This window comes from Alosa sapidissima, chromosome 20, assembly GCF_018492685.1.
Source record: "Alosa sapidissima isolate fAloSap1 chromosome 20, fAloSap1.pri, whole genome shotgun sequence".
Lineage (NCBI taxonomy): Eukaryota > Metazoa > Chordata > Actinopteri > Clupeiformes > Clupeidae > Alosa > Alosa sapidissima.
In genome coordinates this window covers 1,187,266-1,248,213 of record NC_055976.1, presented here as the reverse complement: position 1 = coordinate 1,248,213, position 60,948 = coordinate 1,187,266, and the positions used below count along the sequence as shown (strand labels likewise).

Here is a 60,948-nt window from a genome sequence, read left to right as displayed (position 1 = left end):
GGCTTCACAGCCAACGCAAGGGGCTACCACGGCCGTCGTGAAATTCCTACCCTGCCAGTGACAGAATAACGTATTAAGCATAATATTAAACTCACCGTTCTGTATCCGTCGTCTTCTTCTGTCCCCACAATAACTTTTCATTTGAGACTTTTTCGTCTGACTCTGTTTTTTCTGACAGCGTTTTTTCTGAGACGTGATTTTCTGAGACCTGACTCCACTTTTTCTGACAGCGTTTTTTCTGAGACCTGACTCCACTTTTTCTGAGGCAGTTTGGTTTGAAGCAGTTTTATCTGAGGATGACAGAGGTTTTTCTTACGCTGAGGCAGTTTTGTCTGAAGATGACAGAAGTTTTTCTGAAGCTGAGGCAGTTTTGTCTGAAAATGATAGATGTTTTTCTGAGTCTGACACCTGAGTCTGGTTTTTCTGACGCTGAGGCAGTTTTGTCTGAAGATGACAGAAGTTTTTCTGACGCTGAGGCTGTTTTGTCTGAAGATGACCGATGTTTTTCTGAGTCTGACACCTGAGTCTGAGGATGTCCTAAAATGAACACCGTACCTAAGCCATGGTTGAGCACTTTGTTGGCCGCAGCGATAAGTTTGATAAGCTTGTCAGCTTGTAGGAGAGCTGCGATTTTAAGTGCCCAGAAAAGCTTTTACACAGGCTTGGTGAGTAGTGTGGCTCTGCCTCCACTCCCTGTGGAGAAGACAAGGAAGTTCAAATGTGTGACAGATTATGTGTATGGTTGTACCTTCAGATGATTCATCTGTTTTTGAGACCATGAATTAAATACCCGCACTAGCGTCTTGAATGAGACTGACTTGAGATTGAATCTTTTAATCTAAGTAAAAGGAAAAGTCGCATATAATGCATCAGGGTGTGTGTAACTGTAGGAAACTTGGTAACCTGCAGAAGACTGATGATGATTGGGAATGTGTCGATGTGTGCAGATCTACCTGTACACACTATGAAGGACTATATACAACAACAATCTGAGAGTAGATATGTTAAAAAGTACTTAAATAAATAAACAACCAAATACCTATTTCAAACTGTTTCTTAACAATTAGTATCAACCTTGTTCTGTATCTTATTTGGTTGATTAATTATTTATCATTAATGGTAATAATTTTCACAATACAGTATGAGTTTCAAGCAGTTTCTTCATATTTGATTCCCCATGCATGAAAACCACATTTCATTTATGTTTCTATCTTGGTTAGTCAAAAAATGCTTCAATAGATTTCAGCCTGGTGATGGCAGCCATATTGGATTTCTCAATGTTGAGGCATTATGGGACATTTATGAGTTGGGCATAAAGCAGATTTTACTTCAGCACCCTTCAATACCCCATTAAATCATGTATGTCATGAATTAACACAAAATGCCTTCAGCACTTTAAATAAGCACATTTTTAGAAATTCTGTCAATTCAGCCCTACACCTTTTACCACAATAGTTTGTGACTTCAAACACTACAGCTCAATTGGTGCTATAAAAGTAATTAAAACTCAACTGAATTGAAATTTCTTAAAATGTTAGAATGCAGTGACCTCATGTAAAGTTTCCAGAGTTACACTGATATGCTCAAAAATATGCTCATTGCTCTTAGTGAGACTACCAGTGGTCTGGCTAGTTGATCCACTGTGATTACTAGAAGAGAGAGCGGAGTTGGTGCTATGGGTCTGCAGCTTGCAAGCTGGTAGCTGGTCCATGGTCACCTGAGAAGGGGCAGAAGGAAACTTCAATTGAAAGTGGGTTTTTTGAGTTAGTGTCAGAAACAGGGTATTTGCCAGAGTGAGCAGCAAGAATGCGTCTGGGCACAGTGTGCTGCAACTCCATGACTGTAGAAGAGGAACTTTGTTCAGTGGGAACATCAGATGGAGGTGCCGTGTGTATTTGTTGAATTCGGGAGTCATAACGTTGGTTTAAAGTTCTTAGTGCTTTGACAGTCATTGCAGGGTGGGATTGTGGAGGTTTGTTTGCTTGATCAGTCTCTTTCCTGTCAGAACTGTGACCAACTCCTGTGACAGATTTATAGTGGATACTGTGGTGCTGACGGAGAACAGCAGACCGTGTGAAACTTTTACCACACATCTCACAGGAATAGGGCTTTTCACCCGAGTGTGAACGAATGTGTCGCCGTAGATCACCTGTACTTCCAAAGCTCCTACCTATGGAAACACAGAAAGTAAGTAAGTAAAGTTTATTTTTAGAGCATATTTAACCACAGCTCGCACTGACCATAGTGCTGTACATAGTGAATCAGCTAAAAACAATTTTAAAAAATAAGATAAAATAAAATAAAATAGATAAGTAAATACACATACAGATCAATGATTTAAGCTAAGATGACATCAACAGACAACACTTAATTACAGACATAATAGGGTAAGACAATTAAAACACAGGGAAGGCCAATGTAAAAAGGTGCGTTTTGAGCCTGAATTTGAATAATGTGATTGAAGGGGGATTTCTGATGTCAAGTGGCAGTTGGTTCCACAGCTGAGGGCCAGCAACAGAAAAGGCTCCGTCACCTTTTTGCTTAAGCCGGGACCGAGGAGACCTTGGCTGGAGGATCTGAGGGACCTGGGGGCTACATGGGGATGAATGATATCAACTATGTAGACACAATTCTTAATTTTACACCGGTTTCATTGGCAATAGTTTGTACATTATGACATACTTGGTAATATGACCTCACATGGTAATATGATTTGACATGAGTATGACCAAACTTTGGGCAAATGATCTCACAGACACACCTTTTCTCCACATATAGAATAGATACTGTTTCAGGCCTCATCCACACGAGAATGAAATGTTTTGAAAACTGCATTTTTCCTTTACATATTCAAAAAGTTTTGCGTCCATATATCATTGTTTCCAAAAAATAACCTCATCTAGACAGAAACACTTTAATGCATATGCCCGGCCAGTAGGTGGTGGCATCTTTGCAGTGAAAAGGTTTCACTCAAATTCAAAAAAAGAAACGCCACCACCTGGAGCATACACATACTCCATTCACTGGAGCATCTACTCCTCGCCACTTTGCTGCAATGACTGTCTGATGTCACATTTATCGCTTTTTATTTCATTTATTTTACTTTATCATTCTCAATTCTCATGTAAAGAATTTCTCATTCAAAAGACATAAGGGAAATTCTAAGATTCCTTACCGCAGGTTTGGCAGCTGTGAGGTCTGTCTCCGCTGTGACGAATTTTATGCTTTTGCAACTTTCTGTGCATGTTGAAAGACTTGCCACACTGGTCACAAGTAAATTCTTTATCCGTTGAGTGTGTCTTTTCATGTTCTTTCAAGTTACAAAAGTTACTGAAACCTGTAGAGTAAAAAAAAAATGACAGAAGAATGAGATACAAACCTACATGATACATGCACTCTGGTTTTTAGTTGAGCTAAAACCTGCTTGTATCTATGTTTACATATATATGTGCAACAAGTACAATTATTTTGTAAAGATGCCTTCAACCTTGATAACATGTCTGTACAGTGTTTCCCATACATCAGGGATTCCCAAACTGTGGTACGCAAGCTGCCACTAGGGGGTACGCGAGATGAAAAGGGCAATGTCGGAAAGGTGTTAAAAATGATGAATTAATTAATAAATATAATAATCTAATTAATTAATAAATAATACATAATTTTGATTCGGGTTATAATGATATGGAAACGTGAAATTAAAGGAAAACATTTGTAAAATCTATAGTAGGCTATGTTTTCAAGGCTACGCAAACATGGAAAACTGGCTAAAAACAGGGACACTGTCCAAAAGGCCTAATTAAAGCGATCGAAGAGGAGAAGCGAGAGAAACAGAGCAGGAGACAGGTAACGATGGGATGGAGGGCAGAATGATGACGGTGGAGGTGGAGAGCAGGGGGATAAAAGAAAGGACGAGACAGAAAAGACTGTGTGAAGAAAACGAAAGTATGATGAGGCATATAGGCCTAGGCTTCACGTGGATTGGGAGACAGATTGCCCAAATCCACAGTGCGTGGTTCGCAGTGAGGTGCTATCTAACCAGTCTAATGTTGTTCTCCACACTGTTTTTTTTAGCGTGCAAGCTCATAGACCAGTTGCACATTTTGATTTTGTTATCATGTAGGGCGGCTAATTAAACATGATGCCTGGAATGCGTCAATAGAATGTGTTACGTTTTATGTGTCGGATGGCGGGGGTACGCGAGCCGAGTCAGGAAGTAAAAGGTGGTCCGCGGGGAAAAAAGTTTGGGAACCGCTGCCATACATTGACCGACACACAATTATTTTTTTCTATGTGCTATATACATTCGCTGTCCAAGTCGGCTACCACCACAAATACACTGTGTTCCAAATTATTGGATTTAAGTTTCATAAACATTTATATTTTTGTTTTTCAATTAAACTCATGGATGGTATTGGTCTCAGGGCTCTTTGGATCATTGAAATCAATCTCGGACATCTGTGATAATTACTTTGCAAGGTGAGCCCAATCAAAGGAAAACTACTTAAGAAGGATGTTCCACATTATTAAGCATGCCACAGGTTTCAAGTTGTGCACTACCTTGGACAAGGTCTGAAACATTGGATAGTTCCCGAAAACTTCTGCGTGATCATCGTACTGTGAAGAAATTTGTCGCTGATTCAGAGCACAGGTGGGTTTGTGCAGACAAAGGCATAATAAGGAAGGTTTCTGCCAGACAAATTCATAGGATAAAGAGAGCAGCTGCTAAAATGCCATTGCAAAGCAGCAAACAGGTAATTGAAGCTGCTGGTGCCTCTGGAGTCCCGCGAACCTCAAGGTGTAGGATCCTCAAGAAGTCTGCAAGTGTGCATAAACCTACTATTCCACCACCCCTAAACAATGCTCACAAGCAGAAACGGTTGCAGTGGGCTCAGGAATACATGAAGACTAATTTTCAAACAGTTTTGTTTACAGATGAGTGCTGTGCAACCCTAGATGGTCCAGATGGATGGAGTAATGGATGGTTGGTGAGAATGGCCACCATGTCCCAACAAGGCTGAGACTAGGGGTGAACGATTATGGAAAATAATCTAATTGCGATTTTTCCCACCAATATTGCGATGCGATTATTTTTAAACACTTTATCTTCTGTCTTATTCAACAAAGACAAGCAATATATCATTCTATAGTATGACCAACACAAAATTACATACATTAAACATAAACTGTTCTTTCCTGGAGCTCAGACCTATGTTATGATGGCATTAGGTGATTGAATACGATTGATGAATGAAATATTTTTTATTTAACTATTTGAATCACATTAGTAGGCCTATATATGTTGAACTTCCAGCCTTGTAAACATTTAATGATTCGTATACGTTTCTATTTTGTTTATATTTCATGTAGATATGATCTTCTTTCGTTAGTTAACAGGCCTATGCAGTGGCACTGACACGGCTTGTCCTTGTCCTGTGCTCTCTCATAAACGCGCACACACACGCACACGCACACACACAGAGAGACCCACTCCTCTCATCTGTACTTGGAATGTACAGATGTGAATCGGAACAAATCGGTACAAATGTGAATCGGGCCGGCGCCAGATAGATCCTGGTCTCTGAAATGAGGAAGAAGGTTTGAAGTTACATTTAAGTTTTTAAGTAAGATTTTAAGGCCATGATTTTTTTCATTGTTGTTCTATACTTATTGAGGAACACAGAAGAGATTTAGGGCTGTAATAAACTGCTGGAGAGTATCTTTAAGCAGGAAAACATATATTATTGATATATGCATTCACTACACCGCAGCAGTACATACTAAGCCTTCTCAGCCACATATTAACATGTGTAGTAATAGCATTATGCACAAAATATGATCAGTGATCACTGAGATAAACATCACTGAGATGTTGCACTCATTTCTTAATGTGCTAAATAACATATTAATTTTGATAGCACCGATTATTCATGAATTTCATACATTATTTGATCATATATTCAAAATACTTTATTACATCTCATTATACTTGTATAGAGTAAAACTCTTGGATTTTTGGCTCCTCAACATTACAGCAATAAATAATAATAGCCTAATCAAATGCCCTGTGACCATCAAAATACCGATGCGCTGTTTGTCGCCCTGCTTGCTGTTAAAGGGAATGACAGATGCCACTCTCATTGGTTAAAGGATGTTACGCCCAAAACACACCCATGACTGATTAAGAAACATAAGAACAGCCTTTTTGCCCCAGGCACCCGACGTTTGATAACAAAACCACCTCCAATGTGGACTGGATAAACCCCTAAATTTATGTAAGCTATTCACCAGTGACCGTGCATTTTAGATCGACCAAATAAATTCAATAAAAAAATATGAAAACCCTAATAATATCCAAGTTGCTAATAACTAGTAACTAATCGGATCCTTCATTACAATCTAGCTATGTAAAAATAAACTTGGACATCCCGCATGAGAGCATCGTGTTGCAATGCTTGATCAACGTTCCAAACAAAGTAGCAAAACAACCAGGCAAGTTGGTCAAACAAACAATTTAGCTTGCTAGGACATTTGGAGAAATGCCACTCTCAACTGGATGTTACAGCAGAGATGAAATGTGCTCTCTCTCTCACAACGTGCTGTGAATGATTGGGGTCGGCAACATTTTGTGACATTAAAATAGGGTCACCTGTCAAAAAAGGTTGGGGACCTCGGGAGTGAGTGACTGAGTGAGTGAGAGATAAAGAGATCATAGACAGACGGGCTTTCATTGTTCACTATTCATAAGCCTGGTTTCCTGGCAAGCTGTTGCTGAGTGTGCAGGTCTGAGCCTTTAGGCTACAATAGGGTCACCTGCCAAAAAAGGTTAGGAACTTTATTGTATAGTTTTTGTGTATTTTATTGTATATTATTATTGCATAAAGGTTAGAAGCTTATTGTATATTTTTGTATATTTCATTGTATTTTGAACAGTGTTTTTGTATATTTGAGAGCAGTCAAATTCCTTGTTTGTATACGCAAACCTGGCCAATAAAGCTGATTCTGATTCTGATACCGTTTGCCAGATGGAAGCAGTTGATGGAATCTGTGGTTATGAGGGCTAGGGTCCTTATTGATTTTCTTGGCTTTACTGATGCATTTCCTATTGTACAGTCCATTCAAGTCTTGTACAGTCACATCCACAGATGCCTTGAGCTGTATGCACAACCCTTTGCAGTGCTTTACATTTGATGGCATTGCAGCTTCTGTACCATGCAGTGATGCCTCCAGTCAAAACACTCTCTGTAGTGCCCCTGTTGAAGGTCCTTAAGATCTTAGATCTCATGTCAAACTTTCTTAGCCATCTGAGGGAGACGTTGTTGGGCCTTTTTAACTACATGGTCAGTGACCAGGTAAGGTCTTCTGTGATGTTGATGCCAAGGAAATTGGAAGTGTCTGACTCTTTCTACAGTAGAACCATTGATGGTGGTGGGGTCCAGCTAATCTTTTTGTTATCCTGAAGTTCACAATCAGCTCTTTGATCTTAGCAACATTGAGAGAGGTTATTCTCCTGGCCTTACTGTGGCAAGTTGTTGTTCTCACTCCTATAGGCCGTCTCATCATCGTTGGTATTCAATCTGATCACAGTGGTGTCGTCAGCTATTTTCATGACCAGGATGGAGTTATGCATAGCCATGCAGTTGAGGATACACAGGGAGTATAGGAGGAGGCTCAGGACACATCTCTGAGGGCACCGATGTTGAGGGTCAAGGAAACTAAAGTGTTGGAGCCCATTCTCTCTACCTGTAGTCAAGCTGACAGGAGGTGCAGGATCCATGCACAGACTAGGGTTGAGACCAGGGTAGCTCTACTTATCAGACCTTTCTTGACAGTGTTAGCTGGTCTTCTTGTTTACATTTTGCTTCTTTGAGGGTGTGCAAAGTCAAGGCAACTGTTGTGATTCAAGCAACTAAGCGCTTTGGTGAAACTGGCAACTAAGCGATTTGGTGGTTCTGTTTGGGATAGACCTGGGCTGTTTTAGTTGAGACAACACCCTTTAGGATAAATCCTGTGACTGCCTCAGTGTAGTCATCTATGTAACAAATGGACATATCTCCCAGTCAATGCAATCAAAACAGTCTTGCAATGCACTGTCCAATTGGTTAGACCAGTGATGCCAGGGTTACGGCCCGCGGGCCGGACCCGGCCCGACTGTATGTCACATCCGGCCCGCGGGTGGTAAGGGGAGAATATATTTTTTATTTTATTTTGATTTAATTTTCGGTGGAATCCGTCAGTTGGTCTGTTGCTGCTGCTCGCCTCAGCTGCAGCAGCGTGCTGACGGTAGACTAGTCGCTATCGAAATGTTATCAAACTCGTTACAAACTATTATGATAGTGTTCGTGCTTTTCAAAGTAAACTGGGTTACAGTGGGTCCCAGTTAAAAATTGACACTTCATTCACGATCAAGGTGATTCACGCAGCTGGGTGAAATGTAAGTACAACTGCAGCCGCTTGGGGGCAGCATAGTCTGCTGTGGCGTTCCACGGTCGAACCGGACAGCGCATTCGACAGCAAGGGCTGTGATTGGCCGAGTTTTCAGCGTTTCTCTGTGTTTTTAGCAGCCCCTGCAACATGCTAGTCCACTGTAGCCTAAGCTTTGTACATAATGTTTAACATAGTTTTGGATTCAGTGGCAAGATTTCTTGATTGTACAGTGCCTGTCTCTCAGTAATGTTTTAAAATGAGAGCTTCGTCAGCTGGCAGTAGGCTACTTTGTCGGTAGTCATGAGAAGTTCGCTTGCTAACAGAACATAAATATGCTGCCCAGAAACCTTGTGAATAGTTCTGATTTTTTTTTACTACACTAACGAGGTTGAAATATAGCCTTTGCCTACAGCATCTCCTTAACAGTAATGTTAACAAAATGACAGCATTCATATGACAAAGGAAACGAATTTGGTCACTCAAGACTGTGCCACAGCAACCAGTGTAGGCTACATTCCTACCTAATAGGCTACTTGAAGCAGATAGCGTTGTCTGACGGTCGAGTGGGTTAATGCACGTATATCCAGAACAGGTCTGCAACTTTCAGGCAGTTCTGAGTTCGAATCTAGGCAGGAGCAGAGCCATATAAAGGCCTAGGCCTATTGTTATCATTTTTTGCAAGGTGTTGCTCCTGGCAATACTTGTTTATAAGACGTTTGGTAATTAATTGATAGCTGTTTTTGGGACACGTTAAACGTTCTTTATAATGAGCGTATACGGGGAGTAAAACGACTGTTACGCGCTGTTACAACTGTAGGCTACAATGATTGCAATACAAAAATATGCGCGTGTTAGTTTAGTTAGTTTTGTGATTTTTTGCACTTTTGCCTCATGTGTTTTCAGGTTTGAGGGCTTTTTTGGCAAGATTGACCTTGGTAGACTCTGCATATGTTATTTCTCCGTATGGAAAATAAAGTAAATTTTCGACACACGTCTGTTATTAGTTCAATAAGAAGTGTTGCTTGTTAAAACATGTGACTAGTGAAACTCAAATGATTTTAGAAATATTTAGCCAAAGCAGCTCAGATGTCTTCTTAATTTTCTTTATTCTTTAGTAAAAGGTGCAGAACATTATTAAACTTTAAAGACAGAATACGCACGCAGGCACAACTAGGCTACTTGTTCTTTTACTCGGCTATCTATATATGGTTATCAGCACACAATGTTGGGCTAATTCACTAGTTATGGATATCACAAGTTTAAACAACGAAAACAGAAATGATGGAGGCAGCAAAGCTAGAGGAGTTATTCCAGATGGGCAAGAACAAGGTAGGCAATTGGTGTGCTTGTCAGAACGTTAGATTACAGCTGTTTAAAGCCAGACGTCACGGTACGCTAAAACAAAACTAAAGGTAACTTTAGTTATAGGGCTGTATCAATTTGTCCAAATTAATAGGTCATCGTAGACGTTGTTGTTGTATTATTGCATGTGGATATTGTTATGCTATGTAGGCTACTTTTTTTGCAATGCACGGACCTAAAACCGGGAAACGGACAAATATTGTACACGCGTGAATTTGTTTTTGCGGGGGTGGGGGTGGGTGGGTGTACGTACCATAGCTCTCTCTCTCTCTCTCACACACACACACACACACACACACACACAGTACCTTTCTTAGCCACAGTTAATTTTAGTGGTGATATGTGTTATGGACATTTTTATGCACATTACTGACTGCAGTTTATTCTCATCAATGTCAGTCCATGAATGCATATTGATCAGTTGTTAACTAATACTGTAGGCCTAAAAGTTGCATTTGAAAATGTTACTGTTGTAGGCTGTTTGTTTTTTATTTCAGCCACACTGTTTTAAAGTGGTTAGGACCATTACACACTAATTTTGAATAAGCCATACTGCAATACCGATTTCATGGTTGCGCATGCACATGTTCGCCGATTATGTGGCCCTCAGTAACCTATAAATTCAATGATGCGGCGCTCTATGAAAATGAGTTTGACACCCCTGCTCTAAAATATCTGTCCTGGCCTGGTTGCACCGGATTGTGGCCAAACGACAGAAGCGCGGAGAACCCTCCTTTGTCTACCAAAAAGTGTTACTTTGTGCCCCGCGCTCCCCCACTGCTTGTGAAAGAAGGGGGTGGGGGAGGGGGGCTTAACGTGAAAAAGCTTAATGTCCCAAAACGGCAAAGTCATAATGGTAGGCTACAGGAAGTGGGGGGAGGGTATGGGATGACCAGAGCCGTCTTCGCTGTGCTATTCAGAAAGCATCTTATTGTCTTTCCAGGCGCACACAGCTTGTTATAGCCTATTGAGTGCCTTAGCAGATAGGCTCTGCTCTTGGGTTTGGCCTCACAGCGAACTCAACCCTCTTGTTGCTTGCAGTTTGTTAAATAAAGCGATGCAGATTACATTATTTATTTCTGATTAATTGCGTCTTTTTTGCAACATCTGCTTGTTAGGCTGGGCTACTGTCAATGTCCTGTACAGGTATATGTTCAACAATTGCTGGTGTAGGCCTACAGGCTATAATCAATTAGGGACCGTTCGTTATTTATTTAAGGGGCTACCGGAGGAGTTTTGGGAGCGTTAGTCAAAAAAGACGTGACCCTCCCTCGCCAGCAAGACATTTTTCTATGACACTCCAAAGTGATTGAGAAAAAACGCATGACCCTCCCCAGTCCCAACAATTTAGGCTATTGATGCCTTCTGTCTACTGGGTCAATTTGGGAGCTTGCATGCTACGACTCCTTCCTTGAAATGCCTTGAAAAGGCTGTCGTTTGCACAATTTCACAAATAATCACTGGGACCGAAACAAACCTGTCAACTTTTCCCGGGTTTATCGCGTATTTTAACTTTTTCCTCGCTGTCTTAGGAGGAGCTGCAGGGCCGTCGCAAGGGGGTGCGAGGCCCTGTACGAACTTGACAGATGCATGAACTTACGTGCATGAAATCATGCGATAGCTTACTTTACACATAGCCAAGGCTACCGTCGGTGCATTTTAATAGTAGCCTAGTCTAATAAGCTACACCAGCTTGTCTTTAAGAGGGGAAATTGTATAGCCTATAACATTAGCTGAGTATTTGGCCATATGGTGTTTATCATAGGCTACATCATGAAACCAAATAGTGTAACAAAGGCGAACACTTTAACGGGGGAAATTAATTGGGCATGAATCATTGTGCTGAACGGTATTTGTCAATGCAGAAACACACGACATTCAAACTGTTGATAAGATGTGCACTATGGAAATTGGTCTGTAGGCTACTTGTACAGGTAAATGTTCAACAATTGCTGTACAGGCTATAATCAATTAGCTAAATCATTTGTCAAGCTGTTTAAATTCGTGCTACATTCAAACGCAAAAGGTGCTTTGATATATTTTTCCTTTGAACGTCGGCAAGCAGGCATGCTGCGGTTGCAATGAATGAGGATAATTGGTTTTATCTGCGGATTTATTTTTTGCATTATTTTGAATATGACTCGCTCCAGTCTCAACAGCACTTTCCACACGCATCTAAGTTCTAACACATATCCCCTCTCGCTTTCTCTCTCTCCATCCCTGCACACGGTGCTTTCTTAAAGGAGCTGCACCATCTTACAACAATTGCATCTACATTGTCATATTATAATGTTTTGTCAAGTGTAAGCTTAAACTACCGTGATCAATTTAAGTTCCCGTGCCCCCGCTGAAAGTCTCATGCGCTTATCGTTACACTATCAAATCTATAAGTAACCGTGACAAATAGGGTATGAGATATATAAACTCACACTATTGTATTATCATACATGTTTGGTAATGGCTCAGCTTTCTCTGATTGTTCTACTGACTTGGAAAATGCATCATGGAAGCAGTAAGTCAAGTCGTATCAAAAATAGTAGTGGCAGAACTCCAAAGTGACACCTTGTGGTTGTTTGTGTCAACTGCAGTTTGTGCCATTTCTGCTGAGAAAATGGGGTGCGTGATTCCTGAAGGAACCCGTCCAAACTTAACGGGGACCCACTGTATGGAAGACGCAGCTCTCCAAGCGCAATGCAGCCCACTTCCCCTATCTAAAATCTCAGCCTGTTAATCGAGTATGGACAAGTAGGTTCACGGTAGACAATCGATTCATGGTTTTTGCTGAACTGGAAAAGAACACTGCGCTTTTTTGCAGTAGTTTTGTAGTTAGGACATTTGGGGAAAATACTGTACCACTCTCAACTGGATGTTAAAGATGCGCTCTCTCTCACAACCTGTTGTGAATGATTGGGGTCGCCTGTCAAAAAAGGTTGGGAACCCCTGGCCTTTGTGTTAAATACTAGAGTGAGTGAGTAAGTGAGTGACAGAGAGTGAGACAAAAAACACTCAAATTTCAATTGAACCACTAACCTCGTCCACAAACATCACACAGATGAGGCTTTTCCCCTGTGTGGATGACAATGTGACGCTGGACATCCCCTGAGGCAGCAAAGCTATCAAGAAAGAAAGGTCACGTTGATCATTACATTTTGCTATTGTTTGTGTAGTTACATTCAGGCCAACATACAGCTACAATTAAAATTGTGGATGTTGGGGTTGGGGGGGGGGTGTTTGAGTCTGACCCAGATTTTAGTTGAGATTGACCTCAATGGTAGACATACATTCAACAGTATGAAAATACTGCCAAAACTCGAGAAAGAGAAGTAGGCTTACATTGATGACAGTGACGTTGAAATATCATTGGTTTATATGTAAAGGTTAGGTAGCCTAAGGTGAATTTGAAAGGGATAATATATTGTCCGCCAGTCATTATTGGAAAATAAGTCTTGACAGGGCGAACAGGATCCCGACACGAGGCGGAGGGGTCTTGCTTCGTCCTGAAGGGACTTATTTGACCCAAATTATTGCAGAATTATTGCAAATTATTTGATCTGAAAATCGGTGTGTTCATCATACTGAGCACATCTTCATTTCCATTTAATTTACAATTTAAATATTATATATACATTTAGAAAAATCATAGTTAGCTTTTTCAAACAAAAAAAATAATTCGTCTTTCAACTACTGAGCAAATTCAAATGTGTATATTGATAAAAGTGTTTTCAGTACCTTTTTCCACAGAGTTCACATATGTAAGGTTTTTCTCCTGAATGCCGACGTAAATGTGTCTGCAAATTACCTGACTGTACAAAAACATAAAACATAATATTTAGTCAAATTGCAAATAATCAATATTTTATTTAAATTAATACTTTATTATACCTAGTTATATTAATCATATAGGTATAATAATATACCTAAACAAACTTTAATTGCTAGCTGGATAATTCTATGCCAAGAATGATCGGACACCTTTGATCACTCAATGCGTCCCCTGAACGCTTGGATGATATGACGGGCTTCTTTCCCTGCAGTAATTGCATGTCCTGTACCTCGATCACCAAGACCAGCATATTCACATATCCAGCTGGTGGCCCAACCAGCTACACCAGCAAAGACCAGCAAGAGCTGGAAGAAAACCAGCAAAGACCAGCTAAAACCAACTACCAGCATAAGCTCATTTGTAGCTGTTTCAGCAGGGTAAGTTTTCACATAACCCCGGTTCTCTGATAGCATGAGTCAAGTATCTCACTAGACCACCCTCCTTGCCGGTGGTGAGAAGAGGTTGATTGGCTAGACTGAAACAATGATGTTCTGCCGTGGATTATAAGACAGAAGAAAGCAGGGGGTCAAGAGCGTGCAGATTAGCTTCGGCATGTTAGCATACACCATTTTCAAATATGGCGCTGCATGGATCATTTGGAACCAGCTCCATGCACGAAAATCCGTGTTAGGCACAAGCTCCCATGCACGTACATGTTGTTGGGCGGGTACCTATCCGGCGGCTACAGCCAAACGTTATTCAGTGCGTAATTGAGCTTATGAGAAGACATGTATATTATGGTTATGCATGATGACGAATAAAGAGAATTGTATTGATCTTGTTTCGTTGTTGTTTGTCCTGAACAAAAATAGCCTAAATATGATTAAAGACAATAAATTACACAACAGCGGCATAAAGCCCTTAATTGTCTCGTTATAGCCTACACCATCTCCATCCGTCTCCAACACTCTCAACCCATCATAGCAGCCCCCTTTTGAGCTAGCCAGAGGCTGAAGCAGTAGGCCTATGCTACTACATTTAAACACAATTGTTGCCGCGAGGCATTCCAGCCTACAAATTTAATAACATGCCTACACCATGCATAATTGCCTACACCATGCATAATTTAAAAATAACTCAACTTAGGCTACACAATAAGGTTTCATTCCATTACAGCACAGCACACATTCAATGAATGAGTGAAAGTGGCTGCCTTGTCTCGCAATAAACAGCTGGAAATTCCGACACTTTTTTAACTACATGAAACCTCACAGTGAGCCATCAAATACCCCCTATATTTAAGTGCCTATCAGTCTCAACATTTAGATATATAATAAAACAGTCCTAAAGTAAATTAAATCCCAAACCAAACCGAAAATCGTCTGCTTTTGATAGCCTGGTATGCCGCTCCAAACGAAACACACGTCTCACAATAAAACGCACAATGTAAGAAATAAAGCTCTGCCTAGCATACAATCCTGCCCCAAACATACCAGCCTAAGCCTAAGTAAATAGCAGACTCTGGACATAATTTGAGGATTTACGGAAAGTGTGCAATCATACATGGACGCCTGGCGATGCTGGCTGTCTGTGCCTCTGACTCCGCTGCTCATTTGGATGGTAACTCGACAGGTGAGCGCGACAATTGGATGTTGTGGATGCGTAAGTAAACTGTTTTTTGCAGAGTCCGCAGACTACATTCTCTTTAAGGGTTACTTTACCATCTGCGGTGTACAACCCAAAGTATATCCAGACACCACATTTTAGGGTCGTTGGGGACGTAATTGTCCGCTCAGGTTGGCCGTTCTGTGCGTTATCTTCCATTTTCAAAACAGGGTGGGTATTGAGGGCTGGCTAGAATACGTTTAGAGCACCCGCTATGAGAGGCAAACAATAAAATAAAAAACAAACTAATCATAGACTGTACTAAAGTCAAACTAATCATAGACTGCACTAAAAATCGAATAGTTTATTTATTAGTTCGACTACGGCTATTTCACATCATGTTCGAATGCATTTGCAGCAGGAGGACGGTAGGCAGACTGCTCTTCGTTAGAGCCGCTGTTATCCAATGAAATTAAGTTGCGCTTCAGGGCGACTCCTCTCGGACTCCATGCGCGTTCCCGAACAACTTTTTCTTCTTCTTGTTAGGTTGCAAGCAATGTATGTGCATTATCGCCACCATCTTACTGGAGGACGACTCTCTTTTTACAGAATATCCAATAAAAATCGACATTGGTCCATGCGTCATTTCCAGCTTTGGAACTTGGCGCATGGTCAGAGCCAACTGGCGCTGGATCCGAACCCCAGTGTTCAATATGGCGTTGACTATGAATTGGCCGGATTTACTAGCCTAGCCTCCACCATTCATTTGTATGGAGGGCGGGACTTCCCCCTCGCTTCCCCCTCGCTCGGTCTGAAGCTCTTTTCCTTTTCTTTGTGTCTTCCGTCAAGGGTTTTCGCTGCTTCTTCGCCGGCTCTGCCATTATACACACGTTTGCAACAACCTCTAGCGTTTCGTTAGCCTGCCTCTGTGCTGATCCTGCTTCAGTCGGCGGGTAGGATACACCGAACTTGCAAGTGGGATATTCTTCCTACAGGCAGTAGGGGCGGGCGAGAGAGCCTTCGTTCGCCCCGTAATGAGTCATTTAACCATATACCGACTTACGAAGATGATTAATTAACACGAAAACATTGCCTGGTGTCCCTTTAACCGCATATCAAACTTGGTTAAAAAAACACCTTTTGGCTATTCACTCAAGTAGTAGGTGATATATTGCCAAATAAGCATGCTAGTGATGCAGGTGGTCTCATACCGGTCAGTTTGATACCAAACATAACGCTGTTGGAGCATAATTAAGTGTATACAGAATGACAACATCGATTTTAAAGTGTCACGAAAATGCCCATTCGGACGAGGGCGCTAAATATGTCAAAACTATATTACCGCACCATTTCCCAGAGTGCCACTATGCTTTTTATGAACCACCAGGGTCCCCTTGATACATCTAGCATAGTGACTTGCTTTCATACCAAAATTCCCAGGGGACTCATGATGCTGCTGGACTACATGGGAGAATTTGCCCCCATCACTGCAACAATCTACACAGTGTAGCAGCATCCAGTTACAGCGTTTTATTGTTTGTAAATTCGATCTGGCATTCTGGAAATGCCCGCAATGCTCTGCACTCCGAAAAAAGACAGGCGTACTCAGGAATTAAAGCAAACAAAAATGAAAAAATCATCTCACTGACAATATATTCTACAGGCCAGAATGAATGGGCTGCAACCAAGTCTGTTTGTGTCAGGGTGCTGTGGGGTTAAAGAATATGAATTAAATATGAATGCTATTCTACTTTTTATTTTTATTTTACTTTTTATTACAGTAAGATACTTTTTATTTATTTATTTAATTTATTTGTGACATATTTTAACCTGGTGTTTGTATTAATGTCAATTTCCTACAACATGCACCAGGATGCACCGAATCCTACCCAATCACAATTTACCCCTACCCAATTTGCCTGTTGTTAATCCTTCATCATCTGGTTTAACTAATCCAGGGTTATAATTAAGATATGCAATGAGTCTCTGGTTAAGCCGGTAGGGCTGCAGTTATCGATCCTTTTTGTAATCGATTAATCTAGCACTTTATTGATCGATTAATCAGATAATTTATTTTTTTGCATTTTTAAACAACCAAAACAAATAATGCATAACGAAAATGATGTGGCTGTAAAATTATCAAGCAATTGGCACAGAGTTATTTATTCTAACTCCAACATTTGGCTCCACATTTAAGCCAATTATATGCAATTTACCCATTTAGTGTTTATAAGTGCCAGTGCCAACAATGAAATAATGTTCAAAATGCTCTCTGTAAAATTGCAGCCTCTTGTGCATGACTGAGGTGGGTGAACAAAGCTGTCCATCCTATGTTGTGAAGTGCTGGGAGGGAGAAGAAGAGGGAAAGCAATTTCATTTATTAATATGTACAACTGTTGTTGCCCTGATGAAGATTATTTGTCATTTTGTACTGTACTCTGCCTTTGTATTATGTACTAAAAATAAGGAGTCGTGCAAAGGCAAAAGGAAGTAACTGACATATAATCAATATTTGCTTACCACCATATAGAAGATCATTAACTGAACACCTTCAATAAAGTCTAAATCATGGCATTTGTTTTAGATGACACACATTACTTAGACATTTAGTTGTTGCTATCCAGTGCTGGGAGTGCATTCAGTTGGAGACAATGTGTAGACTAAAGAACTTCAATTTTGTGTGCAGCAAAACCAACAGGGTGCCTGCAGATAGGTGACACAAGAGTGTACAGTATGAATAAATACAACAACTATCTCTGATAATTAAAAACAATAATTTATTTGAAAGAGAACGCAAAGATATCAAATTAATGGATGGTTTAAAATTCATGTATGGAGATAAAAACAAGTGAATTGAGGTTTCTTACGACGGTGGGCATAACATAAGCAATGTAATTTACATTGTTTTGGATGCAATAAACTTGACTTGAATTATGCTGTCACTCCTCCACAAGAAGTGAGAGCCAGAAAGCCCTTCTATTGGGGGGCATAAGAGGACAAAAGTTTTTTTACAGTATTCTTTCTTTGTCTCCTCAATGCCCCAGTTACTGCCTTTCGCCTTCGCACGACTCCTTATTTTTAGTACATAATACAAAATCTGACAAATAAGGGTTAAAGGTCAACTTTGATTTTTTATATACACATTTCTTCATCAGGGCAACAAGTCACCAGAATTCCATTGCTCTACCTATAATACATTTGTGTAGACAAAACAAAAAACTTTGAAGTCATTTTTCTCAGTTTGACACTCTGGTCAGTTACTGCCTTTTGGCTTTGTACAGCAGTATGGTTTTGGGGGTTACTGTGAACACAACCCTCTATTTTTTCGAAAAAACAGTCAAATTGAGTATAGATATTTATCCACATGATAAAGGAAGTCTTTAATATCCCAAAAATGACAATAACTCATTTTTGACCAAAAATGCAGTTACTGCCTTTTGCCTTTGTAGGGCAGAATGTATAGGCTACGTAGATAGATAGATAGATTGATAGATACTTTATTGATTGTTTCAGCGACACTTGGTGAAACAGCATGGAGTGGATGTTTTCGGTTCAGATGCTTGTTCTCTTCCTTTTTGAGTATGTAATGATCCCAAAACTTTACTTGAAATGATCCCAAAACTTTCCTGTGCCATTTAGTGACATCTTGACGCGCTAGTGGTGGGCTTCCTGAACAACAGTCCGTGTGGAACAATCTGATCCCTGGGCGTATAGTGCGCGTCATAGGAATTTAACGAGGCTTCGAGGCAGAGTTTTTGCCTCGAGTAATTTTTGTTTTGCTCCCCCTAAAGCTTTGGGGTGCATACTTCACAACCGTCTCTTTGGTCTTTTCGCTGGCTCTGCCATGATGAACATCTAAAAAATGAAGCCATCTTATAGCTAGCCGGCATGGCTAACCGGTCCAACACCAGCATGAATAACAAATTAACCAAACGTGACAGTACAACGAATTCTTGCGATACTGGGTTGGAGGAGCTGGTAGGGGTTGGTAAGGTTGGTAAGGTTGGTAAGTGGTCTTAACAGTCTTCTGTAATAAACTAATAATAAGCTTTAAAGCTCTGTAATAAACGAATAATACGCTTTCACAGTTCTTCATGTCAGGTTAGCAACGTGAACGTTAATGTCAGCAACTGAAATTTCAGATTTGTCCGCAGATTTGTCCGATTTGATGCTCATTGAGTTCAATGCAAATCAAAGCGGCTAATAGGCTAACTGAAAAACACATCATGCCAATCTCTAGGTATGGTGAAGGGTATGTGATGATGTAGGGCTATTTTAATTCCAAAGGCCAAGGGAACTTTATCAGGATGCATAGTATCCTGGATCCATGAAATAAGTGGCCTTTAAAAAAAAAAAATCTGCCTGCCTCTATGGCAGCGTTTCTCAAACTGTGGGTATCGGCCCGATATATCTTTGCGTTTTTTACGTGTATCGGCATCGGCCGATAAGCCGCTGCATTCGCTGATAGTTTTTTCCCCGCATTATTTACATACAGGCGTCCACAGGCAGCTCTGTGTTGCTGGAGATGCTGCAATTCACGTGCAGACTGCCCCTCCCCCACGAGTAGAGTGCGGAAATCCTGCTCTTCAAGACAACAGTAAACTTTAAAAGCATCTTTTAACTGTTTGACTTAGCTGAAATATTGCCATACACTTTGAAGGTGGAAGCAAGTTTGTGGGTCCAAATGGAAAACACGAATGATAGATAGGTAGGCTACTTTTTTGTAGGGCTTTGACTTTTGCCCAAAAATCATATTCGAAGTTCGTTTGTTTATTAATATTAAAATTCGAATATATTCGAATATGTATTAATAATATTTCAACCATTAAATGTCTTCAGTAAGGTCGATATTGGTATCAAACTTAAGTTCTATATATTGAAGAGGTTCATTAGGCTTACTGTTTTACTAATTCTTACTGTGTCTCTGTACAAGCCAATAAGGTAAAATTGTGTACCTGACAAGTTTCGGCTACCTTGCCTCTGTAGCCTTCATCAGAGGTGTCACGTGATGTTGGTGTGACGTCGTCTGAGCTGTGTTATATGGAGTTTTCCATCCCACCTGATGTGGTGGGATGGCCATGTCCCCTGGGGTGCTCCAGGGGGGGGGGGGGGGGGGGGGAGGGGGGGGGGGGGGGGGGGGGGGGCGCCCTCTGCTGTCTGGTGGTTTTTCATACAGCCGGGGGCGGCCCTGCAGGACTGTGTCCCAGGTGTGGGATAGCTGGTAGGCTCCTTCATCCCGGTTCACAGTCTTTGGGGCCCGCTCTTCAATATACTACGTAGAAGTCATGGACAGATTAGTGTCAAAGAATTCCGTTGTTTGGAACAACTGGAACACAAACTGGCCCGCTTCCGCAACCACCTGAGATTCACACTACGTTGCCGAGATGAAGGAGTTGTTCCAACAAGCTTGGGAATCAAAAACCCAATTCCGACGAAGAACGCGGAACGAATTGTGAGTAAAGCACGGAAAGCCTTGGTGAAGGAAAGGATACGTTGCACGGTCAACAAGATAAACAACATCGAAGAGCAGTTAGCCGAAAAAAGGAGTGGATTTAAACAACGTTTCCCCCTGGACACGGAAATCGAACGGATAATGAATGAACATCTACAACGTGAGCATGAGAAAGAATTCAAAATAACAAAATACCGTCACAACAGAAAACTTGAGAAGCTAACCTCAGCAAAAAAGGAGGAAGAACACACGGAAAAAAGAAAGGAATGGGTATGTAATCTTTCACAACGAAAACTAACAGCAACGGAAAGCAGTGTGTTGTCTTGGGGTCTTAACTTTGCCACAACACCAATAAACATCCCATACGAAGAATTCATCGTAGCAACAGAGTTAGCATGTCAGAAGATAACAAACCAAGGCAACAAAGCTGGTTTACGCAATGAAATAGCGGGGATACTGAAGTCTGCCAAAATTACACACAGGAACACAAGCAGGGAAGAATGGAAGGCTATACAGTCAATAGCCAAAGACAAAACCATCAAAGTGCTACCCGCAGACAAAGGCAGAACAACAGTCATCATGGACACAGAACAATACGAAAAACAAATGATAGACATGCTGGGCGATAAAGACACTTATGAAATCTTAAAGAGGGACCCTACAGAGGAGAAAAAGAAGAAACTGAAGACTCTGCTAAACCCATTAGTGGACGAGAGAAAAATAGACAAGGACAATTACAAGTACTTAGTACCTACAGCCAGTATCACTCCCAGAATATATGGCACCCCCAAAATTCACAAAAAAGACGTTCCACTCCGTCCCATTGTTGACAGCATAGGCTCAGTAACATACAACCTTTCGAAAGCCCTAGTTGAGATTATAAAACCTCTCCTGGGCCGAACAAAGCAACACTGTAAAAATTCAAAGCAACTGGCACAGGAACTAAGCACAGTGAAAGTAGAGGCAGACGAGATACTCATATCCCACGATGTAGTCTCTCTGTTCACAAAAACTCCAGTGGACGTCACAATAAATATAGTGCAGAACCGTCTACAAGCAGACTCAACACTCCGCCAACGAACAAACTTAAAAGTTGAAGACATAGTCCAGTTGCTAACGTTTGTAGCAAAGTCCACATACTTCCTTTTGAGAGGGATCATATACAGACAAAAGGAGGGTTTTGCCATGGGGGACCCCCTTTCAGCCATCATGAGTGGATTCTTCATGGAGGACCTGGAAGCCAAAGCCATCGCCACCGCTCCCAAAGAATGTAGGTTGACCCTCTGGAGACGCTATGTGGACGACATCTTGGAGAAGATCAAGACCGGCCTCACACGAAGACTCACAGACCATCTAAACACCATAGACGAAACTGGAAACATAAAATTCACTCATGAGGAGGAAGAACATAGATCCATCGCCTTCCTGGACATGAAAATACATCACATTGAGGATGGTAGCATCAAGATAAACATATACAGAAAACCCACACACACAGACCAGTATCTACTATGGGCATCAGAGCACCCCACAGCACACAAGCTATCAGTGGTCCGCACCCTATATGACCGTACCAAGGTCATCACTGACAACCATGACAGAGAGGAGGAGGAGAACCACATAAAACAGGCACTCAAAGCTTGCAACTACCCAAACTGGGCCATAAACAAAGGCAAGAGAGAGGTCCAGAGAAATAACAAGGAGGAGAAAAAGAAAAAAGGTTCTAGGCCTGAGAACCTAGGCATGGTCACCCTCCCATACGTCAGGGGGGTCACAGAACGCGTACAGCGAGCGATGAGGAAACACCACATCATCACACCAGTGAAGCCACACATCAAGCTTCGCCAAATCCTAGTACATCCTAAGGATCAGATTCCCCCTGAGAAAAAGTGTGATGTGATATACGAGATCCCTTGCCTAACATGCAATAAAATGTATATAGGAGAGACAGGCCGGCAATTCAGCACACGAAAAAAGGAACACCAGAAAGAATGTGAAAAGGAAACATCTGGAACGCTCACCCGTGCAACAAGAATGAAAGCAACACAAGAAAATCTGAAATCTGCCATTTCAGACCACTGTAAGAGGGAAAACCATCTTATGAACTGGGACGCAGCCAAGGTCATCAGAACGGAAAGCAACAAATTCCATCGATGGATCAAAGAGGCGGTTGAAATCAGGAAGCGGGCCCCAAAGACTGTGAACCGGGATGAAGGAGCCTACTAGCTATCCCACACCTGGGACACAGTCCTGCAGGGCCGCCCCCGGCTGTATGAAAAACCACCAGACAGCAGAGGGCGCCCACCCCTCCCCCTGGAGCACCCTAGGGGACACGGCCATCCCACCACATCAGGTGGGATGGAAAACTCCATATAACACAGCTCAGACGACGTCACACCAACATCACGTGACACCTCTGATGAAGGCTACAGAGGCAAGGTAGCCGAAACTTGTCAGGTACACAATTTTACCTTATTGGCTTGTACAGAGAAACAGTAAGAATTAAGTTCTATATGTTCTGTCCACCAGAGGGCAGTGTATCAGTCAATGTCAATAGACTACGTGCATGAAAGGCTGAGTATTTATGCGTGTGTTAAAATTGTTATTATTGAGCAAGGGCTGGGCGATAAAACGATAGCGATATGTATCGCAATAGACATGTAATCGATATCAATAACAAATACGTTCGATAGAACATTCATAATTAAAAGCAACACACACCTCCTGCCTTACGTTGTCCATAAATAAATAGGCTAAATATATCTTGCATTGTAGTATGTCAAACTCTACCAGAGTAGGCGATAGAAGTAGGCCTACCTCAACACAGACTCTCCTTGCCCTGTGTACTCTCTCTCTGTCCCTCTCAACAGGCGCATCCCTCCTCAGCATGCACATGTAATCCAAACATTAAATCATGCAAGACGACTGGCTAAATTGCTATTAAATCCGGTTAGCATCATTAGAACGCTGCACGAATTTGTTCAAAACTGTTGCATTCAAATTGACTGCTAAGTTCTAATCATCTCAATCCCGATGCAAATGGAAAAGTATTTTCCAAGACTCAAACGGGCCTGTCCCAAGGAGAAAAAGTATTCATTTGAAACTTAAACACACGTAAGGAAACTGAACAGTCTAACCAGACTATGATAAACTAGCAAATTAAGCTAACGTTACTTTGTTTACAAGGCTTCAAACCAGTGCTGCTTTTCATTCAGATTTATCTGTACATTTATTTATTTGAGTGTTTTTCATGATTGTTTTGCCATTTCTTTTCCCTGTTTGCTTTGATTGATAACTTAGGTGATTAAAAACAGAGGAAAGTTTAAAATAAAAGTGTCTATTATGTCTATGTGTGAGCTCACTAAGCGCGAACCAGCCAGGATGCTAACGTCACCTACAGGAGCCCAGATGATCAATAATAGCCTTGCTAATGAGCTCGTGATTTTACTTCACCAGGCGTGAAAAAAACCTCGGAATCTGAATTGAAAACAACGTTTACAACCAAATACATTTATAGAAATTATCTCCATAGGCTACAGGTTCGAATATTAGAAGATCCCTAAAATTCGTTCGAATATCTTTAATTTTTAAAATAATCGAATTATATTCGAATAACGAAGTTCGGAGTCAAAGCCCTACTTTTTTGAATGCTTAATGATCGTTTGTAGCCTAAAACTGCTTGCCATTGTATTTAGGGAGCTGCAAATAGCTAAGTTGTAGGCTATCCATATTCATGCGGTAGCTGTTACAAACACTGGTCATATGATTAAGTAGCCTAATGCCAACGTTGTTTCGTGGAATTTGTAGGAGTTTTATTCAGCGACCACCTGGCTGAGTGTTGGAGCATGTGGTGTGTGTGTGTGTCTCCCTCCCTGATTGACTGTTCTGTAAAACATGCTTGCCATTGTATTTAGGGAGCTGAAAATAGCTAAGTTGTAGGCTATCCGTATGCATGCGTTAGCGGTAGCTGTTACGAACACTGGTCAATCATATGATTAAGTAATGCTGACGTTGTTCCGAGATATTTGTGGGAGTTTTATTCAGCGACCACCTGGCTGAGTTTTGGACGCGTGTGGTGTGTGCGTCTCCCTCCCCCTCTCCCTTCGAGCGGGGCGGAGGTGCCATCACAGTGATATCAGAGCTTTAATAATGAGAGACGTGTAGTTAAATATTAATTCGTGTTAACGTTTATCATGTACCAGACATACCGTGTATGCCTTACTTGTTTAGAGCCGTTTGCTAACGTTATCATTATCAATCCAGTTCAATGGTGGTTCATCAGCTACCAAACAGAAGTTTGTGTGTGCGTCTGGTCTCATCACAGCGATATGAGAGTGCTGCGCTACCTGAAGGAGAGATTTTAAAACTTTGAGAGATATGTTTTTATACCTTTTGACGTTGATGCCGTTTAGAACAGAAACATCTGACACCACGTTATTTCCACGTTATTTTCCTCTGCTGATTTATGTTCTGTGGTTGACAAATCTGGCAGCTTCTTTTAGAAAAATATAGACATAGAAAAATTGAAACCATGCAGTCTAAAATGACAAATCAAGCACTTTATTTCAATAGCTACTTTTCAGGCTTATTGTTTTCTTAAATTATTTAAATGTGTTGACAAAGGACATTTTGTGATGACTTGAATTATGTCTTATAATATGTCAGCAAGCAAAGCATCATCAAGGCTGTGTTGTAAGATGTTGATGAAAGCATTTTGCACAGTTAACCATATCCAGTGCACCCATCCATAAGTTCAATAAATGTTCCTTTTTTAAATTGAGACTTATAACATTTGTTATCATCATTTGTGTAATTATGTGTCATTTGTATGATGTAAATTAAGGGAGCAAAATAAAAGCAGTATCGGCTCCAAATATCGGCAGCCTGTATCGGTCATCGGCTAAGGCTGATGGAAAAAAATCGGCACTAAAAAATCCATATCGGTCGATCCCTAGCAGTTAGTTCCGACCTACATGAGATTTTGAACGTTGTTGTGAGAGTGGTGAATTTCATCAAAACCCAGCCCTTAAAAGCGTGTCTATTCTCCGCACTTTGCAAAGAGATGGTAGCTGACCAAAAGGCTGTATTGTTTCACAGCGAGGCAAGGTGGCTTTTTCCCAGAGATAAAGTGCTTTCGCGCGTGTTTGAGCTCCGAGTCGCCTCTTCTTGGAGGAAGAGCGCATGTTTGAATCTGCAAGCACGTTCACTAATGAACATTTCTTGACGAAGCTGGCCTATCTTAGCGATATATTTGATATATCTTAGCGATACATTTGAGTTAAATGTCCAGTTACAAGGCAAAGACAAGCACCTACCTCACCTAGCAAATAAGATTACTGCATTCACCAAAAAAACTTGAATATGGGACAGGCGCCTCGATCGCGACAGTATTATGCCTTTGAGATTTCTGAGCGAAATCGCTGAAACGTCTGATTGGGAGCCACTCTTGTGATCCCATGTATTAAACAGTAGGCCTACATCACATCCCTGCAAAGTTTATTTCAAAAATATTACCCAACCAGCAGTGCTTAATATGACTGGATTATGGAACCATTTAATGCAGCATGTTGGTATTTCATTGAATATATTGTACAATGCTGTAAAATGGCCTGCTTCCTAATATGTTGCTGGAAAACAGAAATATGTGTGTTATGTATTTTTTTATTATTATATCTGCAGCACCAGCTGATTTTAACTCTGTTGAAGAGGATATATTTATAATTTGACAATTTTAAGCTTGACCTACCACTTTGAGCAATGAGGGACAGGTGGGGCTCGAGAATGCCCCCTTGATCAAAGTGGGGAATGAAAGAAAAAGTTTGAGAATCACCCCCTGTAATTTAAGGAAGAACATTTATTTATTTACGATACATTCTTCATTCACTAAGAAAATTGTTGTCCTTAAAGGTTGGATTTTTACTCATTTAAGGCATGAAGATCAATTTCTAACAGACGATTTTATATTCCTCTTTTTAGTCAACTTTAGCATGGGTTCAAATACTTATTCTCCCCACTGTTAGGCATTACCTTCCAGCAATAGACGTCATGCTCCGTGTAAGATATCTGTCTTCTGTGACATTAACAGTCTACTATGGGTTCGCTAACTACGTTGCTGGTGCTTAGTTTTTGTGGAAACATGTTCTATAGTTGCTTTTAGAATCTGTGAGAAAGTACTACTTTGTTCCAAATTGTAACTTTGTCTATTTGATTAATTGTTGAGCGTTGAGACAATTTGTTGCTCAGCCTACCATTACAGTGGTGTGACTGACCGGACTTTACAGATATTATGTTCTCTGGAGGGACTTCAACTCATTTTTAGCATTTTGTATTGACATAGTTGGTTTCTGTTTGAGAAGAGCTTTCATTTGATCGCATACATGATGGGTTTATACAGTAATGTGCATTTAGTTATTTTTTTATGGTCAAAAAGATTTGCAGATTATGTCATAAAAAAAAGCTAAAGAAATCTCTCTGAAAAGCAAAATGTATCTGAAATGTCTTTAAAATTAATGATACAAGAACTTCATACCTGTGAAAAATGTTTTCCACATATGTTACATTGGAATGGTTTCTCACCTGTTCAATGAAAAAAAAAGAACTTCATTATTAAAGGGCTTACACATAACCACACCACATTTTACAGTGTTGTACACTGAATGACACATTAGCTGGTATGAAATATCATACATACAGTAAACAGTTTACTTCACATGACTAATGAAGCATTATCCCAGTTAATAACTGAAGGAGAATACATGAAGTACTACTTATTCATAGATTACTGTGATCTTTGATACCTTTTGGTCTTATAATGACTTCCTTTCACAGAACAACCTTCTGGATCCAAATCAGTCTGGGTTCAAAAGCAGCCACTCTATCGAAACGGCTCTGCTGTCTGTAACAGAAGCCTTAAAAGAAGCCAGGGCGACCGCTCGGTCATCAGTACTCATTCTTCTTGACCTATCGGCTGCCTTTGACACGGTTAATCACCGCATCCTTCTCTCTATACTCTACATGGGAATCTCCGGTTCTGCTCTCTCCTGGTTTGAATCCTACCTCACAGGACACTCGTTTAACGTATCATGGCTTGGTCAGCTATCTGCACCTCACCATCTCACCACAGGGGGCCCCAGGGCTCAGTGCTGGGCCCCCTTCTCTTTGCTATCTACACCACCTCCTTGGGACAGATTATCCGTTCGCATGGCTTCTCATACCACTGCTATGCAGACGACACACAGCTCTATCTGTCCTTTCCACCTGATGACCCCTTGGTTTCAGCACGGATCTCGGATTGCCTCTCAGACATAGCTACATGGATGAAGGCACACCACCTCCAGCTGAACCTCTCAAAGACTGAACTGCTGGTCCTCCCAGCTAAACCTACCATACACCACGACATCAACATCAAATTTGACTCCCTGTCTGTTTCACCTACCAGGACTGCAAGAAATCTAGGAGTTGTTCTCGGGAGAGTCGCCCGGTCATGCCGTTTCGCACTCTACAACATACGGAAAATCAGGACTTAATTGACTCAAGATGCTACCCAACTTCTGCTTCAGGCAATAGTCATCTCACGACTCGACTACTGCAACGCCCTCCTGACAGGTCTCCCAGCCTGCGCAGTGAAACCACTTCAGATGATCCAGAACGCGGCGGCGCGCCTGGTCTACAACCAACCCAAAAGGGCACATGTTACGGTTCTGCTCCCACCTACTTGAATGCCCTCATACAGACATACGCTACCTCCAGACCGCTGCGCTCCTCAGACGAACGACGTCTAGCTCTACCACCAGTACACTCAGGCCAATCCAAACTTTTCTCATCTGTTCCTCGTTGGTGGAACACACTGCCAGTTCCTACAAGGGCAGGGACATCCCTCTCCATTTTCAAAAAACTCCTAAAGACCCAGCTCTTTAGAGAACATCTCCTCTCATAGCAACACTTACAACAAGTCTTGCTGATCCTAGCACTCACCAGCCGTCTTAAACTGACACGTAACTGTTAAAAACAGCACTCACTCATGCACTTATTCTTACTGTACTCTAATGTTTTTTAAATTGTCCTAAAATTGTTGAGAATTGCTCTAAAACTTAAACTGTTTACCATGTTGTTAGTCGCTTTGGCTAAAAAAGCATCAGCCAAATGTAATGTAATGTAATGTAATGTAATTTGAAAGTAAGAAATTATTCTTTCTTGATCCACATGCCCCCCCGTGTGGAGGGATACCTATGTTCCCATGTTCCCAATTTCATTTCAGGAGGACTTGGGTAGTCTTAAACGCATGTTTGCAACAACATTTTTCCATTAACTTCCATTGCATTTTTACACAGCGAAATACAAAGTACAAAGTTATATTACCAGATATATGGCCAGACCAGGCAAAGTGGTATTACCAGAAGGATGGCCAATCTGGATATCTGGGCAACACAGAGCATGTAACAGTACGCTCACATTCACTTGAATGGCTAAGGTCATGCATTGTCTAACTGAATTGTGGATCTGTTGGCGTCTCTTTGCTCATGTTGCTTGCAGCAAAAGTTGAGAAAATCAACTTTTCAAGCACCAGTGCAAGAATCAAGCAAACGTGCGTTCTCATGGAGGGTTCACCTTATCAATGGCTGACCAAAACCAATTACTGTTTACACCATCAGTAATATTGAATATTGTGTGATCATTCACACCAGTGGTGATCCTAGACTTTGTTCTGAGACATTGCAGCTGGCTTGGCTACATTTTAGTTCACAATGTTCACTTTGGGGAGAGTTTAAATAGGATATTTGGTAGCCTACTAGAGTTATTTCTCTGACTATTCTGTACGTTCATCTGCCTTGCTGTTTTATTTTGAATCTCCCCTAGTGGGGAAGACTATCAAATAGCTTTTAAAATTCAAGTAAACATTCTCATAATATAGCCAGGCTACATAGTTATAACATTAGCGAGCTATCTGGCTACAACGTAGCCTAAATACACAACTGAAACAAAGCAAGGTCACAACCTCTGTAACTACACATTACAGTTTTATGTACAGTAGGATATGTACAAAAACAAATAGAAACTGACTGTATTGCTCACAAATATATAGGAATTTGAGCTGCAACTTGCCATGCCCCTCGACTTCACCTGCCAACACTAACATCCACACATCCCTGAACTTGAAACCTGTCTTCCTATCCAATTGCGACATTATGCTGTCAATCAAAAAAAGAGTCTAGCCTCTATGACGGTTCCTCCAATCATCATACAGAAGCTCCGCATCCAGGCCATCCCACAGCAAGAGGAGGAGTACAGGAGCCTGGTGGAGGACTTTGTGCAATGGTGCAAACAACCACCTTCAACTCAACACTTCGAAGACCAAGGAGATGGTGGTGGATTTCCACAGGTCAAAGCCCGCTCTGCTACCAGTCTCCATTGATGGGGTCAATGTGGAGGTGGTAAACACCTACAAGTATCTGGGCTTACACCTGGACAATAAACTGGACTGGTCAGCCAATACTGAAGCACTCTACAAGAAAGGGCTGAGCAGGCTGTACTTCCTGAGGAGGCTGCGGTCCTTCAATGTCTGCAGTAAGCTCCTCAGGATGTTTTACCAGTCTGGTTTTGCCAGCATCCTTTTCTATGCTGTGGTATGCTAGGGAGGAAGCACAAAGAAGGATGCTGGGCGACTAGATAGGCTTAGCCCAAGATTATGCTTCTGCTCAAAGGGGTTCTTGTGTAGTAGGACTTTTATTGTTAGTAGGCATTAGTGCATTTCCCATTAAATTTTAGCTACGAAACCATTTTCCTCATTGCATGACGTTTGAGGGCTGTTGTTGTAAGACTCTTATGGTGAAATCGCACCAATCACCAAAAAGGTCCGCTTCTAAGCTACCAGGATATCCAGGTGTCGTCTTCCAAGGCTTGCTGTATGCTCAAGTTATTGTCAATCAAAGCTGGGGTGCCTGATTGACAGCTTGTTAGCCCAATTCCATGCGGTTTCTTATATCTCGAGAACCATTGGTCGCAGAGACACATGGGTGGGTTAAATCTAACCGGGAGAGTCACGTGATCACGCATCACTAGTCTGTAGCAGGAAGTATGCGCCTTCCAGACCACGGAAAACACAAGGAAATAAGTTTGAAATGTATTTGTTTCTAACTCTTTGTGTTTGTATAAGCTGGATTATACATCTACTATCAACATATCATGAATAAAACAACATGGATATTTCACTACTATGGATTTTTACAGACATTTCAAGACCATTTATGACGTATAGGGATATTGGCATCCTTATCTGATCTACATTGAAAGTAAGAGAGTCACAGCTTCACAGGGGGTAGAGGGGGGCATTTTATAGTAGTTTGATAAGATGTATAGTGTTATTAATCAAATACAGTAATGCACAAAACACGTTTTGTCATAGAAAGCTTGACATTAATTGATTCCTGAGACTCTTAGCTTTAAAACGAGGTATATTATGACTATAGTGCTTCATGTTATGGTGCATAAAATTGATTGTACAGTACGGGGAGGAGGAGGGGAGCACTGTAAGTGAGGAAGGTGCTGATATAGCTCGATTTAATGCCTTAAGAACACAATTAAGAAATTCTTAGGAAGATATTGGTGAATGAGGCCCAATGGGCTTATGTCATATGTTTCATATATTTGAGATTCATATAAACGTTATATATGTTGCTAATAATTGTATGATCTGCATAATTACTGATGACTAAAAATACTTAGTAATTTGAATACTTCATATTGATTTTTAAACTATTACAATTGTCTTTAATGTCTTTGAGTGCCCGTCAGACCGTGAAAGTAATTAGCCGTCAGTCTCACGGTTTTAGGCTAGTAAAAAATAGTTGTGCATAGTGCATAAGGATATGTGAATGCAATTCATTATGTTTTCTATGTCATTAGATAAAATGTATGTTCAAAAATCTTTTTGGGATCATAGAAGAGATGTCTTGCAATGTTCATTTCTGTGATTTTGTTGAGCATGACATGAATGACTGACATGACGAGAGCTAACAGGATAGTTAGCTAGAAGGAGTTCTCTCCAGAGGTAAAAGTTACTTTCATAGCCTATGTAGGTTAGCAACACAAACTATGCTAGACGTGCACACCAAATAACCTTTACTTTTAAGCCCTTGTCTTAACACATCACTTGATGAATTAAACTGTTTATTTTGATACATATCTCCCTTTCTCTCAATGTGTGTGTTTGTATGCAATTTTCTACATACCAGTATGCGAGCGCTTGTGCAGCTCCAGGTTGCTTGGGTGTTTAAATGCCTTCCTGCATATTTCACAGGAATAATTCCTATTTCTTGATTGTCTTGGAGGGGCCCTGCTTGATTCGGAGCAAATCTCCACCGAGTTTACTGTTGGGATGGAAACTTTCTGACTACTGCCTGACGTTGAGTCTTCCAGGTTTTCTAGTGCAACCCGCTCATCCAAGCTTTGCTCGGTCTCCTGCAGACTCTTATTCACACAGTGTTCAGTGAACTGACTCTTCGAAATGTGCATTTTTACGTCCATTCTCTCAGAGCAGAGGTAGTTGTACTTTTTCAGGTATACAGCTTTCTTGGAGCGCACAGGCCTAGACAAAGGGCTCTTGAAAGCAGGAAGATACGTGCAGTCAGATGCTACTGAAATGGAACCTCGAGGTGTAGAAAGATCCTGATCCATTGGTATAGCACTTCTTTGGCAGGCAGGGCTATAGTCAATGGTGTTATTTGTGCATTCAGCTGAAAAAGTTCCTTCCACCGAAACCTGATCCTGACTTTGCTTACTAAGAGAGTAGCATGTCTGTACAGCACTTTGTTTAAAATATTGCTTGCTAGAGAAATTGCGCAGCTTGTAGCCATGTAATGGCTGTTTTATTGACGCTGTAGTCATGTTTGTGACCATATCAATTGAAATGTTTTCCTGAATGTGTGAATCTTGTTTGGACTGATCTTCCTCAACGGTAATGTTCAGAGGTTTCTGGGTTTCTGTGGGCATAAGATCAGTCTCAGGAGGTAGGTTACCACTCATCATGCAGTCCTGCTCATGTGACAGGTCACCTGGCATGGAGAATGTGGAGGAATCAATAGATGAGGCACAAGACTTTGGGAAACTGTTGCACATGCTCAGTATGTTGGGCACCTGTAGATACTGTGCAATATCCAACAAGGCTTGAACATTTTCATGATTCAACTCCAGGTGAGAGGTATACATATAATCCAGTACTTGGCCAATTCCTCCAACATCCTGAATGACTAGATGGAAAACATCATTTCTCTGACCTGTTGTATTATGGAAAAGAGACCTTAAAGAATAAAAATATTCAAGTTTAATAAAGATACAAAGATACAAGTTAAATAAGTAAAAAAGTATAGTGAAATATTCCAGGATACACGTTTTTGTTAGCCTGGCTAACACCAAACCAAATGTGTCATTAGATCAGACAGGTTCCCTGGCCAGGCTTTTGTATGAAATTTGAAAGAATAAAGACAACTGGATTTGTCTCGAAATCTGAAAAGTACAGACACATGTACATAAAAGAAAAGATCTGATTCTTACCTGAAATATGAGCTGAATGCAGCCAGGACATTCTTATGGGCTTTAAAGCACACACCCTTGACAACGAGCATGCAGTCACAGAGCATACCCTGGATTCGCTGTTCCTGCAGCTGCTGGAGTAGGTAGGTGCTGTGGCTTGAGAGGCCTTCCATGGTTCTGGCTGTGTAGATTGGTTTGAATATATATATATTATATTATGAACATTCTTTGCCATAGAGAAACACACAATAGCGTTGGATTATAACCATGCTTTGCCACAAAAACAGACAAAAACATGAGGTAAGTCGAGCTATATGAAGTTATTATTTTGCTGTCACTTCGTCTGTTTTATAACCCAGAAGGATGTACTTGATATCAAATGATAGCTCTGTGTCTCCTCTTTCATCTGACATGCGTGGCATATATCTATCCGATCACAGGTCCGCGAGTAATTCAAACGAGAGTAACGGGTGTGCAGTTGGTTTTTGTACATGACGTTATTATTTTTCAGTCACTTCGTCTGTTTTCATAAGCCAGAAGGATCGACATACTTGGTACCAATGGATAGCCCTGTGTCTCCTCGGATTGCGAGTAATTCAAACGAGAGTAATGGGTGCGCAGATGAACGCAGAGACTGTAAATATGATACAATTTGATTTAATATCATGATTTTTTTTTAATCTTCATATTTTAACGTACAGACAAGTGTCTCGTTGGAATGTCCCACTTCTGATCTGTCACACAATAAAGGCTTCTCGCTGCTATGAACAGTTGCGGAGCAATGTAACAGAGAAGAAAGGGTGTGTTTTTTGATGCACTTTGCGTAATCGGCTTCTAAGGGTTAAAATCTCACGTACCCCCTGGAGTGCCTTCACGTACCCCCAGGGGTACGCGTACCCCCATTTGAGAACCACTGGCCTAGACTCTGCCGGAAAAAAAAAACAATATATGTGTGTGTGGCACTTAAGGCTCTGGCATGGTCCTGCGTCACATTTGCGCGTGTCCAAGACGTGCGTCATTTTTGCTGTGGACGTGAAGCATACTCCAATTTCTGCTGTCCTGAATGCGCGTTAAATTGTTAAGGTTAGCGCCTGCGCACTACGGATTAACTGTGATACTCTGCCCCACCAACTGGCGGCGGTACATCGAGCCTGAAAGTAGGACACAACCACCAAAGAAGCCTGAAATGCCTGAAGAAAAGAAGAAGGAAGAGCTGATGAAGGAAAAAGCACCACGAGTACGTTCGCCTGTCTGCTGGGAAGTTTGATAAGCTGGCCCATCGCATCGCTCCATTTATCATCCACCAGAACACACACAGCACACCTGTTGGTATAGCTGAGAGACTAGCTTAGCCTACTTGCTTATTAGGCTACTTAGCCTGTAGCTAAGTGACTCGGTGCTGCGAGGGCAGCAATATTGGTGCGATACAAAGTAAAGACATTTTTCTGAACACATGCAGCAGTGTCATGGTAAGAAAGAGTTGTGCGTACAGATGTCCTCAATTAAATTTGTATTGAGTCTTCACACCTGCCTCATACCAAAAAGTATGAACCAAAAACCTGTAAATATGACGTGTCAATAAAAGTTTTGAAGTAACTATTTGTGTTCATAATGTACAATGTCTCACTGTGATAATGGGTGTATTTAGAGTGAGAGGTAGCCTAGGTTATTCCTTCAATTATTATTATGATAACGCATTATCCGGTGTTGACAGGCGAGTTTCGAGATTTGAGTTCAGCATTGTTCAGGAGTAGGCTAGGTGATAATGATTGCACCTGGGAGAGGTAGGCTACATTCCCTTTATTATTATAATCACTATTGATAACGCATTATATACGGAACAGGCGAGAATTCGCATCTCGATCAGCAAGTGTTACTGGGTTTCGCCTGAGCGTTGTAGATAGATACCTTTAATTGGCTCTGGGTTTCGCGATTTGATTTCAGCATACGCTCATTTTTAAAAGATGCATTTAATCCGAAGTCATGTCAGCTCTCTATGCAGGGAGTAAGGCTGTCACTTTTTATTCAAACATGACGTGACGTGAAATATCCGTAGTCGAACTATAATTAAACTATTCGGTTTTTAGTGCTGTGTAGCGCATTTCTACAGTCTATGATTAGTTTTATTTTATTGTTTGCCATCTCATTCAGTGCTATATGATCCAGGGCTCATGACCAAATCAAGCCAATATAATAGCCAGTAGCCACAGAGCCCATGCAGCCACCCTGTTTCGACAATCAAAGGTAACGCACAGAACGGCCAGCAGACAGATAATTACGTCCCCAACTCATCTAAAATGTGGTGTCTTGAAATACTTTGTGTTCTACACCATAGATGGTAAAGTGACCGTTAAATATAATGTTAAAGAATGTATCTGTGGATTGTGGCTTTACATCGGTTCGAAGTTGACTCCATGTCGTGGTGTCTCACGTAACTCAAAGCCAGGCAAGCTGAGGACAGGCGCTCTGTTCCATCGTCGTTATGGTAACCAAACAAGTCTTCTTCTGTCTAGGTTTGTTTCTACGTTTAAGTGTTGTTCTTGTATGTGGTCCACCTACTGGAGGGGAGTGTTTACAGCAGTTCCGTTTCACACATGCGCAGTCTACGCGTCACTTTGACGCGCTGTCTTAAATTTCGGTCGACTCAAAGACGCGACGCATGCTGTAAAAATGACGCAATTCTCGTCACGCGCTCACCAGTGCCGCGTGCGCGGGACGCAGACGCGGGACCGTACCATAGGCTTTACAATGACCAGAATAAAAGGGTTAAAATATACATATATTTAAAAAGTAGAATCCATGCAAAAATACTTAAAAAACTATTATTTAATAAATATTTCAGGAAAAAATAAGTTGTATGTGTATGTGTTTATTAGTTCCAACGTTTAATAAATTAGACACTGATGGCACAGTGCTCTGTTTTAAGTCTTTTTTTCTCAACTAAAAAGGCTTTGCGCTGGTTAGGGGGTACTTGGCTGAAAAAATATTTCACAGGGGGTACATCACTGAAAAAAGGTTGAGAACCACTGCTCTACTCTACTAGGGTTATCAGTCAATGAGTTTTAGAGTTTTGCGGTTGCGGAGATTGCGGTATGACAGATTTCAAACTTTCAAAGGGCTAAAGATGCGAAGGAATATGGATTCTCTAATAATGGAAAGATAAATGCAAATGTCTTTATGCATAGCGTTATTTAGCTAAAGTAGGTTACATTCATCAAAATTTAGTTCATATCCAGTTTTTGCTTTTTGTTCTCTGAACTGTTTCTCATCCCTAGTTACACATATATCATTGCAGAATAATTGTCTCGTGATATACCATTATTGTGGACAATTTAACTTGCCACCATACTTTTATTTGCTTTTACTGTTTGCCGTTGTTTATGTAAAGCACATTGAATGGCCTCTGTATATGAAATTCGCTATATAAATAAAGAAATGCATTACTACTTTCTCAAAAATCGTATAGCAACTACTCATGTGCTATATATTTCCAAGAGGTTTATTTTATTAAATCTTTCTGGGATCATAGAAGAAATAAGTTAGTGAGCACTACACAAATGACAGACATGACCTGAGCTAGCAGGATTAGTTAGCAAGGAGCTCTCTCAAGATGTAAAAATCTGACAAGGTTGTAGCCTATTTCTAAATAACATTAAACCCAATAGTAGACCTAAATTACCTAAATCCGATAGCTTAGGTAGGTTAGCAACACAAACTTGAGAGATGCAAGTGAGCAAATCAACTTCATATTAAACTTATTAATGTGTTACCACAGAATCACTGAATAGAGTTTCACAATATTCAAAGTTTCATTAAAAAATGGTTCAAAATAAGAGGCACAGCAAACCATAGACTAGCAGCCATGTCTCGCTTTTTTTGGCATGACAGCGCCGCATATGTGTGTGAGGAAAAAAGACGCACCGCCACACCCCCTATACACCCCTGTTGTATAGAATTTTCACATTGTTGTGTTTTCCCCCCATTTCACCTTGCGTTGCAGTCTGGTTGACTATGAAAAAATAGGCTAGGTTAATGAAATTTAACACCTTAGTTGAAAAAATTAAGACTTGGGAACGGAATTTAAGACTTTCTAAGGCCTTAATCTAGGAACATGACATTTAAGACCTTTTTAAGACTTTTAAGACCCCGCGGCTACCCTGGTGACATAGTAAAAAAGGGCAGGGCTTGGAATCAAACAATTACATGACACCTGTTGGGCAACCACGTCGACAAAGGCAAAGTAAGGCAGAACGTATGGAGACAAATTATGATGACTCTTCCAGAAATAACTTGCGGGCCCTAACAAAACAAATGTAGGAGACCAGTGATTAGATATTAGGATTCAACCAAGGGGCGGTTTCAAAAAATAGACTGGCAGCTGAAGCAGCAAGAGTCAGTCAGGATAACTGTTGAGAGGAGTAGAGTAGCGGGGTCATTCGCCTTATTCATCCGCCGGCCATAGACCTCTGAAGTCCGCCTACAAAAAATAACCAAAGCTGCCATCTTAACCCATGTAAGGAGATCCGGATGTTAATTGAAGCTAACTACCTATGGCAAGTTGCATTGCAAGTTAGCTCTGGGGTAGCAAAAATCTAAGTTTGCCATCTTAATGTACCGAAGATCACAGGAGCCACTCGAAGGCAGAGGACAAAAGTCCGTTGAGCAAAACGTAACTTTGGATCTACACATTAACATTCCTTACTGTTTGGGAAAACTCCTTACTGTTGAAAAACTCCCTTCTATTTGTAGTATGTAGCATTCTTGTTATTAAGTTCTTTAAAAGTTTGATGGCGGGTCTCTTTCATGGGGGATAAGGGGTTAATCTGTGACAGTCTCAGTATTTAATTGTTTGCCATCACTGAGCATAATACTAAGTTATTTCCACTATGTTCATGCTTTATCATCACTAAATTCTCCCTGATCTACATTCCAGACTTCTGGAAACTAGGGATCGACCGATATGGTTTTTTCAGGGCCGATACCGATATCAATTATTACCAAAACAGGAGGCCGATAACCGATATGTAAAACCGATATGTCAGTTGTCAAAAAGATAGTAAAGGCGATATGCTACAAAAAATTCACTCAAAAGCATTTAATTATGCAAACTTTTCTTTTGATATACAATTGTCTCTCAACTTGCATCACATGTAAATCCTGTGTATGATATTAATCCAAGAACTGAGTGATAGCAATTATTTTCATAGACTAGGCCTACACAATGGGCTATGTGCTTGTTAAGGGACCTGTCACAAAGAGGATGCTTTGCCAGCGTGTGTGTGAGTGCACGAGAGAGGGAGAGGAAAAGGTGCATGCGTGATGGCAAGTGTTACGGTTGAACAGTTTAACAAAACAGTTTAAAAATAGTTCTTAGGCTATTTAAGCATGCAATTTGTGTCCATGTGTAGGCTACACTTTGGTGAGCCTAAAAAGCACGTTAATAGCCAGCTCAGGCCGCGATTTAGGCTAACCTACTTCAGGTCGAATTAAATTACGGCTGGCCCTGGGTGCCTGTAGCCTAGTCTTTTCTGACAGTCCGTTTCAAAAAGGAGCAACTAGACTTTTTGACGTTCGCTATCGCATATTTAGGACTTGTCTACTATGTAGGCCTAAGGGATAACGTCAGCCGAGGTGTCCCGTTATTCACAATTAATGGACGAGGCAGAGGCAAAGAACTCCTGACGCGCAGCACCCGAGTTTGTAGGCTAACTAGTAGCCTAGGCTAAACTCACTAACGTGCATCAATCGGGAATTCGCTAAATGAAGGAAGTGGGTGCTTTACTTATTGATCCGGATCAAAGAGACAATAGCGTCCAAAGTGGTGTTTTTGTAACTTCAGTGTAGATGATTGTGATCAAGCAATATAGCAATATAATGTACACTCTGCCTCAGTGAGAATCCTAAACTTTCTCTGTGTTCAGTCTTCGATCCTGATTGGCTGCATTCGTGTTAACTAACAAATCAGACGGTGTAGTGGGCGGGACAATGCTCTCAACCACAGAGTAGCAAATGCAGGGAGTGAGAGACACTTTACAGACAAAGTAGCGCGTTTCATTCTTTATCCATTTCAATATCGGCTTATCGGTGGAAAAAATGACCGATACCAATTATTATAAAAATGCTAAATATCGGCCCGGCCGATAATTGGTCGACCCCTACTGGAAACAATGTCCACAATGATGCATTATAAAGCATAAAATTCATATTATGGAGCTTCATAGTCAAAGGTTTTATTTCATTAAAAGAAAGAACAAATATGTATCTTTATCTGGTATCAATCCCATTAGGATCATCAAGGGCCCATATAGTCATTTGGGGGTCCAAATATGGGGTTCCAAAAGTGTCACCTCTGCCAGAGAGGGTTTTTGGACCCCCATGAAACCCCCACCAGTGGTACCATACCCTTCAAATTCATTTTGTCAAGAGCAAGGTTCCCATATATAACAAATAATCCTGTTTAGAATAAATATGATCATTAATTGTGGTGCTAGGGCCACCCAAAAAGTGAAAAATCACACATGCTGTCAACATTTTTTAGGACTTTGGTGACCCACCTCTCACCCAAACAGTCAGGAATGTTGATTCTGCCTCCAGAATTCGGTAGTACAGGCTACAATGAACTACCACACCAGTTTCCAGCCTTCTACCACTATTAGAACAAATGTTATAGTGTCCCAGTGACTTCCGTTTCACTTTCGCTACAAGGGACCTATCTTTCAAAAAAATATGAACGGGAGTTAATGGAGAGATAACAATTATTTTTTGGTCCAGTCTGAATTGTGCCACGAATTTCACATGTGTGTAAATTTAAAATATATTTTCTCACGTCCTACTGTTGTTCGATAGACTTCAAAAGTTATGTTGGTTTTGTGCGAATCCGCTCAGTGGACTACATCTCTCGTCTCGAACAATGTACGTCACCAACGTAATGAAACGATAAGATTAGTTGTTATGCTAGTTAACGGTTGCATCTTGCTGCCTGCTATGTCACTTAACAGTATCTAATATACAGTCTATAGACAAATACAACTTACCTGATGTGTTTAATCCTCTGACTCATGGTATTTTCATCGGCAAGGAAAGCCCAATTAAGACCTGTTGCTGGTATTACGATCTTTCACAATGTTGTAATTCAATAGTTACGAAACAAACTGCAAATGTCTTTACATGAAAAATTGTCTTTAAAATTGACAAACATCATATGGGTAATTCAAGGCACAAGTCAACCGGGACCAGAAAATACTTTCTTTTTCGCCATAGACTGGCGTTCAAAATGTTTTGAAAGATAGGTCCCATGGAGGCAAACGGAAGTGGCGTCACTAGGACACTCTATGGGCTTCCAAAAATGGCAACAGATTAATTGACCGTTCGCAAAAGCCACGCCCCCTAGTTACTACGCCCGTCAAACAAAAAAAGAGTTGTGAGAAATTCAATGGTACAGTACAGGTACAGTAGCTGTTAAGACTCTAAAAGTTACAGCACAAGAGGCTCTTTTAGAGAGCCAAGGACCTAAATTCATTTACAATCATTTACAATCCGTTGAACGACTGCAGTATGACATGGACACACATGTATAAAAACTCATATCTAGCTTTGTTGGGTGACAAACTTAAACGGGAGGCGAGTATATAGACTTGCATGCATGTTACAAGGACACTGGGCCATGTCATGTAAGGAACATGGTGCTGCCAAAAAACGGAAGCATAGCCTACATTGCAGAGCCACTTCAACTTTATTATTATATGGTGAATGAATGTTACACTACTGTGCACAGACCACTGATCTATAAAGATCAGTTGCACAACCCCATGCTTCTCTGATGTGACGAAGCTAGCACATTATTAGCAGCGGTTAGCTAACTATGCTAACGTTAGTTATCTACAAGTCTCCTCCAAGTGACAATCATTTTATATACAATGAGCTGCCAATGCTGAAAACAATTAACATCCTTATTTATCTTACTTACATTGAGTTGACTGTGTGGCTTAATCCTATGTGGTGGAGCACTGTTTCGCTAACGAGTAGTGCTAACCCTTTGCTTTAAAATAGTGGAGATCTGGGACGAGAGAATTTAATCTAATTTAACATAATTACAGAAAACGTAATCAAGATTGAAAGGCATGTGTCTGTGTATCGGTGTTGTGTTAATCCCACATGTCATTTGACTGTCCTTTTCAACATCACTATAAAATCCCATAAAACTAGACAAATATCAAGCCTCCCTATACACGAATCCGGCGAAACTACCAGAAGTAAGCGGGCGCCATTACTGAGCTGTTGCTGGGTAGCATTGCACCAGTGCCTCCTACTGGATTTGTTGCGTCCACTGGGATAACAGCCCGCGATTTACGACGGTCTCACTACTTCTTCATGAATTTGTTTATTTGATATCCATTCATTTATTTATTGTTGCCAAATGGACAGATATTTTTATAGTTTCCTCGTTAGCTAGCCTATCGGAACTCCCCCTATTACCGTCGGTCCCGTATTTCCACCGTCTTGCGTTTATAGTTCACTTAATATCTATTTCTATACAAACCAAGACGGCGGACTTAAGGCCCAATCACACCGATAACGATAACGATAACTATAAATAAATATCGTTCTCGTTAATATGAATGACGACGTTCACACATAAACTATAACAATAACGACATGAAGAACGATATCGTTGGGGATCACTTTCAGAGCGATTTTCACAACGATAAAATGCTAATAGCCAATCAGAACCAATCGAATTTTAGCCCTCACATTTATTAACACAATGAGAGACTTTGTTTATCGTTGTTCAGTGTGAACGCTTTTATCGTTATGGTTATAGTTATAGTTATCGTTATCGTTCTTGGTGTGAATGGGCCTTTACGGCTGTAAACAGTGTTGTAAGGCTGCGTGTACACAACCGCTTGGAGCTCCAGTGGAATTTTAATTTCATGACGAGAATTCTCGGTCTAACCGTTCATGTGCAGTTGAAACGGTGTAAATAGGCGACCCATCAGGCCAGCACTACAACTCCGAGCGTGGTAAACAAAATTGGATATTTCAGGCAGTAAATGCTCCCGTTAAGAACCAAACCAGATTTTGTTCAAATCGACACACCTATGGCTACTGAAAAATGTAAGGTTCATTTAGCAAATGTTATTTTGAAGTGTTAAAAAACATTGTTGTTTTAGAATTTCTGAACAAAAGTGGTGATAATTGGGGGTGTTACAATAGCTAACATCATCAACCCAACAAGCCATACTGCCTGGCTGTAGCTGTCATTGAGGGTGCGTTATCACGGTTTTGTTTACATACCATATTGGATTGGTTGTGTCCACTGGGATAACAGCCCGCGATTTACGACTGTCTCACTACTTCTTTTATAATGTCAAGTAGGAAAACATGCCAAATGGACAGATATTTGTATAGTTTCCTCGTTGGCTAGCCTAGCTAGCATAGTTATTGCTAACGTTAGCTAGCTACAGTAGTTAAGTAGATATAATATCAACCTAGTCCCAATTATGTCTATTTCCTCGTTCTCTACTCTAAACTATTTTCATAAATAATCTGTAAGATCGCTTGTACCTTCATCTCTTCATCTGTGACCGGAGGCCACTGTCTAACACAGGGGTGGGCAAACTTTTTGGCTCAAGGGCCACATTGGGTTTTGAAAATTGGCCGGCGGGCCGCACAACACAACCCCCCCCCCCCCCCCCCACGACACACACATAAAAAAAAACATTTTTTATAGCCTATAATTTATTATGAAAAATATTTATTTTAAAATATTAATTGCTTAAAAATACTGCTAATTTTATGCTGTTTAACACATGTATAAACTGTGCACTGTCGCTTTAAGACAGTCGCTTTAATTGACGTTTATTTCTCAATGATCTTCTGCCTGCTCCGCTGTGGCTAGTGCTGTACCTACGGCTGGGCCCTCTCACAGTTTTTAAATGGTCAGTAGTGGGAACTACTGTTGCCTTCATGATTTCCTTTTAAAAGTTTCTTATAAGAAGGAGATCAATTATAAACAATGACAAGCCAGCTGGAACCAGCGGCTCTCTCCCTCTCGTGAGTGCAGACGCGTTCCCAATTAAATGGATCGCATAATGTTCACGTTAGATCTGCTGCAAAGGAGATAACTAAGAGTTAACTTAGTTTAACATGTTATCTCTATTTAACATGATGTTTTTACATTGACATTGTAAACGTTCTCTAAGGAGAGTGAAAAGCAGTTTGCAGTAAAGCTAACCAACGTCGTCTCTATAGCGAGCAGCCTGATAACCAAATGAAATGCTCGGCGGGCCGGATGAAAGTGCTTGGCGGGCCGGATCCGGCCCACGGGCCGCAGTTTGCCCACCCCTGGTCTAACATCATCAACCCAACAAGCCATACTGCCTGGCTGTAGCTGTCATTGAGGGTGCGTTATTAAGGAGGTTTGTTTACATACCAGTAACAGCTCAGCAAGATGGCAGCCTCCACAGAACGCTCGTCGGATTCGTGTACATTTCTATGGAGCCGTAAGGTGAAGTTGACGGGCCATGTCTGCCTGCACAGAGCTACTAGACTATGGAGTGAGGATTGTCTCAAAATTATTTAAATATATATAAAAGGATATATATACACATATACATACATTTATAAACATCCAAATACAAAATACAAATATAAAAATGTGACGTACAAATAAATAAACAAATTTATAGAAATAAATGTGTAAATATATTTTCGAGATTTGAAAATAAATATGCTTGACTTTGTATGTGAAATCCGCATTTGTGAATCTCCTTTTTGCCTTCATATCGATGACGTAATTTTGAGACATTCCTACTGCACACCAAGATCCACGTATTTATACAGTCTATAAAATTAAAAACGGCACTACACATCGAAACCGATAATAAATTGTTCGGGCTAGTTGTTATTACTTACCCATCCATTTAATCCAGTGTCTTCCATGTCGTTAATCCTGCTAGTCATAGACCACTTAACTGAACTGAACTAGGGAAAACAGCGTCGGAAAGATTCAGTTGCTATCAGTTGATAACAGACATGTTGCACAACACTGCCATCTGCTGGTTGTTCAGTGGAGGGTGTCTTCGCATTCAAATCTAGTGGCATTTATTTGTGGATCTTGGTGTGCAGTAGGAATGTCTCAAAATTACGTCATCGACAAAAGCAAAAAGGAGATTCACAAATGCAGATTCCACATACAAAGTCAAGCATATTTATTTTCAAATCTCAAAAATATATTTACAAAGACACGTTTATTTATATAAATTTGTTTATTTATTTGTATGTCACATTTTTATATTTGTATTTGGATATTTATAAATGTATGTATATGTATATATATATCCTTTTATATATATTTTTAATAATTTTGAGACAATCCTCACTCCATACTGGACTGCCATTGGCTCATCTGCGTTCGATGGGCGGGGGGGTCAATTGTGAAATTCCAATGTGTCAATTAGGGCCATGGCACCCAAAATTCAAATGGACACCACGGGCAAACCGTTTGAGATATTGACCTGAAACTTCAGATTCCTTTGTTTGGTAACATAAGGCATATTTTCACCAAAATCTGAGAGGTGTCATGTACATGGGTGGCTGAGTTGGCGTGGAATGACCCATTATGGTGCTGTGGGGAGTGCAATTAACAGCTGAGATGGACAGCAAATAGAGATACTATGTCAGGATATCAAAGCGAGCATAGACGCACTTCAGAGTGGATGGATATGCCACACATATAATTCCTTAGGCTACTTAGCCACAACAGTGATATCTGCAAAATTATTTTTATTTCTGAGTTTTCTTTCTTCAGACATTAACGTGTTGATAAAAGCAATTGCATGCCACCGGACAGAAATGTTTTTCTGTGAAGTCCCTATACTGTTTCTGTTAGCTCTGACGCTGACAGCGGTGCTGTGAAAAAGGTGCCCCGGCATGAAAAGGTTATGGGAACCAGTGCAACCAATGTAATACCCATATTCTGGACCTAAGGGTAGGCTACGTTCTTTTGTTTGTTGGGGCGCAAGGTCTCGAACATCGCCTTACCTCGGCCCAGCTCGATGGTGGGTTTGCTGCCAGCACTTAGTCCTAGTCTACGCTGCATTCAAAAAGCAGCTAAATATCCGTTCAGACTTCATTTCACGTTTGTTATCCTATTCCATGGTGGACTAACGTCACCTTGTCCTTACCTTAGTTGCACTTAGCTTAGTCGCCTAGCTCAAATTCACCTACGTTTTTAACGATTTTGTAAATGGAAACTGAATGATCCGACAGACTCTAGGCCTAGCCTACAAATGAATCATTTTAGGTCACTGACGAAAGTTATAGAATGCCACACCTGTTTCATTTGCAAGTAGTTGTTGTTGATCTTGTTAACTCTTGTTAGTAGTTCTTCTTCTTCTTCTTCTTCCTCTGTCAGGTTTTATGCGGTTTACAAGCAACGTGTATTACCGCCATCTACTGGACTGAGGGAAATCCTATTTGCTAGTGTGTTTCTTTGATAAATGCTACAACAGCACTAGTGATGTTCCCTGATCTAGGCTCACCTAATAAAGTGTCTAAAAAAAGGCTTTCTTAACTGCACTCACTTCCCTCTTCAGCTTTTCTCTTTGTCTGGAAAATCTTAAGCACTGTAAAAGAACATGATCTACATCCTCTCTCACTCCACAATACTCACATTTTCCAGATGGATGTTTGTTTACAACGTATAAGCTATTTAAACCAGTATGGCCTATTCTCATTCTTGTAAACCAAACCTCTTCCTGTCTTTTTGGGTAACTAGGTTTATTATTTGAGATACTTTTTTGTATAGTGTCTACCTTTCTTCTATCCCATCCGGCTTGCCATATTCTGTTAACTTTGTGTTTGATGATTACCTTAATTTCTTCCTTCTCTTCTTTAGTTGCCTCTTTTGCCAGCCTGTCTGCTTCCTCGTTACCACCAACTCCTTTATGGGCAGGAACCCACACAAACTGGATTGATGTTCCCTGTTGACTGATTGCAAATATGATATTATTTATTTCATTCAATAAATCCTGTCGGCATGATGATTTTAAGCAATAAGCCCCGAGAGGCCGTAGGTTACCTATGGACTTGAGTGGCTTATTGCTTTTCTAAAACTGTTACTATAAATACCTGGCAAAGTTTCATACAACTAGAAATATAACGAGTTATTCCTAGATAATAATTTTTTCCACCAAGAAATATATGTCCTCTATCTGAATGGTTGCCAAGCAACGTCAAGACGCAGCTTTCTTCCTGGTAAGGTAGAACACAAGTGTCAAGTAAGGACCATTTTTTGCCCACAGCATCTGAACCTTCAGCCTTGACATCTAATAAATGGGATTCTCCATTGATCAAGTTAAGTATGTATAAGTATATATACTCTTTTGATCCCGTGAGGGAAATTTGGTCTCTGCATGTATCCCAATCCGTGAATTAGTGAAACACACTCAGCACACAGTGAACACATGGCAGTGTGCTTACTTACTTTGTCGGTGTGTTTTTAACACGTTGTGTACTTGTGTGGAGCTGACTTGATGAGACCATGTCAGGTAGGGCAACAGATGTGTCAAAGCCACTCGCTGGGCCATATCTTGAGGATGGTCTGTTGGACAAATATTTATATTTTAAAACTTTGTGGACAGCTTATTAGCTTTATGTGAAAAAAGAGAACAGAAAAACATACTGTCTTATACGCCCACTTTCTTCATCTGTGCTGAGGAGACCTTTTCCCTTTGAAAACTGCACAAGTTTTTGCCTTGCTTTCTCATAGGTCTCTTAACACACACACAAATAACTGTTACACAAGGGGGGGAAAAAAGAGAAAGAAAAAGTGTGTTGCCTTAAAAAGCTTCTAGACTTACTATATTGGGCCACCCATTTAATTTGAAGTTCATGCCATTCTTCATCTGGTTGTTCTTTAACCTTAGCAGCAGCACTGCACTTGCTTGCCTCATATGGGGGCCAAAACGTATTGTAAACTAAATATTTACAACTAAAAGACTGTTAATGTTAATTTTGTCTTTGTTATCAAAATCAATCAACAGCCTTTGAAACAAATTGGGCAGGAATTATGGAAAATGATGATGAAAGGTCTTTCACAAAGGATATCTGAAGACTTAAAGAATCAATAGGGTATGTGAAAAAAGATGAGTTGTGTAAGAATTTAAGACAGGCAAGGTAAGATCTGACCCTGTCTTTTAAAATATTTTTAACAACATAAACAGTGCCGTTGAGATGGACGTAATTGTCTCCTTTAGTAAGGCTGATCACAGTTCCATTGTTAACGCAACGCTTGTACTGTTTGAATTCATAGGGTAGGGTATCTAGTGGATAAGGTCCATTCCTGTGTTCTTGATAGCAACCATCCTTACACACTTTTGAACTGTATTGTTGACGTTCTTTCTCTGTAAACCTTCTGATGGCCTGCTGAAGAGGCTGGGAGGGGCTCCTGATTGATCTTTTTATCTTATGGAGGAAGTTTTCAAAAGGGAAGCATGAAAAATTATCCAACACACCAAACTTTCGCGCGTCATTGGCCAGATGTTCTAGGTTATGCATATTGTAAACCGTGTAGTTGCCATAAATTGATTGAAAATGCTGTACAAATGTTTTCAGCAAATTTTCAGCTAGATCACAGTATTGACTGCACAGAGTGGGGCTGCATAATATTCGCAGTGCCACATGCAGGATCATGAAATTATTGTAGTGTTGATGTGGCAGATGTTTTGCAGCCACAGGTAAGTTGCAGTACAGTAAGAATGTCCGAAATTCAGTGGCCTTCCACCGCTCAACTTCGTTGAGAGAGCGCCCTTTCCGGGCGAACTCCCTTGGTAGTGCCACTGCAAAGGACATTATTGCTGCCGAAATCCGGCCTATCTGCTGTGTGCCCATGCGTGTTGGAAGTGGCCCCTTCATCCAAAAGCCAATTAGTTTTCGCATAACGCCCAAGCAAATCAAATGCATATAGTCCAATGGGAACTGGGACACTAGGCCAACTCCAACATCGGCCAAGATGCACGGCCCTTTGTGGTGGACTTCATCTTCATGCTCAGCAAAAGATGCATCCGTTCGTAGGGGTGCATGAAGCTCTGGGAAGGTCATGCGGTTCCTATCCCAGGTCCCCTCCTCCGTGCACTTTTCACAGCCGTGGTAGGCATTGTGTGCTTTCACATTTTTAATAAACGATCTTGCTGCAGCATCACAAACAAATTTAGATATTTCAATATTAAACAATCTGGCCCCTACCCTCAAACCTTCTGATTTTAATTTCTCGTATTCATTTACAAATTCCTGCAAAAACAAATTTGGATCTGTCGGCTTATGTTCACCTTGAAACAGAGCCATCACAAAAGGAGTACTGGTTTTGGCTTCCTCTATTAGACCTAAAATTGGCCAAAATTGCTTATTGCTGCTTTTAAATAGTGGCAGCCCATCAATGTTAATTTGTAAAGAAATTTGGTCAGGGAGTGCGCTTATATTTAATTATAATTTTCCAATATATTTGTTATGCCCCTCTCTATGCCCAAGTAGTGCATGCTTCCACCAGCAATATGTGCTATTTCATATGAAGGTGGAGTGCCCAAAAGGGTTCGGGCATCCTTTGGGAGCTGGGGGTGGTACCAAGAATGCCCAGGAGCATGTTTATATGGCTCAGTGGCGTTTGGGTGGCTATCCCCCACTCCCTAAGTTCATCCAAAAGACATGGTTCAGGTTCAGAATCATCATCATCACTATCATCACCAGGGCTCCGAACCGGTTCAAGGAACGAAAACCAAAAACGAACGTAATTTTACGGAATTTTACGAGGAGCGGAAACGGAAACGAAAACAAAATGGTCTTCAACTGTTCCGGAACAGAAACGTTATTCTGAAATCCACAAAACCGGTTAATAACGTTTTTTTTCGTTCTCTATATATTTTATAAAATTTCACAAAAACATATCCTAAGTGTTCTACTTGTTTGATTGTAGACGGACAGCCTAATAATTTGATTTCTACAGTTTGAAAAAAAAAACCGAATAAATGGACCTTTGGTCCAAATGTGTATATTTTGTCTTGCTGTTGTAATGTAACCTATCCGTCTGCCACTTCGGATCTTAGGCCAGCTCGTAGCGTAGGCTACTGAAACTGATTTGGAAATTGTTTGTAGCCTATGCGTAATAGCCTATTTTGCCTGTCCACGCCTTGTCGTTTTAAAGTCGGGATTTGAAATGTTTGCGCAATTATAGCCTATTCTATGTAGAAGAGTTAAACGGGAAATTTGAGATAGGCCTTGTCAGCAACAGACAGGTTCGTTTATAAACAGGGTTGGAATTATAGCGCAAGCCTTTGAAGATCTCCATATGGATAAAACTTAGGCTACAACCAGGTAAGGAGTTTAGCACGTATCCAGAAATATTTTTGATAAGAAATTATTTATAGGCATAGGTTAGGCCTACAGTAAGTCTGTAGGCTATGGGATGGATAGCCCATCTGAATGTTTTTGGATGCCGCCTGTTATTTATTATTTTTGGGCATAGCTACGGTATATTCTAAATCAAGGGGGAAATAATGAGTACGTCTATTCTAAGGTAAAGTCCACAAAATTAGACTTGATAGGCCCGCCAAACACTGCCGGAACTTTAAGAACGAACGATATTTTGCGCTCCGAACCGGTTCAGGACCGATATGTTGGTGGCGGAACGCATGCAAGAATGAAAACGTTAAACATAGGCCTACCTGAACCGTTCGGAACGGAACGTTTGAAAAATAATTTCGTTTTCAAGCCCTGATCATCACTGTAATAAATGTAATCATCAAAATCAATAGATTGGCTTGTTGCCAATGCCGACCATCCAGACACATCATCATACTCTTCCGAGTCAGAAATTGGCCAGTCGGACACAGCATCCTCCCACATACCGTTGCTAGGGGCGTCACTAATCTCCACCAAGCCATATTCGTTGTAAACAGTGTCTACATAAGACTCGGAGCACTCGCTCAATAGCTCGCAAGCTCTACGCTTCTGAGTAGATTTTGTCAGACATACTGCTTATACCAATTAGGTCTACTTAGTTAACTAATAATAATTCTGTCTAGTTTCTATTTACAAGGCTAGGTGCTATTCTTGTTATCATTTCGTTCTAGCAGTAGGCTAACGTTGTTAGCTGCGTATGAAGTTCACTGAACTTGAAGTTCACTGAACTTCTAGCGACAATTTGTTCAACTAGATGTACCGCATAGCGGTACAAAATATGACCGCCGCTCAGTCCTGTACAGCCGTTCCGCGAAAATAAATCACACTTCAATTTGTCTCCATATTTTACTCCATCCCCCACTCTTGAAACTTTTGTGTATGCTTGTTTGGCATGCCTGAGTGTGTGTGTGCGGCTGCACAGAAAGTAGCCTACTGGTGCTGAAAAGGTGAATAGATTGTAGAATAGCCAAAGAAGATGTAGCATTGTTATAAAACCTTTAAAATCTCTAAACAATCACAAGTAGGGCAGTTCATCACAGTTCATCCATTGCAACTGGATTGATGAAAGGTCACTTACACCTGTAGGCTACATTGTATTTGGGAAAAGCAAAAGGTATCAGCATAATGTTATTTTTTTTTTTTTTTTTTTTTATGTATTTATAAACAAAAACATCTCTGTCAGTTCCATGCCGTTTTCAACAGCTATCAAAAACAAAGGTCATTTTTGGATGGATGGATTTTTTGTGAATGTTTCTTCTTCTACATAAGATTTTAGTCATCTTTAGTTCATGTAATACTTTATTGTCAATGCACAAATTAAGTAACAGTAGTCTGAAACGTTATTGTTAATGCACAAATTAAGTAACAGTAGCCTAGTCTGAAACGAAATGCTGTTTTACATCTAACCAGTGGTGCAAATAACTGACATGTCCAAATGGGCCTTGATGAAATGCGTCGCTAGACTGTTCATACACATTTTAACGGGCCAAAGTTGAAGAGCTTTTGTCCGTTATTGTTCGTGCAAATATAGGCTGATTCATGTTCCCTTGCATTGTTTAACTGAGGTCCATGGCTAGTCTGGCTTTCATCAGACCAAGCTCAATCTTTTAAGAAATCAAAAAATAAATAGCGGGCAGATCAGGCTCCTAGTCCATAGGCACCCGATATTGTTTAATTTTCCGATTGAGATATACACGCTCTGGCTATTCTAAATGCAAAAATGCATCAGGGAGTTATGACAAAACGGTAACTAACAAACTAGATCCTAATAGAAAGCTGTTAGCTTCCCTACGCTACAGGTAGGATTATAAGGTAGGCCTATTTACAACATAAATTGTCAATAGGCTATGCTGGCGACACAAATAAAATCTCCTTTGGAAACCAATGGCTTACGCCTTACAGTATCAAGCGGACTTAAACTGTCATATCGTTGCGAAAAGTTGTAATAACATTCACGCAGCTCCATGAGTCAAGGAAAGCGCGAATGAAGTAGCCACTTCTAAATGGGACCCACTACACAGTAGCTTAAGGTGTTTTGCTAAAGCAGCCATAATGAAATGAAGGTGTCATTGTTTGGATACTTCACCCACACGTGCTTTTTAATTTCACAGACTACAACTACCAAGCTGTAATCAAAGCACATCGATTCCCCTCTCACACCCTGCACGCACTTAAAACAAAATAAACAGGCGTCTCAGTCTCACGCATGTATAGGCAAAACTGTATCAGACCGGTGTAACGTTGGTAAATCTTCCATTGCACAGAATGATTTTGTAGCACGTGCAATAAATGACAGTCGAAAGATACAAACAGTGCTGCTATACATTTGCTTGGTATAACCGCATTTATAGTTTTCTTCAAATGCAATCAATCAAATGCCTCCATCACTCAACCAATGCTAACGGTAACATTACCTAGGTCCTTATTGATATTACAAGATTAACGTACCTGCAGTAAAAACCAAGCATGTCCGATAAACATCCTCAGATTTATTTCGGCTTCAAGAAGAAATGGGAATTACACTTCATGTGAACATCGTCCTATCCTTATTAGATGTTCGCTGCGGTAAATTACAGTCCTTGTAGGAAGCGTCCATTGTTTTTTCCAACCCACTTTTAACTTCCAACAAAATTACGTCTCACTGCAACGATGCGCCATCTAGTGGACAAACGACTACTTCTCGCCAATACTGAAAATGCAGCCATGATGATGATGAATATTTATTTTGGCTTTCTTTTAATCCTACTGAATTTGTAATTATGTATCGGCCGTTCTAATACCGATAGTATGTGGGTGCCTGTGTGTGTGCATGTGTGCACCGCCATTTACAGGCCAATGAGTGTACAGTCACTAAATGTACACATAACCTAATTTTTTTAGACCCCCCATGGATGAAATTCTACGAAACTTGGCATACCCCCAGAGAATGCCAGGTCAATCATACACATAAAATTTGGTGCAGTTCTGAACATCTTAACTGAAGATAGGGGCGATTAAAGCAGAATAATATTGCATTTTCATTTTTTACCGGGGGGTGGGGGTGCAAATCACAAATGAGTGATTATGAGCCAGGTTGATGTGGGCCCTTGAGACCAACATACCATAAAAGATTCTTCATCCTCAGTGCCAGTGGTGGTGGTGGAAATGAAAAATTTCCGTAAAAGTCTAGTGGGGCTACATACCCACCAAATTTCATGTACCCCGGTGGTTCGGTGTCCCGGGTATCAATGACCAAAAATTCAGGGAGTAGATGACGGGAAAAATTCTTCAATTGTGTGCATGTGTGCGTGTACAAATTTATGTTTATGTGTGTGGGTGTGTGTGTGTGTGTGTGTATGTGCGTGCTTGTGTGTTTGCCTGCGTATGTGTGTTTGTGCATGTGCATGCATGCGTACATATGTCTACTGTGTGAGTATGTGTCATACGTATGATTACTGTAAATGTATGTGTGTGCGTGTGTATCTGTTTATGCACATGTGTGCACATGGAATGGGCTAACATGACCCCTGGAGGCAAACATACGGAAAAAATTGGTCATCCTAGGCCCTACAGTTCTCAAGATATTCACAGAGAACTGTGTCTGCCCTACCCTCCTTTCGGGGGGTCCAGTCCAGCGGGGGGGGGGGCTACAGATCAAAACGAAGAATGACGGTTCCATGCTATCCATGTGGGGGTACATGCCCACCAAGTTTTGTGTACCCCGGTCTTTCAGTGTCCCGGGAATCCTTGTTGGTGTACGTCACTAAATGTACACATAAATTATTTTATTGTAAGGCCCCCCATGAACGAAAGTACACAAAACTTGGCATGCATTCGGAGGGTGTCATAATGATCCTACACTTTTAATTTCGTGCAGTTTTGACCTTGTCAGCCAGAGATATTGTGATGAAAACACCTAATTTTTTGCTTTTTAATTTTTAACTAGGTGGCGCTATACATGAAATAAGTGGTAATGGGATGGGTTGACATGCCCCCTTAAGACCAACATACATAAAAAAGGTGGACCTCCTAGGCCCTACGGTTCTCGAGATATTCACAGAAAACTGTCTCCGGCCACCTACAGGCCAGTTGGTGTATAGTAACATAAATTAATTTATTGTGTGGCCCCCCATTAACGGAATTCCACAAAACTTGGCGTGCATACAGAGGGTGTCATAATGATCCTACACTTCCAATTTCGTGCAGTTTTGACTATGTTAGGTCACAGATACCTTCAATTACAACACCTCATTTTTACTTTTTTGTGTTTAACTAGGTGGCGCTATACATGAAATGAGTGGTTATGGAATGGGTTGACATGGCCCCTTGAGATCAACCTACAAAAAAAAAATGGTCCTCCTAAACCCTACGGTTTTCGAGATATTCACAGAAAACTGTGTCTGCCCTACCCTCCTTTCGGGGGTCCAGTCCAGCGGGGGGGCTACAGATCAAAACGAAAAACGATGGTTCCATGCTATCCATGTGGGGTTACATGCCCACCAAGTTTCGTCCTGGGAATCATTGACGGAAATTTGGGCATGCGAAAAAAAAAAAAAAAAAATCTGACTAAACCTATATGACCGCCGCTTCGCTGCGCGGCGGTCATAATAACAACTAGTTAGCTACATAATACATATATCGTTTAGTTTGAAAAGGGTAAAAATGGTAAAAAGATGAGACTACCTTAGACTGACTGGCCCGATATAGCAGCTAGCTTGCAGTGTCGCTCAACGTCCATTAAAACAGTTCTATTCATTGCGTACTTACCATTCTCAGCTCGCCCTGGCCCGAGACATCAGGGATAGGAATTCCGTCCAGGTTCCTGCCCTGTAACTCAAAAATGTAGGCTACCTGTACGCATGGCTTACGAACTCGTAAGCGATCCGGGTGTAACTAAAACTTGTGGAAAGCCACGCGAAAGATGCACGGATCTGAAACTGTAACGCGAAAGATGCACGGAACTAAAACTGTAACGCGAAAGCGAAACAATGTAAATGTTGCTATAACCAGCGCGTCCCTTTCCCCCTGACAACAACGTTTGAATTTGGCTGTCACTGCCACTGTCTCTTGAACGCAACGAGAAAGCCTAACTTTAGGCTGAGGATAATGCAATTGTTCTCAAGTTGACAAACACAATGAACATTTGGGACGCGAAAACAGTAAAAATAACCATAAGCACGCCACGCAAGAAATGACAATCAATGGCAGGCTGGTTGTTCACTTAAACCAGCGTTAGGTGTGGTCTGAAGCAGTCGTATTTTTTTTTAGTATTTTGATATATTTTGTAACATGACTAGAACAAGCCTGAAGAAATACATCTAATCATTTTCTAAAATGTGTAATCCAGGATTGTTTGTGAGTTCAACAGTCCCAGATCCCAGATTTTCTATTACAAGTTCTCTGAAAATGTTTGTTTAAGTAAGGCGTTATCTAATTAATTATGTAGCCAACCAATTTGCAGACAAATACAGGAATCAGATCACTGGATTAAGTCACGTTCAAAATTCTGGTTTCATATTGTTAATATATTAGAGGATAATGTATTTCACAACATAACAATATAACAAATCCTGTGGAAAATTAGTGAAAAGGTCAGGCATGTTGTGAAAAGACAATACAGTTGAAAACCAAGGATACATGTATGTACAGTGCGTCATAGGTCAGTCAAACTCCAACTACATCAGCATTGGCCCAATGTTGGGCATAATGTTGTATAGGTCAGCCAACAATCAACCCCCTCAATGCTGGCCCAGCGTTGGGCGTACGTCATATAGGTCAACAAAAAATGGCCAACATGATCAACGTTGGCCCTACGTTGGGCATATGTTATATAGGTCAGCCAAACACAGCCAACTCCACCAATGTTGGCCCAACGTTGGGCATACGTTATATAGGTCAGCCAAACACAGCCAACTCCACCAATGTTGGCCCAACGTTGGGCATACGTTGTACAGGTCAGCAAAAATGGCCAACTCCACCAACGTTGGGCATACGTTGTACAGGTCAGCAAAAAATGGCCAACTCCACCAACGTTGGGCATACGTTGTACAGGTCAGCAAAAAATGGCCAACTCCACCAACGTTGGCCCAACGTAGCCAACCAAACTCAACGTTGGCCCAACGTCAGAATGCTACCTGGGTATTTTAACTTTCGTATCAAGTTATGGTAGTGCAGTATAGAACGAAATGCGGTCAATGTGTATGTTTGTGCTGGATTTTACAAAGGTGAACGCGATTCAGTCAACCACAACCAAGGACCGGAACTATCAGTTTTATTTTGGATGGCTGTGAGAGATGACATAGAATCAGAACAAATAACTGCTTTAGGGGGCCTAGCTTCTTCTATCCATTGTAATGCAACAATAATAGTGGTCATTTCAGATGCAAATATGGACAGATGATTTGATGTTCTCTTTTCAATAGAGATTTTGTAATCAGTATAAGCTGCAATACTCGTTTCACCCTCTGAATCTTTAGATGCATTTGTATAGACCTGTGTTGTATTAAAATACATTATCTACTTTCTAGATATTGCTCTACATTCTGATACACTCTTCCAGCCTCAGCTATCTTTACAGAAATTTAGTAGGATGTCCAGCCCACATTCGGAGTGTTTTCACTATCAAACGTCGAGCACATGGCGCAAAAAAAGTGTTTCTAAGTTTCTTAATCAGTCATGGGTGTGTTTGGGGCGCTCGATGGTGTTTTATGCCCCCAACGTCGTCTTCCAGGCAGCGCTGTCACCGCTGACTTAAAGGCACCTAATCCTAAACCTAACCCCAACCCTAACATTAAAGGTGCCCTGCCACACAAAACCGTTTTTAGTTGTATTTTGACACAAAACCGTTTTTAGTTGTATTTTAACATGTTAGGTCCATATGTGTTTGTGCTATGTCATGAATGTGAAAATAAACAGCTACCTCCTCTGTCAGCTCTAGCCACTGAAAAGAAATAAGCAGAGAAATTAGGCCAATTGCAAAAGCTCTTCAGATTGACGTGGAATTGATGAGCTCATTACTATTCATGAGCTTGCCCAGTTGAGACAGTTTTAGTATGCCTATGCAAGAATGGCTGAATGTCAAGGGACTTGTGCGCTATGCACGAATACCCTGACAGCACACATACATCTGCCCGATGTCGGTTTCAGATCAGCATGGAATCCTCCCATATAATAATAATGTTGCAGGGGTATCGGCCTGAAGTCGTTTCCATGTATGTTGGCTTTTGATCGTTCCTACTATCCAAAGCAGATCCCGCTATCTGTTTTTTTAACCCCAGCTTCCATGTATGTTGGCTTTTGATCGTCCCTACTACCCAAAGCAGATCCCGCTATCTGTTTTTTTTTACCCCAGCTTCAATGTATGTTGGCTTTTGATCGTCCCTACTACCCAACGCAGATCCCGCTCTATCTGTTCTTTTTTTGCGTGCGTAGCAGGCAGCCAGGCACATCAGATCAGCCTCCTGGAGCAGCGATTTTCAGGTTGGTAAATTCACTCATGTAAATTGTCAGAAAATAGGTATTGTGTCAATTGTATGACTGTTTATATATTTGCCTGCTAGGCTAAGCCATAACTTGGTGTACATTACTTTATAAAGAGCTGTTTTGGGGTAATTACAACTTCGTTGTGAACTAATTCACGTTAGCTAGTTGAGCTAACACTGGAAAATATGTTAAACCTAGCTAGCGGCTATGGCGAAATGTTAACACTACAGCATCCATGATTACCGGTACAAGGACAGCAATATGCTTTGGTGTAAGAATAGCAAGTTTCAGTCCCAACTTTCTCTAGTCACTTCCAGAGTTCGTGTTTTGGCCGGCGTTAGCGCGAGCCAAGTAACAGCATTAGCTCTGCTTGATGGAAATATCAGCTGAGGTAATTCTAATGGGTTTGAAATCTATTGCTCCGAGCTCGGTAGTGGTTCTCTGCATCAATGAAAATTCATTAACAGCAATCGGTAAGGTATACTTTAAAGATGAAAGTGTTGCGGTGAATTAATTGTTGTTTTTGTCTCTTGCAGGAGAAGAACCTGATTTTTGGGGGAACATTTTCTAACAACATTTTTTCATCATTTAGACTTTTTTAAACATTCAATAAAATGAATTGAAAATAATTCTGGCATCTTTCTTGTGTCTTTATAGATCTAATCATTTATAGCCTAGTGTAAAATGTGCAATCTCAAGTTCCGACCTAAATAAATAAAGGTTGTATAAGCCGGGGGTGGGCATAGCTTTGATGAGTCGTTGAAACACATTGTCGTTTTCGATGATTTGCCGACATCCCGGCGATGTCTTGCCAATGAGCAAACGCTTCCTATGCCATGTCTTCTAGACTGTAACGGCATTCATCGGCCCGACATCGGTAAGATTTATGTGTGCCGTCTGGGTAGAACTTCAACAATGCATTTTGCCCAAGAACCCAGACTTGAGAATCAAATGGCTTATTTTTTGGAACAATGCTACAGGCTTTGCAAAAAGGTTGCTGTTGACGCCTGGAGCAGTAGGCTACCATCGCAGCAGTCTACGACCAGTGCCCATAAGTAAAATGTTATTGTCAACTCGAGGAAGTGCTATTTTATACAGGTTTATTGAACTCACTAGCCTAGCAGGTTTTATTTAGCCTGGCTAGCGCCACCACTTCTCAATGAGACGTGGTCTGGGAACCAAACGTTCATTTTCTCGTATTTGAAAAAAATGCCCAGATCCGTTTATTGGGTGCCACGGATGTCTATCAAATGCGTCTGTGCATAGCTCATCATCGTCTTGCTTTCCCCCCTGTTCTGTGATTGGTTCCCTATCTCAGGTGAAAATTTGCTTCATGGTCTCCAGGCTGCCTTAAACGGGATCACCGGAGGGATTTTGAGTGCTTCGATCAAGAGTTGCATGACCCTCCCCTGCCTGCGCTATAATTTTCAACGACCCTCCAGCAGCATTTTCCAAACTGACATGACCCTCCCCGGCCAATTGTCGAGGTCTTCCGCCCACGCTCTTTACGCGCTATGAAAACACATCTACATATGCTACCGACCTATAACCAACCTCTGCTTTCTGATCTTACACATCACACTTCACCAAGATGGTGGCCATTTCAGTAGATTTACTCACTAACATTGTTGTGGAAACACAATAAACATGGAAACTAAATGCACACTTCCTGCAACTGCATTAGCCTACTTGAAAAGTTACTCCTCTAGTAAGTATTCACATGAAATAAAACAATAAAGCATTGAGACCATTCAACAAAGCACACTGGGTAATCAACACATGAACTTGTTGCTATGGACTCGTCTCTAGGCTTCCTCAGTCATTGTAAAGCTGCCGAAGCTGAACATTATCCAAAACTCATTTTTTTAGACGAGCGTCAATTTGGGAGCTTGCTACACTCCTTCCTTCTCAAATGGCTTTAAAAGGCCGTTTGCACAATTTCAGAAATAATCACAGGGACCGAAGAATAACTAACATGCCAACTTTTTCCGGGTTTATCATTTTAACGTTTCCCCGCTGTCTTGCCGTTTTAATATTTTCCCGTAGAATATCCCATATTACTGTAATACTCTCATAACATTAGTCCTGCATTCTGGCCTGTCTCTGTGTTGTCCTGTTGTTACCCCTAGCCCTTACAGTGAAACAGATGTATTCAAATCATCGTTTTGCTTGCTTGAATGCGAACTCAGACTGATGTTAACCTAGGCCTATTTAAGTTAACAACGTGGTTGTCCTGAGAGCACGATTCATTAGCGCTTGCAGTGTTCGGCCGTAGGCTATGTCATTCTCTCTCCTATGTCATTCTGTCATTCTCTCTCCTATGTTGGCAGGAGAGAGAATGACAGCGATTAACAAATTGCACTTGTTGCTGGTTACCAATAAATACTATATATATTTTTTTGCAACAAAAACAGAAAGGATGGAGACAGCAAAGCTAGAGATGGGCAGGAACGAGGTCAATTGGTATAGCAGTGGTGGAATGTAACGAAGTACAAATACTTCGTTACTGTACTTAAGTAAATTTTCCACGTATTTGTACTTTACTTAAGTAAAATTTATAGTGCATACTTTTGACTTTTACTTCATTACATTTTACAGCAATTATCTGTACTTTTACTCCGCTACATTTCTACAACACCATCGTTCCTTTTTACGATACATTTTATGATCAGTTTTTTTTTTCTCTCTGACAAACACGTTTGTTTTACCGGGGGGTTGCTACCAAAGATTCTGGAGCGCTACGTGCATTCTTAGAAACATAAGCTTCTAGTCTAGACCAGGCAAAGCGTGAGCTTGTAGCCATCTGCATTCGGTAGGCTATATTCACCAGACCCATGGCTACACTGTACATGCAACTGTGTTCTGTGCCTTTCTCTGTCTGTTATCTGCAGCGTTAGGGCCTCCTCTCCGATGAGATTGCTATCTGCGGATCAGCGAAGTTACAGGCTATGCCCATGCTTCTGTCACATGTCTGATCATTTGCGGCACAAATGAATGGTAGACTATTAATGAACCGGTGGCCGGAAAAAACGTAACATTTTCCAGATTAGGAGATATTCCTTAATTGTGTGTGATTAAATAAAGATGCATAGCCTACAATTGGGGGGTAGTAACGTGAGCGCTCATTCAATGTCTATGCGTCTGCGCAAGTGAAACTGAACTTAATCATAAAAACACCTTTCTCAACAACCTTTCTGTTCAATCAGCATAATTGGCATTACGATCCACCCGACGTTTCCCACTGCGCAATGTGACGTCAGAGTGACGTCTTTTCTATGTCATTTTTGGACGTCCAATTTTGGTCTACTGAAGGGGTTGTTTTGTAACGCCAGATGACGTCTTTTTTTGACGTTCACTGCACATCTAACGTTCACGTCGGTGGGACCTCCATATAAGGGCTATTTATAGTCCAAATGTGGTTGTTTTAGACGTCTTTTCAACATCAAATTGAGACTAAATTTAGACGTTGTTTTATACTACTTCTATAACTTTCAAGAGGGTGGGGGACATGTTTTCTGTACCAGTTAATTTTCCTGTAGCTTTGTTTAGCTCAGCAGCTAGTTTGAACAGGGAATGGATTACACCTTTGTGTGAATCTCCAATTAACACCTAATGCTGAGACAATCAAATGGAGTTTTTGGACAATTATCTGTAACAGTACGCCACCTTCTGAAATGGGACTAGGTAATTTTCCAGAAACTCCATTTGATTGTCTCAGCAGCAGATAAGAGAAGCATACAAAGGTGTAATGCATTCCAGTTCAAACTAGCTGCTGAGCCAAAGCTAAAAGAAAATTAACTGTCACAGAAAACATGTCCTCCACCCTCTGGAAACATGAGACTAAAGATATAAACATGCACACACAAATAAATCACAATTCAATACCCATTTCCATCTT

At 40.9% G+C, this 60,948-nt stretch overlaps 2 protein-coding genes and 1 long non-coding RNA gene across 6 annotated transcripts in view; all 3 read right to left on the bottom strand.

The window, feature by feature from the left end:
- Positions 1-806: 806 nt before the first annotated feature.
- zbtb49 (zinc finger and BTB domain containing 49) lies at positions 807-45,561 on the bottom strand. 4 transcript variants are annotated; one of them, XM_042074614.1, is made up of 9 exons: positions 45,469-45,536; positions 44,049-44,117; positions 33,156-33,315; positions 31,835-32,901; positions 27,136-27,182; positions 13,516-13,589; positions 12,817-12,899; positions 3,176-3,337; positions 807-2,170 (listed from the first exon to the last, which is right to left on the bottom strand). In XM_042074614.1, the coding sequence occupies exons 2-9, from the start codon at positions 44,050-44,052 to the stop codon at positions 1,674-1,676; spliced, it is 2,094 nt and encodes a 697-aa protein (XP_041930548.1). In that variant the 5' UTR covers positions 44,053-44,117; positions 45,469-45,536; the 3' UTR covers positions 807-1,673. The 4 variants fall into 4 exon arrangements, with proteins under 4 accessions (XP_041930548.1, XP_041930549.1, XP_041930550.1 ...); XM_042074615.1 differs by lacking the exon at positions 44,049-44,117 and having other exon boundaries at positions 45,469-45,561; XM_042074616.1 differs by lacking the exons at positions 44,049-44,117; positions 45,469-45,536 and adding an exon at positions 45,133-45,450.
- Positions 45,562-46,605: 1,044 nt separating this feature from the next.
- On the bottom strand, positions 46,606-47,099 carry LOC121694428. Its single transcript, XR_006025754.1, has 3 exons — positions 46,997-47,099; positions 46,819-46,909; positions 46,606-46,737 (listed from the first exon to the last, which is right to left on the bottom strand). It is a non-coding gene; the product is annotated as an uncharacterized LOC121694428 (long non-coding RNA).
- Positions 47,100-60,932: 13,833 nt separating this feature from the next.
- The window catches only part of LOC121694866, a 6,397-nt gene continuing 6,381 nt past the window's right edge, over positions 60,933-60,948 (bottom strand). The window contains exon 9 of the mRNA XM_042075241.1: positions 60,933-60,948. This exon is cut by the window's right edge and continues 437 nt beyond it. The gene's annotated coding sequence lies outside the window, so the exon portion shown is untranslated.

Coding starts and splice junctions, on each gene's coding strand:
- zbtb49 (XM_042074614.1), bottom strand. Junction 12,900..13,515: donor TGTGAACTCTGTGGAAAAAG/GTACTGAAAACA, acceptor CTTTCTTGATAG/CTTTGCTGCCTCAGGGGATG. Junction 3,338..12,816: donor GTGTGATGTTTGTGGACGAG/GTTAGTGGTTCA, acceptor TTTACTCTACAG/GTTTCAGTAACTTTTGTAAC.